The following is a 72,089-nucleotide window of genomic DNA, read 5'->3' on the forward strand; positions in this document are numbered from 1 at the left end:
TGATAAATCGCTGCACTACTAAAATGCGATAAGCGTGCGAGCGAGCGAGCGAGCGAACGAACGCACGAACCTCCGAACGAACGCTGATGAGGATTGGGGGAACCCAGAACCAGGTTCTCTCTCTCCCAACCCAATCAAGGGGCCGCACCAACGGCTACTGTGAAAGGGACGAGATCGTCCGCTGTAAACGCATGCGCTGATTGCAATGCGATAGTCGACCCAAGACGACGTACTTATATAAGTATTTTGTATACATTTTATATGTATACATCTGTATGTGTATCCATATATATGTACGTATGTATATGTACTCTGCTAGTGTCCAGCGAGTACTTGCCACAATGATATCTGCATGTCTATCTTAGATGCTCACGCATACACACACACACACAAGCACACACAGGCACACAAAAGGCGTTGAGTGGTGTACGCCTGCGTGGCAGTTGCAGTGGCAGTGGCAGTGGCAGTTGCACTAGCAGTGGCAGCGGCTATCTGCACTGCCAAGCCTCCTTAGCCGGACCATTGCGTGTTGTGGCAAGTCAAGTGCAGCAGCAGCCGCCGTTGTAGCTCTGCAAATGTCACACACACACAGAGAGAGAGAGACAACCCATATGGCAAAGTGAATATTAACCCAATAAACAACATTTGAATTTGAGTAAAAAACAAATAGTTTTATATAAAAACATATATTTTACAAATTTTAATCTGTCCAAATACATTTTCAATGTTATTTATATATAATAAATATTTATTATATCTATTATAATTTTTTATTAGACACATGTTTATTTATTGATTTTTTTTTTTTTTTTTAATTTTATTAATTTTAGTTTGTCTATATATATTTTAAATATTGTTACCAAATTAAAAAAAAAAAAAAAAAAAAAAAAAAAAAAAAAAATTTCATAAAGCTCAGCTCTAAGGAAATTAAGTTGTATTTTGTATTATAAGAGGAAACTAAAATTTATGTCGTGTGATCTATAAACATTTAGAATTTGATATTCAGCTTTAAATTAATATAAAAGTATTGAATGAAATTATGGTACATTTTTGCTAATAGAAATAGCTAATATCATTATCCATCAGTATATACGAATTGAATGAATATTATAAAGATATACATATATCTATATGTCCCTCTCCAATTTGAAAGTCCCATAAAACTCCTTCAACAAAATCCTAATCGTACAGCATTAAAAGCTGATACAATTCTCATACTCATTCGCACTGAGAGGAAGCGATGATATTGAATGGAATTATATGCACAGAAGATAATGGTTGAAAAAGATATTTTATTTATTACCTTTTGTTTGATGGAATATTGTATTAAGCCATATAGATGAATATGCAGAGACCGAATGACTATAGGAATATAAGAAATAATATCTATATTCATTTAAAAAATTTATATCTATATAAATATGAATGCACATGTTTTATAATTTCTTTATAATTTATATATAAATCATGTTTTTCTCTTAATCGGCTGAAACTATAATTTGCAATGTGAGTGGACTGTATAAATAGTACAAACATAACAATCTTTTTATATAATGTTGTACAAATATTAACCTGATGAATATTTTTACTCAATTAATTGATAATTTGATCAAGATCAGACTGTATTTCAGCGTACCTAAAGCTCCTTCCCTTTAACTCGATTTAACTGCTGTGCTAGACAACCAACTGCTGGGCAACTTTTCCTTCGCCGAATATGTTTCTTGGGTTAATGCGTCTACATTGTCGCCTCTCGCCCCTCGGGTTTATTCTGTGCGGCGCTCCTGCCGCCCAGCGCTTTGTACGTAACTCTTATCTAGCGCCTTGAACTTGTAATGTTGGTTATTTTGTGCAAATATTGCGTTAATTAAAATATTTTAGTTGCGCCTCGCTGATAATGGACGTCGTTGACGACCGGACCTGTCCCTAGGGGCAGGTTAGCGGCTGCGACTGCGGCTGCCGCTGTTGCTGTTGCTGCAACACCTTTGCGCCTCTTTAATGTGGCAGCAGCGGCCACTAGTCACTGTGGCAAGTGCATTCATTGCGTTGCAGGTTCGATTGGCAGCATCGCTCCGTTTGCTTCGATTAGATTAACAAGTGCCAATTCCCTCTGAAGCCAAAGGCAAAACCTATTGAAGCCCAGCGCCAATGCGCGTCAAATATTTGCATTTAGATGCACGATACGAAAACGCTGCTTAACATTTATAATTACTTAACGCATCTTATCACATTTGGCTACTTGCAAGCCCAGCTCGGCGAAAAATAACTTTGATAAACTCAATTGCACAACTTCAAAGCAACCGTTGACTGTCCGTCCCTTTGCCGTCCTCTTATTCGTCCCCTCTGTCTCTCTCTCTCTCTCTCTTTTCGGAGGCCATGTCCCTCGCCTTGTCACGGCACGCCCCTGAGCCAAGTCAACGAACTCAAATCGAGCGTAACAATATTCAAAGTGCCATTGAAGCCGCACACAAACTATTCACATGTCTTGCTCTCGGGTCCAGTTCGTGCAAAGATCAATGCGAGGGCGGTTTCAATCATTTGCAATTTCAAGCTAAGTCTTAAGAAATATTTTCAGTTCTGTTAGAGCCATAATGAAGTTTTATAAATTTTTCCTTTTTAATTTTAAAACATAAATTATATCCAAAAATATATTGTATTTACTTTTATTACTCAATTCTAAAAAATAAATAAAAAATAAACATATTGATCCAATAAATCTCTTCATTGAAATTTTATAGACGATTGTAAACACGATTTTAATAAATCAAAACTTTATATAAAAAAAAAAAATAATTAAAAAAAAAAAAACTCTTTAATGTCCATTAAAAATCTCCCTTAATCTCTTGTCTAATTCTTTGTTATAGTCTAGTCTTCAATTTAATTGCCGTAACTTTTACTAGTAAGCACATGTTCTCTAGCTACCCTCGATAAATATATAGTCGCTTTTTTTTTGTAGCAGCTCTGGCTGCATATGTAAGGAGCCGCATTTCGAATTGCACCCACGCATTAGTTGTAACAAATTTGTAGCGCGTTCTTTGTGGCACGTGACTCTGCAGGGCTATTCTACAGTCTTCCTCCGCCCCGATGGCACTCCCCGGCGGAAGTGTGAGCACATTTGCCTGGCCTTCGTCTTGGCTCAGGTCCTGCACTCCGCGCCTCCCCGCTGCTCATTCCATTTGCTACGTAGCGAAAGTAATTGATTTCTTTTATAGTTGAGACAGTTTCAAACTGAAATGGCTTCGCAGCAGCGGCAGCAACAACGTTGCCAATGCCTTTCGCGCTGCAGCTCACACGTTTCCTGTCTGCTGACCTGCTGCTGCCACTGGTGCCACTGCCTCTGAGCCCCACCTTCACTCGCATTGAACGCTGTCTGTTCTATTCCGTTTCTATTTTTTGTTTCTTTTTTGAGTTTGGCTTTGCCGCACGTGTAAATGCTTCAAACATGTTGCGGTTTTGGCCAAAGTGAACTGCAACAACAACAACAACGACAACTGGAGTTTTTGGTGTTTTATTGTTGCCTGCCGTGAAATGTTTTAAATAAAGATTTTTTATTGTCAATGGGGAAATAGTGTTGCGGCTTTTGGCTTTATATCACACCGACCGACCGACCAAAAACACCTTTTACAACGCGGCGTTGACTTTAATGTGCTGCGGTCGTTTTGTAAGTGTCATGACACAAGGGACTTTACTGGGTGATTTTACAGTTTGGCAGGAAGCGTTTAGACTGCAAGACGCCACATAAACATCCGCATCTAACCAAAACCCAAAAAGCAAAAAACAAAACAGACGACTGAGGCTAATGTGCACGAATATATGAAGATAAATTGCTTAGGTAATTAGATGTTCAATAAACATTGAAAATCTTGAATTCAAATAGAATTGGGAAAGTAAATGAATATATGGGAAAGTAAATTAATATATAATATAATTAATAAATATACATATAAAATGTTACTGACACTTCTATTAAATAAGTCTAGCTTACTAATCTACAGGAAAACATATAGTACATTGTTGCCTATTTACACATATAGTTATATTACTTTTTCTACTTAATGTATAATAACTTTATTCTGAATCGTTTAATATATATACATACATATAGTGTAATACAAAATTCTATAATCTTATTTATATACAAAAAGATTCTTAAATAATGGAATAATGTCGCACAGGTAATGACAGTTATACATATTTGATTGATAATCTCTCTACATATAATCTTGATTCAAAAAGTCACAACTACTTGCAATTATTTCATATTAATTTAATGCATCAAATTATTTGCTTACACCTTTACACAAGCTTAAAAAGTTTTAAGTGAATTTTAAGCATCTTAGAGTACCCTTGTCAAAAAATGCATTTATAAATTCAACAAATATTATTAAACTAATCATGAAGAGCGCTGTGAACGTGACTTAAATGTTGCATGTATGATATACGAGAACTCTTTAACAAAACTCGCTTTTATTTTTTTTTTTTTTCGTTCGGTTTTTAAGGCGCCTGCCTCTTGGGACTTGAGGCGTTTTAAATGCCACAATCAATCTCACTAATATTTAGCATCTCGTGAAAGAAAGAGCAAGCGACAGAATGAGAGAGGAAGAGAGAGCGAGAGGCTGCGATATTAAAGATGAAGAACCGGGGTAATAATAATGTATAATGTATGTAAATCACCGACGCATGCCAAATGTTTTGCTAGTGTGACTTTTGATGATGTTTAACATAAATCGAACTGCTTATAAACTTGATAGATATCGTTTTCAAAATACCAAAAAAAAAAAAAAAAAAAAAACCGTATACAAAAAATTGATTAATGAGTGCTTAGCAGAGGAGCGTCAATAAATATATACGTGTATAAACACGCAATCAAAATAAACTAAAATAGTTTAGGTGAAAACAGCGCTAGGCCATTAATGAGACCAATTTTTGGGGGGAATATTTCTGTATGGAAACGCAAACAAACCGCCGACAAAAAATGATTTATTGGATGCTGCAACGGGTTGGAGGTGGAAAGGCGAACGAACAGACAGACGTTGCCTCAAGTTGAAGCCTTTGGGTTGCTGCACTTACTTATTAACATCATCGTCATCATCATCACCCTCATATCATATTCAACAAACTGATCATCATTATTATCAAAAGATTCTGTTGATGAGAGCTGGCTGCTGGCTTTGATTTGCTTGCAGTGCAGCAGCAGCAGCACATGTGGCAGAGAGACAACATTTATATGCAACATGCGGCATCGCAACGTGTGTTTTGTGCCTGCTGATGAATGCCAATGCAATGGCTGTTCACAGTTTTGCTTCGTCTTCTTCTTCTCGCTGTTGTTGCTGTTGCTGTTGTTGTTGTTATGTGTTCTTGGGGTTCCGCAAGTGCCAAATGTCTCTCTAGCTTTCTGCCGCCCTCAATGTGCGTCGTTGCCCGCTTGTGGGCGTGGCATGCACTCAACAAACGCGTCTTGACTCCCACTTGAATTTGCATTACAAAAGCAACACAAATTGCGCGCTGCTCTTTGTGCAGCTCGGCTGGCAGCAGCTCCTCCAAAACATCCTATACGAGCGAGATGTGCTCAAAGAATTAAGATACAGTCATATATAAAATGATTTCGTAAGCAGTTCCTCAAACATTAGTTGGCAGAGGAGATATTAGATTTCATGATTATAAACGAATGATAATAATAATTATTTTATTTATTTATTTATTTTATTTTCTATATTAGAAAATCATATATGTATGTAATACATATTAATATAAATGTATATTTATTTTCTCTCCTCGAGTAAGTTTTCAAGCACCTCTCGCTGGATTTGTTTGCCGTACCGTAATTGAATATTGAAATGCATTTTTCATTAGCGCGTCGCAGAGGGCCAACAACAACAACAACAACAACATCAACAACGACAGCAGCAACTGTCTAGAAGGCTACAAAAAAATTGCGTATAATGAAAATTCAATTAAACTTTATTACCTTTTGGCTGCACTTGCTTAACCTCAACTTTCACAACTTCAGCCGCGATGGGATTTGTGGACCATTTGTTGCATTAATTCTAAAGCAGCTGCTTGCGGGTGCCACCAACTTCCATAGCTTGTTACCCAGCCACCAACAGCAACGACAACAACAACAGCTCCAACTTTGGATTCCCCACCCACCCACTTAAGCGAAGGAACCTCCATTCCTCAACCAAGTCACAGCCCCCTATACCCACCAACAGTTTATAAATTGCATGCTTTTGTTCGCATTCTCCATAGAAAGTTTTCTTAAGAACAATTTTGTTAATGTTGCTGTTGTTGTTGTGCGCTGCCAAGACGACAGACAAACACCTTCATATATTTTAATGAGAATAAATTGATGTTTTGGGCATTTTGTATAGCTCCTGCCGCTTGTTGCACACCTATTTGTATGGAATTACAAACTTTGCCAACTTGCAGCTTGCCACCACCTCGTGCTGTCCCCTCTCCCTCCCGATACTTGTTCCGCTAGCTACTGTTTGTGTTGCATATTGACAGCTACTTAACTCAAGGGGCGGGAAAATTTGGTGTTAATTAGTGTGAAGATGCTTAGAGAAGGAGCAAGAACAAAACCAATGAATGAAAATAAGAATGGAAGGAGGATACCTAACATATATTCGTATATTATACAAATAAACAAATCTAATCCAGCAGACAATTTTAAAGTAATGGAATGAGTTACGTAAAAAATAAAATCATTTTGCATAAGGTAGACAAGGAAATATTTAAAACATATTTATGTTTCTTTCAGTTTATTCTTTATTGGTTTAAACTAAACAAGTAAATTGACTGACAATAACACTGAACTTAATCCATTTTATTGAAAATATTAATACATAAAATATAGTTCCAGTTCAGAGTTCAGAGAGGCAAACACACGTCTCCTTCGGCCTCTTCATATACATTTTCAAAGATACTCAATTTCAATGATTGAGGAATAACTAGTTATAATTAATAACAAATAGGTGAGCATAAACCAAGTGAATAGCTAGAGGTCAACATAATTCCAGGCAGAGGGCTTTGGGCAACTTTCACGTAAACTTTCACTGATTACACAGTCTCGGAGACTGTATTTCCTGAAGAACTCTCCTTGAATAACTGTCACAATATCAAAGATTAAACGCTTCAATAAACCATTTACCAGCTGAAAGCGGTTGCTCGCTTCGCGCAGTAGCTAATATAAGCCCTTTTACTTAGTTGTCCGCTACTTAGAGTCGGTGCCTAGAAAATCATTAGGAGGTTCCGCCCACAATCTACAGCGAAACGACCCTTTTAGCTATGGCAAGTGCCATTAAAAACCAGGGTGTGGGAGTGAGAGAGGGAGAGGGAGAGGGCCAAGGGAGATCTATTTAAAATGCAATGCAATGAATATATTTCAAGCATTTCAAACATTAAATAAATGACAGGCTGACTGACTTGCTCCACTTTCAGCCAGCCACACAGACAGACAGAGTCAGAGATAACGCAATGATATTGACCCACAGACCGAACTGCAAAACTGAAAGCTGTATGCTGAATGCTGAGCGCTGAATGCTGAATGCCTGAAATCTGAAAGACTGCAAAGACTGGAAAAGCTGGGCGCAATCGCAAATGCAAAAAGTTGAAACTTATTATAATTTTAATGCAAAACATTATGCGAAAGTATAAAATTATATATCTTTGCCAGCCAGTTGCCAGTTGCCAGTTGCCAGCTCCAACTGAACTCGCTGGCCATCATTTTAAATGGGCAGCAGCAGCAGCAGCAGCAGCAGCAGCAGCAGCAACTGCAGCAACTGCAGCAGCCGCAAAGAATCAACTGTCATAATGACAGTTCTCTGTTTACGCCATCATTGCGACGGGGCTAGCAGCCACTTGGACTTGGACTTGTTGCCGTAGCCAACTGAACAGCACTGCTATAGGCCACTCTCCCGCTGCCTCTCGCTCACCCTTCTTACCCTACTTGCTCGCCCCATTTGTGCCACTCCCACTTTTTGTTGCTGCTGCCCGCCGTTTGCTGACTTCTAATGGAAATTATAATGTGCATTGCAGTTGCGCTCTCTGCCATCACAGTTGAACAGTTGATGCCTCTTGCCTCTCGCCTGTTACCCCTTGCCTCTTGTTGCTGCTGCCTGTCAGACAGCGCGCCAAAAATTTGCTGTTGTTTATCAGTTTCTTCCGTTTGGTAATAGAAAAGCGAGTCTATTCGATTCTTTAGGGATTTCAGCTTATGAAAAGATAATATTTCATGTGATTGATAACAAAAGTAATATTATTTCTAATCATTTTTATTTACTCATGGGAACATTATTAATTTATCTAGTAATATTTTGCATTCGTGTACGTGAATGATGAGTTTAACTGCTTAACGGTTTTATAACACAATTTGATGTGCTTTAGAGCTTAAATAACTTAATTTTGAGTAATTGTATAAATTCTTATAAATAGTAGTTTTAGATTTTTTATCTATCTCAGCTTAACTAAAGAAATTTATTTAATATATATATATAAAAATATATATAAATTGCCTAATTATTCTATATATCCATAAAGTACTAAAGAAAGAACTGCTTCTTCTTCTTTGAAGTAATTTTCCTGGAAGTGTTGTATTTGTGTTTGGTAAAAGAAAATTAACGAAAACGTTTCCAAATTTATTAAAAATAACTTAAAGCTACAAAAGCGAACATATCCTGTTATCTTTTAGTGTATTTAACGAAATAATTATTTCATTTACAGCCAATATTGAGGATTGTGTTGCTCTACTCCAGCGTAAAGCATTCGATAGTCGTTAGACGTGGCGCAGTTGTCATCTAGTTGTTGGTTATTTCTTGTTGGCCAACTACGTACACAGATTGTTGCATACCAAGGCACCCAGTCAGTCAGCCAGTCAGTCAGGCAGCTGAGTTCGGCTGAGTTGATTAGGGGCCTGTCCGACCGAGCAACTGCCCGCTTGCCAGACTCGACGACTCTTCAAGTTGACTCCTTTTGTTGGCCGACGCGATAACGCGCTGAGATGTCAATAAAACTATGGCCACACGGCGGCTTCGCCTTGACTCTCGAGTAGACCGAGTGCCGAGCCGGTGGCCTCAAATTTCAAAATACTCTCAAAAAACTCAAGCCGAAAACCCATAACCCATAGCCAGGCCCAAACCTGATGTCGATGCTTGAAGCCTGCGCGTAGCTGAGCATTTGAGTGACGTTGTGCTACTTCGCTGACTGGCTGACTGCCTGACTGACAACAGCAACAACAACAACAACAACAACAACAACCTTGTTTAGCCTTGCCTCAGTCTTCGCTTTGCCATTGTTGGTTAGTTTTTAATATTTATTTTGATGTGCGATAGATTCGTTTAGACAGGTGAAAGGCTAAATTGTCAATTTGCAGAGCAACAAAATAAATAAATAAATAAATAAATAACGAAACTCATGCTGAAAATTGAGCCAGCAAATTAATGTGGGTAAAGCACGACTAAAAGATATGCTATACATAAAATAAGCCAGCATATTAATTCAGATATATTTATATTTAATACTTGTAATGCAAATATGTAAGAATTACAATTTGTCAAATTATGCAAAAAAAAAAAAAAATAAATAAATAAATAAATAAATAAATAAAATAAAAATATTAAATAAATAAATAAATAAATAAAAATTAATAAAAATAAATAAATAAAATATAATAAATAAATAAATAAATTTTATAAATAAAAAAAATAAATAAAATAATCAAAGATTAAATTTTGTAGAGCTACGATAAAAATAATTTAAAGAAAAAATCAAACTTCTCACTAAACTCAATTGCCTTTACTACAAACTTCTTTATTCCCTAAAAAAAAACACTTTTCTGTTTCATTTTTGAAATAGCAAACTGCACTGTAATCCCATCAAACGGAATTCGCTGACTTATTAAATTATATTTTTGATTAGCCGGTATTCAGTTTCATATTTAAGGTCTCTCAAATAAAGCCTGCTGTTTACACAATGACATATCATCTATCAATTTGTTTCTGTTGAGTGGTTGATTAAATAGCTAACTAGGAGGAAGAGAGTGGGTGAGAGAGAGAGAGAGGGAGAGAGAGACTATCTGTGTGTGTGTGCGCCAATACAAGAAATGCAATTGTAATTTTGTCTTTGTTGTATCTGTTAATAATTGAAATACCTTTAAGCCAATCCTATAAATATCTAAATAAATTGTTTATTTTGTTTATGAAAATTAATATCAAAGACTGTCGAACACAGCAATGATTTGCAAAACTACTGACATTATGTAAATATATTTAACAATAGTTTTTAGAGGACTCGCCTTTACATTCATTTCGTATCTCGATATCTACGAAGAATAATTAAATACATTTTAGTTATATATTCATAAGATTAATGTATATTTATAGTGAGAAATTTTTAAAAATTTGTATACCATAAGCCGCTCAATTAAATAAATTTCATATTTTGTAATCCAAATTGAATAAACTAAATTTCGTTATATACCAAAAATTAATAACTATGACGATGTAAGTTTTCAGGTCTTTATTTAATACTATTTTTATTTATTTAATACTATTTTTATTTTTTATTTTTGATGAGCTTGTTTACTTAGAGCGCTTTAACTTAAATTGATAATCAATTATACGAACTAGTAGAATATTTGTATCAGAGAATAATACATCATTTATATACTATTATTATCGACAAATCATAGCATTGTCCTAGCCAGCTATCATTAAATTAAATAGAGCATTTATAAAATTAGCACAACAACAACGTAATCTCTATGAAGCGTCGTTGACTTTTCAAATTTATATTGTGTACAATTTTATGTGCGCTGTTTATGTAGTGGCACACAGCATAATAGATATATGCACTACATACACATACGATTAACGACCTTATAAACAAGTGCCGAGCATTCGCCCCTGCTCACCCCATACCCACACCCATCCGGTTCGGCCAACAAAATGGCGAATGAGTGCATTTTGTTGCCCTTTTGTGCACTAGACACGTTTGTTAGTTTTGCGATGCATCGTTTAATTTTAACGCTCAATTTAAAATGTTTTATGCAGCAACGCGAGCGAGCAGAAACACACACACACACACACACACTCATATCCTTGAGCACCCACACAGTCAGTTGGTGGCAGAAGAGCATATATATATGCATATACATATAGACATATACGAGTGCAGCCAGGCAAAGGACGAGCAGGAGTTTCGTTTGAAACAGAGCCAGCAGCACCAGCTAGGCAGCAGAACCAGCAGCAGGACCTACAGCAGGACCCACAGCAGGACCCACAGCAGGACCCACAGCAGGACCTAGAACAGCATCAGCACCCACGCGGACTGGTTGTCGTTCTTGTTCTGCATGCAATTATCTCAGCATTGGCTTTTTCTGCAGCCGCTGTCCTGCATCTTTGGCCTGGCAATAAATTAAGCTATCAAGTGTCCTTAATGTAGCAGCAGTGGCTCGACTTAATTTATAAGCAACTCAAAGGGCCAACCCTCAACCCCAGCACCATCATAATAATGCACAGAATATCACACAGTCAGTCGGCAATTATAAAGTTTTTATTTATATAAGCACTTCAGCCAGCCAAAGAGCGCCCAAGTGCCAGACAGAGAAATAACTGCAGCAGGTGTTGCATATGAAAATTATACGCTTCATAAATTTCGCTAGCCACAAATTGAAAATGGCCCAGACTCCGTCTACGTCTCTGTGACTGACTGCGAGACGGATGCCGGTCGCCGGTCGCCGGGATTCGGTAATTTAAGAAGTTTGTCAACCTTTTGTCGAACTGTGTCATGTGATACTTTTTGTATATGCAACGTCTTTATCCCTCTCGATTGGAGTTGGAGTTGGAGTTCCAGTTGGGCTACCTGCGCACAAATTAGTTTGACAATCTATTGAGCGAGATATCAAAGGCATATATATATCAGCAATCTTTTCACATTTTGTGGGAATAAACTGAGCTGATGTCAAATTGTTTTGAAGTGTTTGGACAGATTCTTACCTTTTTTCTACTCACTTTTTTTTTTTTTTTTTGCAAAATAATTTGATACGAGCCCACGATTTATGCCAGGGAGGGAGGCGTGCAAAGATTTTTATTGCAGGGCGTCTACTTCCGCGGCAACAGCTGCTCGAATAATCTAACTGCGCGAAGGCTGGCATAAACGTTTCAAAATACAATATTCATTCAATTAATTCGATAAATGCGACATGAAAACCATTTCAAGTAAATTTAGAAATAAAATAGTTCTCAAATTTTTATTAAATTGTAATACAAATAATAGTAATAATATGATTTAATCATTACATCACTAATAAAATAACTTCACAATTTTGAAATAATTAAGAATTTAAATATTTTATTATCAAAATAGTTAATGATTCCAAAATACATTAAGCTAAATTCGTATTATAATTATTACATAAATAGTATAAGAAATTTAATAGAATTTCTCTATTAAAGATTTCAAATAATTAAAATTTAAATATTTGATTCTTACAATAATTAATAATTACAGTTGATCTTTATTCTTTACTGGTTGATAATTGAAAATCTTTTTTTAACAACGGATTCAAAAGTTAGCTAAAACTTTATTTTAATGGATACATTAAAATCTATACATTTATTTATATTCAAAATATGACAAAATAATGTTAACATTAGAAAATTCTGATAACAATTAAATTTCAAAGTTTTTGTGCAAGCCTCTAATGATTAAAAGATAGATATCACCAAGTGTATTTATGTAAATAGATAAGTTACTCTTCTGCTTACATTTTGATCCAAAACTCCCCCATACAGTCGCACACAATCTCCTAGAGTAATCAGGTAAGGCATACTCCAAAAGCTAACCTCGTTTAGGCATATTGTCACTTTATGCGCAGCTACTCCAATTTCAAAGAGTTAACAGCTCGCAGCAGAGACAAATTAATACGCAAATCAGTGACAAAAAAAAAAAAAAAAAAAAAAAAAATATATATATATATATATATATATATATATATATATATATATATATATATATATATATATATATATATAAATATATATATAAAAGGGTCCAATAGTTGCCTTTATGTTATTGGGGCGTGAAATGAAGACATATTCGAATATTATTTGGTTTCTTTTCGAGAATGTCTGTATCAGTTTTCAGGTTTGTGCGTGTTCCAAATTGCTGCTAAATGCGCTGGCGTTTTGATTCTCAACAATTGAGATAAATCGGAAGTTACCAGCAAGCCTTTGATGCCATATACAAATACACATATACATATACATATTTGTTTATAATCATCATCGTCATTATAATGCAGATGAGGGCGTCTACTCTGCATGCACCTTGCGGCGCCTCGCATTATCACTCAAGTCGTAAATTTCTGGGTTCCCCATGCTTGCCTTGTTCTCGATAACCACAAACCGTATATACATATACATATATATAGATATATACATATACCTCTACATCTATACTCACAGATTCTTAAGTGCCGTAATTTCAGTTCGATTTTAACATATTTTGATCGCGTTGCTGACAAACTTTAAGTGCTTTTATTTCTACGCTTTATGGCGGCAGCAAAAATGTGTAGTTCTTTTCTTCTTCTTCTTTTTTTTATAAAAGCAAAATATGCCGCTTTAATATTTTTTGGTTTTGTTTTTGTTTTATTGGCATTTAGCTTGTTGCCTTTTGAAGCTTTTTTACTGCTCAGCTAGCGCTCAATTTTGTCTGTGGCGACCTTTTTCTGTCGCTGTGCTGCTGCCTGACTCCTGCCTCGTTGTGTGGCATTCTTAAATAAAAAAAAAACTATATGCATACATATATATTAAGAAATATCACAGACATAGGAACAAACGAACTTGCCGCAAAACCAGACACGAGCATATTTATGGAATTTATTTTCGTACTGCGCGAATTCCTTGACTTGTTTAAAATTCCTCAAAAGCAAGGCCAAGCGCACTAGCAAATGATCAACTTTTACTTCTATATAGAGCAAACTATATTATCAAATAAAGTTAATATCTAAAAACTTAAAAAAAAAAAACTTTGCTTAAACGAATTATCTGCTCGTGGCGTGCACAACTTCAGTTGTGTTTTTATCAAATGCTTGCCCTGCCAACTTAAGCATGCGACCGCACTTTTTTATACGTCCCAATTGGATTGGCAATCGATTATAGGTATGCCAATTTTTATTAAAACTCCCTATACAATAATGAAAAACGATAGTTCGAGCCATTTCCATTTCGCATAAAGTTAATATTCAGGCGTGCCCGCAAGTCAAGCTCCGATTTTAATTTCATTTAAATCTCAGTGCGGTCCATAAAAAATGCACAATACCAATGCATATCTGTGCACTTATACAATATATATATATATATTGGTATATAAATATCTGGGTATAGCTCGACTGCTGCGGCATGGCGCATGGCTTGGTCGCAGTTCAAACTGGGTTAATGACAAGCTTAACGGCGCTGGCGGAAAATTAAAAACTGGCAACAGAAAAATGCGCAAAAAAAAAACTGTCAGGTTAAAATCCCAGGTGAAGGCTTCAATGGGAGCCGCCCCTGCCGCCCCCGCATAGAAAAGAATGAAATATTGAACACAGAGCTAAAAAGCCAGCGAAAAGCGAAAATATTGTTTACCATTGCGACTGCTGCTCTTTTCCATTGTAGTCGTATTTCCAAAAGGGAAAATTCCAACAGAATGCAATACAACAAACATTTGCCAAAATAAAAGTATGGGAAGCTGAAGCGTAGTCAAATTTTAATCAAAATTTTGACATAAACCCCTAAAATTGTGAGCCCGAGTGTTGGCATACGTGGCATATACATAGTACATATTTTTTTATGTGCGTATATATATATATTTATCAAACAGTATTAAATATAATTATTTAATATTTAAGCATGCAAAATTCATCATGCAAAAATGTCAAATAATATTTTCTACATAAAGCGACAATTGTATGGAAAGCATTGCCCTACTAGAAGTTACCCAAAGTAGATAGTAACAGTAGTAGAAATAATAGTTAAATTACAAATAGTAGCAACAGTAGAAATAGTAGTGGAAGTACAAATAGTAGCAACAGTAGAAAATGTTATGTAGTAGAAATGAAAATGGTAATGTAGTATAAATTGTAGTTATAGTAAAAGTAATAGCAAATGTAATAGAAGGAGAAATAGTATATTTTTACAAGAACAAGTCATTTAACTTTAGCCTTGCCTTAAAATTATGGCTATCATTTATAATTTATGGATGAATTAATCATACGCAATATATATCCGCTCATTTAATTCCTCAAGGAACCCCAGATGTTCTTATACCTTTTATAGTATGTATTGAATCTATTAGAAATGTAATCCGACCAGGAACTCTAGCTGTTGAAAAAAAGTAGCAAATGTGACAATAACAGAAATAGTAGTTAAAGTATAACAGTAGGAGGAATACTACTATATTAATACAAATAATTGTAAACCTTATTGAAATAATTACCACTTCTTAAACACAAAGCCAAATATACTTGAGACCTTTAACAAGCTTTCCTGAATTTTAAAAAAATCATTTTTGCGTATCAAATAATGAAAGTCTAAAAGATATTGTTTTAAATATGTTGTGGATATTAAAAAAATATTATAAAAGACTATGCTGAGCTGAGACAGTGCAAATGTTTCGCAAATGTTTTTTTTTTTTTTTTTTTAAATAGACAATAGAGAATTCTTTTTTATCTCTCAACTGTTTGTAAATCAATTTAATAGACTTCAAAAGCTATTCATCATTGTCACTCTTGGTTACTTCAAGGTAATTTCAATATTTATTGCAATTTTTGGTACGAATTCCAATAACGTCTATGCGCTTATTCTCTTTTATGATCGCTCGATTTTTGTATTTTAACTATTCAGAAAGTGAAAAATGTTTCTAATGTATCCATTATTGCAAATTATTGATTCTTGTAGTTTACAACAGCTCCTTGATCTATAATCCGAACGAATAAACTCAACGTATCATTCAGGCTGTCAACCGGTTTATTTAAATATTAAATATTTGGTTGGATGCTCTGCCCAATATTCTTCTATTTACTACGTGTTCGTAAAAACAAAAGTTAAACTCAATAGAAAACTTCTGGGTCGCATCAATTTAACGATTCACATTGGATTTCGCATAAACACAGTATTAAACATTAATCAGAGAAAACATGTGCATAAGCATATTGCTTGAACACATCTTGTTTAATGACAAACTTATTAAGACATAAATATTTCTCGAGAGTGTGATTATGTATGTATGTATACTTGTGTATATGTTACTTGTGCATAAGCGCATATCATCGCAAGAGGAACGGACAGACAATGCAGACGGCAGCTCGATGACGGATCTGAACATCTTCTCAATATGTCACGCGCCTGCGCCTGCGTCTGCTCTGCCGGTGCGCATCAAAGTGATTAATTAAAACATTTTTGCATATTACAAGCATTTCGACTTTGAACTTGATGCGAAAAATAAAAAACCAACCTCCCGGACCAGACCGGAGACCGGAGACCAGACCTCAACAGATGAGACCAGTTTCAGTTGCAGTCGCATTACCAACAACAACAACAACAACAACAACGTTATAAACAACAACAGCAACACCTCACGCAACATGTTGCTCACAATGCACAGTGGTTCAAATATATTGCCTGGGCATTGTTGTAGGAATTAAAAACTGATTACTTTTAGTCATTATTATTTTTTATTACAACTTGTTTTTAGTCAAGATGAGATAGCGATAAGTTTAGTTTTATTATTTATGAAATGCCTGGAAATATTCACTACGGTAAAGGTTTGATGTGAAAGATATTAAAAACGAAAACTATATATATAATTGTATAATATATGTATATTACTATCCACTACGTTAGACTTGACAGAGAGAAAGATATAGAAGATATTAATAGGAAAACTATAGATATAATTTTATTATTTTTGCAGTCTTAGCATATTTGTGTAAGGCGTTTAGTATTTATACTATGCTTGCAGATTTGTTTTGTTTTAACTATATAATGGTTTAGTATTCGAATGCTAATTATTTGAGTAAATAACAATTCACTGAAATTTTATTAACTATAATTATGGTTAAACTATACCTTCCCCAGTTTTGCCTATTTCATCGTCTCAAGCTCTCTTACCTCTTACCTCGCTCTTTGGTAAATCCACTTCAACACTTCATATTATTATAACTCAAAATATTTAATTAAAATTAAAAAGAAAAGCTTATAGATAAACTGTGCCAACCCTTAAAAATCAGAAAAGCTGATTTTTAATTTAAATGAAATTTGTAATTCGTATTAATTCCACAGTTTGGCATAAAGTACACACGTTTTTGCGACATCGAACTATATGTAATACAATACTATATAGCATAATGATAAAATACATAAAGCCGCAGACTGGATTCACGCTAGTATTGAAAAAAAAAAATCTTTCAGCTGAACAGTTTGGTTCTTTAGAATACTTTTTACTATGCAAACGGTCCTCGACCTCTCGATTCCTTTTGTTTATTTATTCAATTGCTCAATCACTCGCAAGCCACAGCTGAGCTGAATTATTCAGGTATTTTGATCCGCTTTGCCGTTTTACAACCACTGTGCATAGCTCGGGCTCAGAGACTGTTGTCACTCAGGGCGATTCTTGGCTGCGGTCTGCACATGTTGCATTGACGCCGTCTCTGCTTAAAAGTAAAATTGTGTCGATTTCAATAATGCAAGGGGCCCATTACAACTCACACACACACACAAACACATATGTAACATGTGCGTGCTAGCGTTGGCATTTTGAGCGAGCATTCCATCAAAGCGCTTCGACCACAAACGCCAGGGACAAACGGGAGGCGGAGTAGCTGAGCACAGGATCAGGGCAGAGAAAAAGCCCAACCAACAAAACAAAAATAAAATATATATATAATATACATATATATACGAAACTGGCAGGGGGAAGCGGCATTGGCAGCCGACAGTCTGAAGCTGCCGACATTGTCAAACATTTCATTAATTAAACATGCGAATGAAGCACATTTTAATTTCGCACAAGAGCCTTTTGGACTTACATACTGCAGGCATGAACTATACGATGGGCACCTCCATAAAGTGTGCCTCTGACTACCCTTGGCACAAAAACGGTTCCCTTGTAGTCTCTGTTGCCCTAGGGGCGTGGGCTCTGCGTGTCAAAAGACATACATAATTTGCAAGCATAGGACGTTCGGTGGCTTGGTCAGCCGGCCAGCTTGACCATGGCCGAGCAGCAGCTCAATTTTGATCGAAGCACTCATAAAAAACTTATGCTGTTTCGAAAGAGGAGAACGAAGGAAATCAACATATGGGCCGAAGTGTGACATGAACTTGAATGTTGTGAAACACCTCGCACCAAGGACTAAACAACCAAATAACCATTTCAGAATATTTTATATCACGCTACGAACTGAAAGGAAAGCCTAGGGCTACAGACATGCCACATTTAAAAGGCGGCAATACAAATCTGTTGAGCAGGTCAGTAAAGACAGCTGAACTTAAGGAATTAAAGCGAAAAATATTATTAATATTTTATCAATAGCTAGAAATTGATGGAGAATAAATATATAAAAAATAAAACTAAAATAAAAGTAGAAAGGTATTATAATATAAAGCCTTTTATTAACCTTATTTATACTGACATAAAATATGTTACATTTTAGATATATTTACTTTAAAGCTGGTATTAAATATATAATTTTTTTTTATATATTTATATATAAGCATTCAAAAAATTCTAAAACAACTTTAAAAACAATAATTATTAATATTAATAATTAATATTAATATTATCATATTCTATTTTCTAATTCGACTTGGTAGGGTATGATATAATACATAGTATATATATATATATATATATATATATATATATATATATATATATATATATATATATATATATAAATGTATATTATATATTTTAATAATTTATTTATTTATTTATTTTTTTTTTTTTTTTTATCAGCCCTGTCTGTGCTCCATTTTAGCTACCTTTAAATAAATTAAACAAAAATTATACAAGTTGTGCAGAGTAATGAGCGCTGCAAGCGCTTTTGCAGTTACTTTTACCTCAGTAGCCAAGCAGCGGCCGCAACGGTGGCCGAAGAAGAAGAAGAAGCAGCAGCAGCAGTAGCCGGAGCTGCAGCAGCGAGGGACAACCGGGAGTTATATGTGGCCAGTGGGGCAACGGTGTATGTGGCACGGCTGACTGACTGCCACACACACACACACACACACATGTATACATGCATGCAAGTGTGTTTGTCAGGGTGAAATTAATGTGTTGTAAAAATTAATTAATTTTGCAAATTATATATTTTATGCATTATCAACTTCTCGAGTAAGCCAACGGGCAAAGGATGCTTTAAATTAACAATGGACAACGCTTAAAATAACAGCAACAGCTGCGCTACATTCCGTTTAAACACATACACACATACATATGTGTGTGGCTATATGTTTGTGATTTGCACCATATAAATATACGAATATGTAAATATATATATCATAGGTGCGTTTCTGTTTTCACGTGTGAAATGAAATGTTTTTTTAATGCTTTTTAAATGGCTTACGTAGAATTACGATACAGCTGAATATTAAATACTTCAAAACCGAAATTAGTGAAACTCGATTAGGGCAAGTCAGCTAACAAAAAATAATAAAAAATAAATCAAAATACCAAGTAATTATTTCTAGCTTATATACATATATGTGTAAATGTATTACAAAATTTACATATTTTTATATTCAATTGAAGAAGAGAAGACACTTTGCAAAGCAGTTTATTCAGTTTGTAAAATATTTATAATAAAGTTTCTTTTGACACATCCTTTAGATATTAAAGATAATTCTTAAATTTGTTATTCTGGCAGCCTTAAATACTTAACTACAGGGTATTCCCTAGTCATGCCCTCCCCACCAGTCAAGCAAGCTCTTCTCTTATCAGCCACTGAAAACGCAAAAATAAATACAGAATTTAAATATTCTATTGTACTCACTCAGACCTTTTGTACATTCTGCACAATTTTCACAATAATCCCAAACAAATTGCACGCCATATATTGATATAAACTCGTGTATTCACATACATATACATTTTTATTTAAATATATTTATCAACCAAATGTGCAATCCATGCCTGCCCTCATCATATGAATGAGGTATAAACTCATTAAGCTTAACGTAAGCTTGTTATAAAAATATATACATATTAATTTTTTATTTTTATTCGTTTTATTGTTGTTTGAATTTGTTTGTGCATATGGCATAATAAATATAATTAAAATTGTTTATAGCCAATGCAATTTATAACAAACTGGCCGACGACTCTCTGTCTGTCTGATCCCATTGGCTATGCTCGGCGGCTTATTATGGTTTGGGCAAATTGCTAATAACAATATTGCTTGGACGCGATTTGGGTTTAGTTTCACGTAGATTTTGGATTTTCTTTTCGGTTTATAATTGCCTGACCAGCTGGTCAGGAATGCCTTATACATATATACATATACGTATATATGCACAGATATAAGTCAGTTACTCACGCTCTTAAATCCCAAAATTCATACGAAATGTATTTGTATCTTTTCGTTTGGCAGCCTGTCGGACAATCGGACAGCCCAATCACATCACGAACAAAAAAGCAACAAATGCAGAAGCTCTTTGAGCAACACATTTCGCAGGCGTCTGTTCTAAATAAATTATAATTTCTTGACTGCCAGAGATACGCTGAATAACTTCTTCTTTTCTTATAATTTTTTTATTTTTATTTTTTGTATTATTTTTTTTTCCTCTTTAGGTTTGGCACAAATCAACTGCTTAAAATTTCAGATCTGCTTCGGCTTTACTTTTGTTTAGCCTTTGTGTGTCTCACAGACGCGCGAAATGAGTCCATTTCAATTTCGGCACATCAAAGTTCAGCGAAATGCCGAAATATATTTTCACTGCTGCGCGAATCTCTTTTGCGGTGGCGGAGTGATTAAAGGTGTGGCCATATATCAAATGTGCAGCTCAGTCACAAAAGTCGGACAGCAAGAGCGCTGCGGATAATTTCACAAACATATAACTCTCCTGCTTATTCTCTCTGCTGCTTCAGCTTAAGCCATGACAACAGCTATCCGAGTACTTGGTAAAGATAAATACTTATATATATGTATATGTCACTTATATGCTAATGATAGGACTCAGGAAATGGTATTACTAAGCTAAGACTGCAATTAAAATAATGAAAAGAATATTTATTTGAAATCGTTTCATTTTTCTTTTATTTCATCAATTTAATGCAAAGTGATTCAACTTTGACAATTTTTGGGCATTATTAATAATATAAGATTTTTAAAATGTGAAATTGCATCCTATTCATGATGCATTTTTGGAATTTTATATTATATTATTTTATATACATATTTTATATTGTATTGTTATTTTTATATATCAATATATAATTTGTATACTTTTCAAAATCAGAATATTTTCAAAGTATTGCTTATATACTAATTGATAGATAAGGATTAAAATGCAGAAAATACTTCATGTAAGTAAAAATAAAATTAAATTAAAAAAAAAAAAGCATTTATAAATAATTATGAAATACCCAACAAAATTCGTTGAAGTCTAAGTATTTACAAAAAATTCTTATATATAAAAAAAATTCTATATATGTATTTATCAAATAAAAAATCATATAAATTACAAATATAGTAATAGGGGGAAATATTACAGTACACTAAGTAATAGTAAAAAAATGTAATACATAATTTAGCATAAAAGAGATATAATTAAGATCTAATACTATTGACATGTAAGAAATAGAATGTAATGGTAAAATTAGAAATAGAAAGAGCGTTAAAGTGAATTAAAAAGGATGTTCATTAAAATGTCTGGTAAATACTAATCACATTCTAAATAAAATTAAATAAAATAAAATTACCTACCTCAAGGAGACATTTGACATATATTATCATTATTATTTAAGTATTCCTTATTTATTACTTCTTAGAGCATTCCGACTGCTTTCTTGGATCCGGCTCACGTTATCTCAGTACTGATTCTATACGAGTATATTTAATCAACTCATCCTCTCTATTGAGAGCTTCAAGTTTTGGCAAGAGTTTTCCCCATTTGCCATTTGCGCGACAGTTCTGCCTGTCAAATGTCAGCCAGTTGACACTGAAAACTGCAGTTGCAATTGCAATTGCTGCTGCTGCTTCTACTGCTGCGATTTTCTTTTTCCCAAGTCAAGAAAATTTATTAACCAACATTTTGGTGTCAATGTCGCGTCAATGTCAAAAAGCTCGTGCTGCTCGCGCTGCTTGGCTGCGTTTTAGCATTGAGGATAGACTAGAGCTTAGCATGCACATGAGTGTGTGCATTTGTGTGTGTGTGTGTAAGTGTGTGTGCTTTAGTTGAGTGAGTTTTTGTTGCAGTTGCAGCTAGAGCTGCCATAATTATAATGAAGTGTTGCAGCAGCGCGTTGATTTCGTTGCAGCTCTTGCTCGGTTCGCTTGCAACGCGTTTCATATATTTTGCCATGTTTTTGTAGCACCCCTAAGCGCTGCACTCACACACACAGACACACGCACACACACAGATGCGTGAACACACGTATGCGCTATGCGCCACGCTCGAATCGTCATAAAATGTTGAACGCTAATTGGCGTCTATGTGCGCGTCGGGAGTCGATGCCGAACGCCCGTTGCCCACTCTCCCCCCCTTGGCAGCCCACTCCGTTTGCCATGGCTTGACAACATTCTGTGCGTGAGCCGCTTCTATAAGGAGGCGCCGCTCAGTATGTGGCGCCTCGGCTGCATGCCACTTCTTTTGTTGCACGCCTTGCCTACTGCAAAATGTTTTCGCTGCTGCTGCTGCTTCTGCTGCTAACAAGTTGATTGTGGTCTCCTACATATGTATGTGTGCTTCTCCTCTTCTTTCTCTTTGTCACAACCTTTTCTATGGGCCACCTTTAGAAAATTAATTTCTATTTATATGACACACACACACACATGCAAAACATAATGTTCTCTATGGATATGAGTGCAATTTTAAGTATGAATACAAACACAAGACGTCTCTCCTTGTTGTTCTCCCTTTCCCCCTCTCTCTCTCTCTCTCTCTCTAATGTATTTACATGCGTATTTCATTTAGTGAATTTTTAATATGTCTATTTAAAAATGAAGTGAAATTTAAAATATAGAATCATATAAATATTGTATAAATTTATACGCAAACAATTTAGAACTTTATCGTGAGCCTCTTAAGTGAATTCAAAGAAACTAAATAAAATACGCACTTAAAAGGAATAAATTTGTAATTATATACAAATTTTTGTTTGAATTATTACTCCAACATTAAGTTATTAAGTGACGCCAGGCTCAGTAAAATGCATTTATTAATTATTATATGTATATACAATATTATTCTATTTGAGCCACGATTAAATGGCCTTTAAAATGCAACTGCCTTCCAATTAACAATTCCTCTTAGCTGTCAGCCATTAAAAGCTATTACGATTTAGATAAACACACACACACACACAGAGAGATTTCTATTATGAGCTAACAATTACATATTTATGCAATTTACACGCACACACACACAGTTAGAGTCGGCCACATTAAATGTAATAATATTATTCAAGGCACATTTCGCTTTACAATTTTAGCCAAATTGTGGCTCAACCAATTTGGCTAAAACATCAATAGCAATGCTGAAACAATGGGGCACTTTAAGCGCCCAGGGGTTAAACTAGGTAAGTGAAAACTATAATAACAGTATTATAATATGCACTCAGCAATGTATATATGTAAATGTACATGTATACATATATACTATATCGTATCGCACTTATAGATCAACACTACTCGTAAAATGTGTTGCAATAATCCTTATGAAAATCCAATTTGTGAAGAAAATAACAATTAGTTAGTTTTGTGTGCTAATATGAAAACCATATGTGGTAAATGCATTAACCTGCCTAGAACAGAGCGAGAGAGAAATAGAGAGAGTGGCAGAGGAAGAGAGAGGGATGTCGAGTAATGGCTGTTATAGCTAGTATACAATTTTACCCTCTGGCTTTTGGACAACTGCATTTGGGGCCGTAAATTTTGGACAATTTTGTGAATCATTAACCCAAAACATTTTGCTGCTTGTTTAATTATACATACAAATGTAGGCAGTAAGATGCAAAGATATATATTGTAGATACATGTGTATTATATGGATACATTTACCTCCATAAATGTACGTGTCTGTGTATGTGTGTGTGTGTGTGTGTATCTGGGGGGCATTATAATGGCCGTACAAAGTAATTGCAGGCGCTGCATGGGCTGCATTACACGCTCGACAAACATGCGATTAACAACAACTACAATTCGAAGACATTACCACAAAATTTATAACATGACAACCATGTTGTTACACACAAACACAGACACACACACACACTCGTATATTGATAGCTAAAAAGCCAGCTGCTGTTTTTCCAGCCTCTTCGTTGATATAAAATTAAGTGTTAATTAGTTAGAAAGCTGCAGGGCGTCCGCAATGCATTTGATTTACATAGCGGCAGCTAGGCGCAATAAAATGCCAAGATCTAGCTGAATTTCTAATTTCGATTATGGTCTCATCAATATTACCCAATACGGAGCCTGACAAGCTATAAATAATAGCCAATAACCAGCTAAAAGTTGGCTATTAATTGCCAAACTGAGAGGCAAATGCTGAATTGAGTTAATAAATTATCAAATGGCCAAAAACAGAAAATTAAGTGCAAAAATTGATGAATAGAAAAATTAATTAAGTAAAAATATGGAATAAATGTGTTGTAAAAGTATAAAATTAATTAACTAAATCTCCAGTTAATAAATAAAAAATATTAATTGCACTCCTATGAATCACATATATTATAATGTATTTATAGCTAATTTTCTTTTAAAGTATGTATGTCTCTTAAATTTATTACTTGTTTTTTTTTTCGCTTTTTTTTAATTTATTCTTGCTTTTATTTATTTCTGATGTCCAAAAATTATACTAACTTTTTTTTTACTACAAATTATTCTTATTTCCAATTTTCCAATTTTTTTTGCTATAAAAATTATATTTCCTGTATTTAATGCAATCTCATTTTACCCAATTTTCTTTTTATTTATTTATTTCTTTTATTTTGAATAGCGGCATTCTAGCTATATTTCTCAGCTCTGTTTAATTATCGACTGACTAGCTCTCTCTCTCTCTCTCTCTCTCTCACTCTCTTTCTCTCACTCTCTTTCTCTCTCTCTCTCTCTCTCTATCTCTCTTTCTTGCTCTCTCACGCGCTGCATCATACTTACAGTTCAAGCAAGGCGCATCCTTAAACATCAATCAATCTAATGATCTTTGTATGATCTCAACGTTTTTCATTTTCTGAGGCGTTTTGATTGTGTACTTTTGTTTATGCCGCACCATAATCAATATCGAATTTGTTTGATAATCGCTTGAGAAAGAGTAGAGAATGGAGGAGAGTGGGGCAAGTTCTTTGTATAGGTGTTGTTAGCCCTTTTGATCCTGCGCTGTCATGTTGAAAGGATCGCAGCTGCCTAATGATTGCGCATCTTTAGCGTGTTAGAAATCACACTCTGCTGTCTAGCTCTGGCTTCCCGGCTCCCCCCTCCCTCGTGCATCATTAATCAATGTAAGGCCTACAAATTGTTACCTAAAGTGCCTACATTGTGCGGCTGTCCAAGCAGACCCACATTTGTATATATATATATATATGTACATGTATATAGATCTTTATATATATTCATGTGGCTAGCGTCTTGGACTTCTTTTACTGAGCCGCCACATAAAATCAATCAAATTAACTATAAATTTCAAGTTGGCTTTTGCATGTCTTTTTGCCTCTTTTTTCGATATGCGAAATAATTTATGTTTAAGATGCCATAAATATTCATTAGGCCAACCCGCGCTCCCAACACTAAAAATTGCGTACATAGTTTTATGACCCACCCAGCTGGCTGTGTTAATGAGTCGCGGTTGCTCTTCAACTTCAACTTCAACTTCAGCTTCAGTTTCAGCTGAAGTGCACAGCTTGGGTCTGTACAGGGTCTTCCTGCTTCTACCAGCTACACATTCTATCTCTATCATTTAGCTCTCGGGTCTTAAGTCTGTGCGTCTTTCATGCACGGTAGCGTAGAAACATGTCTGTAAAATCGCCAATAATGACAAACATAAAACAAGTTAATACATTGAAACTTCCGATTCTTATGCAAATGCTCGAACGTTTTGTAACTGGTTTTCACTTTTTTCCCCTTAGTTTTTTGCCTTATTCATCTGGCTTATAATTAAGAATTTTAGTATATGGCATTTGGTAAGCAACAAAAGGGCGATGCCTTCATACCTTATAAGTTATCTGATCTTGGACATATATCATTATTAACAGCACAGCAGCCGCAACACATTTCCATGACAATGCTCCCAGAAAAAAAAAATCATCACAGAAATCAAGCAGCAACTAAATAGTATTGATTTTTTTCCACCAGTCTGTGTGTCTTCTTCTTCTGTTTAGTAAACATTTATTAATGGGATTAGGGGTATTGGAAAAAAAATTGCTATTTAATTGGTTGTCACTTCAGCTGTGAGGTAATGCTGAATGATGTGAAGAGTTCATGCTGAGACTTCGCTAGACAAGCGAAAAGCTAGTTTATTAGAAGATTGCCTCTCAGATATACACACACACACAGATTAATAAGTAGCATTTTAGCAATCGGTTATATAATTTTTTATGTTGACAACTTTTGTCTTACATGACTCTTTAATGCGCGAGTTGGTAATCAATTTTGAGAGACAATGGGTTAGAGATACGAAATATTAGTATGCAAATAATAAAGTTTCAAATAAAAGTAAATCGATCTGTTAAGTTTCTTGTTAATATATCTCACTTTATTTTTTTATACATATCGTATTATTATATCAAGCTAATTATTAGTATTAATATAATATTATGACTGCATTGTTCCAATGGAAAGCGATAATAGAATAATAACTAAGTAAAGTAGTAAACAAAGTAAAATATGTATAAAAAATTTTTAAAAAATAATTAAACTATTATTACTAATTCTTAAATATTTAATATTATTATCAATTATTATAATATATTAATTTCTCAATTTTTGGAAAAATGTAGTATTTAATTTATTCTTTAATTTTTTTACATTTTTTTTATTTTGTTTGCCATCTGTCTCATACTAAACAATAAGCAAATGTTTTTACAATCATTAAAATTCAACTACTTTAATTTTGTGAAAAATACATTTGCTGAAAAGTTCTCTTCATTTCTTTTATATAGTAAAACCTAAGTCACATTTTATTTTATATATAGTAAAACTCCTCGTCTCATGGTACTTCACATAAAAAAATCTGTTTTAATATATTGAAAATAATAATTAATCTGTTTTAATATATTCAAAATAATAATTAAATCTAAGGATTTAGTCCAGTTGTTTATACAACTAATTTAATTGGTGAATCTTTTAAATTTTCAGATTTCATCCATCAAATATTATAAATTAGTCTCAAACTTCCATGAGCTTTAAATATATGTTTATTTGCTTGAAACGAGAGAAACAAAAATATTAAATTTTTCGCATAATTTTTAGCAATTATATTTGGCAAAAAGCCAAAACTTTTGACTCGAACACATTTACATAAGTTGCCAATATGTTTATTTCCATAAGCGAAATCCAAGAATTCCCAAAGGCAAATTTATTTTTTTTTTTTTTTAGTTTTTGGGTTTTTGGCTATATAAATATATGTTTTGTTTATTTGCCAGCTGCAGGCGACAAACAAGAAGCTGAACAATCAAAAAAGAAAAACAGAATATATTTTTATGTATAATACATACATACATATATGCATGTTTGTATGTGTGCATGTATCCATGTATGTTGTATAAAGATGGTAAAGTCATAAAACTGTTGAATTGCACGTAAATCTCCTGGGCTTTTGGATACTACCAAGGCAACAAGAAGAACAACAACAACAATACAGTGGCCATAGGCATTGCGGGACTCAAGCCCCGGGACATGTTGTGGCACGTCGTCGTCGTCGTTGTTGTTCAGCATTTCTATTCTGTGTGTGGAGATTTATTTTTATGCAACGCGTCTGCAGTTGCCCCGTTCAGGCATTGCACAAGCAAAAACCCAAGCTAAATAAAAACTGAAGCCAACTTCGTGTAAAGAGCAGAAAAATCATATAATCGTCAAAAGTCACAGGAAACATATGCAAATGCTAGAAGCTCACTCACTCACTGAACGCGGCGCAGTCAGTGCCAGTGAATATATATATGTATATACAGATATATACATATTGCATATATGTGTGTATACATATGTCTCTGACTGGTCCGGCTTGGACTGGACTCTTTTGTTGAGGGCTGCTTTGGTTCTCGGCATGCAACAATAGCCACACGTTTGTTCCAAAGGTAACAGAGGTAGCGATTTATACGTACCATATAGATGCCCTAACACAATGTGGATATAACAGCTGGGTAAAGCGATTGGCATGGATTTCATATCAATATAGTTAGGCTTCAATTCGAGCTAAAAATTTGAAAACAATCTTAAGCAAATTAAAATACAGTCCAGCTTCGATAATTTGTACCTGCTAAATCGAAAAGATTCGTTCTCGATAATTATCAATAGTTTGAACATCTGTGTGAATCGAAAAAAAAACTGATCCCCTCGCCATTTCGAATTATCGGAACTCGACTGTATTTGCAAAGCAGTCAACTTTAGTTACCTATAGTAAAGGAGTTTTTAATATTTATTAAGCTTTAATTGATACTTATTTAGTATGATCGCTAGCAAAATATGTCTATAACAGCTAAATTGAATCAATCTACACTGCCTTCATATGAAATATAATTAGTGGAAGAGCATTCGATTTCAGATTCCCTTGGCAAAGGAATTATAAATTAATAAATTAATATTTAAGTATTATTATGCTCTGGTACAAATATGGCTATAACAGTTAGCTTCTGCCATTGTCAATTCACAAATATAATTTGATTTGATTCATAACTAAAGAACGTTTAAAACAATAGATATACTAGTAGGCCATTCGACATAAACTGCCCCAAGTAAAGGGGAATGTGAATATTGCAACACTTTAAGCCAATAGAGTTAGCAATAATCAATTCAATTGCATTTATTATGCAATCCATTGCCATGCACATCGATTCTCTCTGGCAATCAACATTTAAATAAGCATCATCTTAAAGTTTATCAAGAGCTTCACTAGCTCATCACATTGTGACCCAAATCTGATTATAGCTTTGCAACTGCAGCAACAATGTGTGGCAAATGCATAAAGTGCTGCATGGCAACGCCGCATACTTAATGCGTGCTGAATGTAATTTAAGCTTTTGATAGAGTATAAAATCTGCGACAAGCTGTTTGCGTAGCTCTGCCAGCTGTTGTTGCTGTTCCTGCTGCTGTTGTTATTGTTGTTGTTGTTGTTGTTGGCTGCTGCATTCATTCATATTCGTACAAATTTTGCGCGCTTGACAAAGCTGAACAATGATGTACTTCATGTAAATTTCACTCGCCGGCTGACTGAATCCACTGCACCACCCGCCCGGCCCGGCCCGGCTCGCTGCGAACTGGGGTTTCGTTCATATGAATAACCTAAAATGTTGCATATGTAAAATGGATTGGCACCACTTCATGTGCATCTGCATCTGCATGTGTGTATTTGGGTGTGTGTGTGTGTGTGTTTACATAACTTTATTGATGGCAACAATAAATGCTGCCAGCGGCGACGCCGGCGCCGCAAGTGGCGAAGGCAGCAGCGGGTGCAGATGAACTCACATAGCTGAGTAAAACATGGATTGCATATTTGTATAAATTTAAGTTTTAGATACGCGACTGCCAGCAGCTGTTGCATAATACAATTGAATTTGTTCAAAACAAAAGAGGCAGCAAAGAAAAACCCCAAACATTGCTGTGGGAAATCTGCGCACGCGAGCCCCAACAAAACAACAACAAATGGCATTTCAGAATATTTTTCATTTTCAACTTCTTGTTTCCTTATGTTGTTGTGTTATTTTAACGATGGAGTCTACAAAATTTTGCTGCTACAGTTTGCTAGTTTATTAGAAGATTGCCTCTCAGATATACACACACACACAGATTAATAAGTAGCATTTTAGCAATCGGTTATATAATTTTTTATGTTGACAACTTTTGTCTTACATGACTCTTTAATGCGCGAGTTGGTAATCAATTTTGAGAGACAATGGGTTAGAGATACGAAATATTAGTATGCAAATAATAAAGTTTCAAATAAAAGTAAATCGATCTGTTAAGTTTCTTGTTAATATATCTCACTTTATTTTTTTATACATATCGTATTATTATATCAAGCTAATTATTAGTATTAATATAATATTATGACTGCATTGTTCCAATGGAAAGCGATAATAGAATAATAACTAAGTAAAGTAGTAAACAAAGTAAAATATGTATAAAAAATTTTTAAAAAATAATTAAACTATTATTACTAATTCTTAAATATTTAATATTATTATCAATTATTATAATATATTAATTTCTCAATTTTTGGAAAAATGTAGTATTTAATTTATTCTTTAATTTTTTTACATTTTTTTATTTTGTTTGCCATCTGTCTCATACTAAACAATAAGCAAATGTTTTTACAATCATTAAAATTCAACTACTTTAATTTTGTGAAAAATACATTTGCTGAAAAGTTCTCTTCATTTCTTTTATATAGTAAAACCTAAGTCACATTTTATTTTATATATAGTAAAACTCCTCGTCTCATGGTACTTCACATAAAAAAAATCTGTTTTAATATATTGAAAATAATAATTAATCTGTTTTAATATATTCAAAATAATAATTAAATCTAAGGATTTAGTCCAGTTGTTTATACAACTAATTTAATTGGTGAATCTTTTAAATTTTCAGATTTCATCCATCAAATATTATAAATTAGTCTCAAACTTCCATGAGCTTTAAATATATGTTTATTTGCTTGAAACGAGAGAAACAAAAATATTAAATTTTTCGCATAATTTTTAGCAATTATATTTGGCAAAAAGCCAAAACTTTTGACTCGAACACATTTACATAAGTTGCCAATATGTTTATTTCCATAAGCGAAATCCAAGAATTCCCAAAGGCAAATTTATTTTTTTTTTTTTTAGTTTTTGGGTTTTTGGCTATATAAATATATGTTTTGTTTATTTGCCAGCTGCAGGCGACAAACAAGAAGCTGAACAATCAAAAAAGAAAAACAGAATATATTTTTATGTATAATACATACATACATATATGCATGTTTGTATGTGTGCATGTATCCATGTATGTTGTATAAAGATGGTAAAGTCATAAAACTGTTGAATTGCACGTAAATCTCCTGGGCTTTTGGATACTACCAAGGCAACAAGAAGAACAACAACAACAATACAGTGGCCATAGGCATTGCGGGACTCAAGCCCCGGGACATGTTGTGGCACGTCGTCGTCGTCGTTGTTGTTCAGCATTTCTATTCTGTGTGTGGAGATTTATTTTTATGCAACGCGTCTGCAGTTGCCCCGTTCAGGCATTGCACAAGCAAAAACCCAAGCTAAATAAAAACTGAAGCCAACTTCGTGTAAAGAGCAGAAAAATCATATAATCGTCAAAAGTCACAGGAAACATATGCAAATGCTAGAAGCTCACTCACTCACTGAACGCGGCGCAGTCAGTGCCAGTGAATATATATATGTATATACAGATATATACATATTGCATATATGTGTGTATACATATGTCTCTGACTGGTCCGGCTTGGACTGGACTCTTTTGTTGAGGGCTGCTTTGGTTCTCGGCATGCAACAATAGCCACACGTTTGTTCCAAAGGTAACAGAGGTAGCGATTTATACGTACCATATAGATGCCCTAACACAATGTGGATATAACAGCTGGGTAAAGCGATTGGCATGGATTTCATATCAATATAGTTAGGCTTCAATTCGAGCTAAAAATTTGAAAACAATCTTAAGCAAATTAAAATACAGTCCAGCTTCGATAATTTGTACCTGCTAAATCGAAAAGATTCGTTCTCGATAATTATCAATAGTTTGAACATCTGTGTGAATCGAAAAAAAACTGATCCCCTCGCCATTTCGAATTATCGGAACTCGACTGTATTTGCAAAGCAGTCAACTTTAGTTACCTATAGTAAAGGAGTTTTTAATATTTATTAAGCTTTAATTGATACTTATTTAGTATGATCGCTAGCAAAATATGTCTATAACAGCTAAATTGAATCAATCTACACTGCCTTCATATGAAATATAATTAGTGGAAGAGCATTCGATTTCAGATTCCCTTGGCAAAGGAATTATAAATTAATAAATTAATATTTAAGTATTATTATGCTCTGGTACAAATATGGCTATAACAGTTAGCTTCTGCCATTGTCAATTCACAAATATAATTTGATTTGATTCATAACTAAAGAACGTTTAAAACAATAGATATACTAGTAGGCCATTCGACATAAACTGCCCCAAGTAAAGGGGAATGTGAATATTGCAACACTTTAAGCCAATAGAGTTAGCAATAATCAATTCAATTGCATTTATTATGCAATCCATTGCCATGCACATCGATTCTCTCTGGCAATCAACATTTAAATAAGCATCATCTTAAAGTTTATCAAGAGCTTCACTAGCTCATCACATTGTGACCCAAATCTGATTATAGCTTTGCAACTGCAGCAACAATGTGTGGCAAATGCATAAAGTGCTGCATGGCAACGCCGCATACTTAATGCGTGCTGAATGTAATTTAAGCTTTTGATAGAGTATAAAATCTGCGACAAGCTGTTTGCGTAGCTCTGCCAGCTGTTGTTGCTGTTCCTGCTGCTGTTGTTATTGTTGTTGTTGTTGTTGTTGGCTGCTGCATTCATTCATATTCGTACAAATTTTGCGCGCTTGACAAAGCTGAACAATGATGTACTTCATGTAAATTTCACTCGCCGGCTGACTGAATCCACTGCACCACCCGCCCGGCCCGGCCCGGCTCGCTGCGAACTGGGGTTTCGTTCATATGAATAACCTAAAATGTTGCATATGTAAAATGGATTGGCACCACTTCATGTGCATCTGCATCTGCATGTGTGTATTTGGGTGTGTGTGTGTGTGTGTTTACATAACTTTATTGATGGCAACAATAAATGCTGCCAGCGGCGACGCCGGCGCCGCAAGTGGCGAAGGCAGCAGCGGGTGCAGATGAACTCACATAGCTGAGTAAAACATGGATTGCATATTTGTATAAATTTAAGTTTTAGATACGCGACTGCCAGCAGCTGTTGCATAATACAATTGAATTTGTTCAAAACAAAAGAGGCAGCAAAGAAAAACCCCAAACATTGCTGTGGGAAATCTGCGCACGCGAGCCCCAACAAAACAACAACAAATGGCATTTCAGAATATTTTTCATTTTCAACTTCTTGTTTCCTTATGTTGTTGTGTTATTTTAACGATGGAGTCTACAAAATTTTGCTGCTACAGTTTGCTACGGCTATAAAGTTGAGGTCTATGCAAGAAAACATTAAAATGTCCTTGCAAAAAGGCAAATAAATCAAGGAATAAAAACGCAACAAACTAAAAAAATATTTATGAGATAGGATTTTTTAAAAATGTTTTTAAGTTTTTATTTGATTTGATTTTTTTAAGTTTGTATTTCCGGAAACTACGAATTTTATCAACAGAAATAGATAGTTCTAACAGGAAAAATCATACAATTAAATCTTTAAAATTAAACTTAATAACTAATTTAGTTTAAAAACTGATTTTTTTTTATTTTATTTATATAGAGAAATATTTTAAGACACAAATTATATATTTTTTCTCTTAAAACTCAACTGAGTTGAAGTAAATTAGTTACATTTTTTTTTTTTTTAATATGTATTTAAAAAAAATATAAATTGTCTGTAAACAAAAATATTCGTTCATATTTCAGAGCATTCTTGATCTCTTGCATAGCATTTTCTCTTCCAATACATTCCTTCATATTTGCCGATTAACCCGCGCTGTCAAAAGTCTGCTCAGTGGTCAGTTTGAATATATGCATATATGTTAATAGCCAGAGCCAGGAATTGAGGCTGCAACAGCAGCAGCAGCTCCCTTTTGAGCCGTGAGCCATGAGCCATGGATCGCAGATCCCACAATAACCTAAAACTGCTGACCAACGAACCAAACGGGTAAACAACAACAACAACAACGACAACAACAATAACAAGAACAACCGAAATGAACACCAGCGGCCTTTTGTTGTTCGCTGTTGCCGTTTAGAATGTCACTTGATTTTTGATTGATTGTTGTGGGAAAAATGGCAAAAATATTTTTGCATAAATTCACAGTGTGCAGCACAGCAAATATCTGTGGATGGCTGTTGCATGTTACATTGTGCAACTGACTGTGTGTGTGTGTTAACATTGTTTATGTTTTTATTAAAACATGGGCGCCGACGAAGCGGAAACATTTCATATGCCATTTGTGGCATACGGTTAACGCAAAAGCCAAAAGAATTAAGAAAAACCCGCAGGAACAATCTAGGCGGCAGTGCCTGACTTTGGCATACTCTAGCTTTTATCTATTCAAATATATCCATTCAAAAAGTAATAAAAATCTTATTAAAATTACCTAGATAAATATATATTGAATTGATTTTCTTCTTTTCTATTTATTATCATTTTCTGGGCCCAAATTCTATTGACAAACGAAACTGTAATAATTTAGAAATTAAAGAATTATTCCATTATATATTAAATGATGTGCCATTCCTCCATCTACATCTACATCTTACATTCATTTCCCCGAAAAACATTATACCCGCAATTCCAATTTTCGATGAGTTCAGGGCATACAAATTATTTTGCCTCACGCCGCCGAATATTAAAATGTGCATTATTTAGTGGCCAGCAACATTGTAAAACAACAGCAACGGAGCCAAACCGAACTGAATAATATAGTAGGAGGAGGAATAAACAAAAAAAAATCACAAAAAAAAAAAAAAAAAAAAAAAACAGAGATCGTAAAACTTGGCCATGGCTAAAAGAAAGCATTACTCTTCAGACGCTTCGACTATTCGAGCAGGAGACAGCGTCATATAACGAGCCAAGAGACTTGCACTCGCTGAGCATTAAAAAATCAAATTATAATAAAATTGCAGATTAACTGTTGACGGTCGAGCAGGAGGGCGCAGGAAGACGCAAGAGGAGCCGACATAGTCGTTAAGCAGCAGCCAAGAATGAGACGGAATGATGCTGTATACCTTTGGCTGCGTTTCGTAGCAAGACAATCAGCTACTAGCAACTGCAACTGGAGATGCACAGCAGCAACAGCTGCTGCTAGTTGATGCTGCCTGTTGGTGGAGCTGCTGCTGCTGTTGCTGCTGCTGCTGCTGCTGCTGCTGACTGCCTGCCTGCCTGCTTGACTGCCAAGATTAAGTCATCATCAACATTTTGCAGTTGTCAACTACTTAAACAGCACTTTGTGTGCGGCCTGCAGAACAACAAGGACTTAGGGTTGCACTAAAACATTGAATCTTACTCCATTCCCAATCTCAATGATCAACGTTATTGCGTTTGCTGGTTTTTAAGCTCTATATGAGTGGTGCTTGAGCAGCTGTCGAGGGCAAACCAGTTGCAGTTAAACAATGTGAAGCAAAGTGAAGCAGTGAGAATTGCGAAATTTGAAGTTTTTTGCATAAGAAAAATTTATTAAAATAATATATTAATATAAAAAATTATTTTTGTAAAAAAAAATAAATAAAAAATAAAAAAAAATAAATAAAAAATAAAAACGCTATTATTCTTCTCTAGTTTTTTTTAAGCTAAATTTTCATTTAATAGTTTTATACATCTAAATAAATGCAAAGCATATAAAAAATGAAGAAGTACTATATTATTTCAATATTTTAAAAAATATATTATAAATTTATAATTATTAAAAAATATTAATATGGACTAATATAAAATAAATAATTAAATAATTAAAGTAAATAATTAGATTTAAAAGTTTAAATTAAGGGAAAGAAAAAATATATATTTTTAATAATATTAAAGAATTATTATTGTATACATAATAGTTATTTAATAAGCAATAAATAAATATTATGTTTTATTAAGCTATTCATATTTATTCATGTACTTATATGAAACTGAAATGTTTGTTTCTTTAAAGTTCCTTGGGCATCCCTCGCCTATCGGCTCATAGAGACATTCTCTGGCTTGGCTTTTGGCCATTAATGTGGCCAACTAAAATTTATATGTCTGCCACATTGTAAGGCGCTTATAAGTAGTATATGCATACTTAGTTGACAATTTGTGGAGTCAGGTCTACAGAAGTGGCTACCAATGAGCTGTTCCGAGTAGAAAGCTGACTAGCTGACTATCTGGCTGGCTGGCTGGCTGGCTGGACTGGAACTTAAGGCTTATCTAAGTGCCCGAGGCACGACAAAAGAAGACATCGTAGCCGCTGCTGCTGCTGATGATGATAATGAAGAAGATGATGATGATGATGATGACACATGCAACATGTCACACTCGATCTGTCGTACCCCTCTCTCTCTCTCTTTCTCTCTGACTACTTTTCTCCCTCTCTCTTTCACTGTGTCTATCTTGCAGTATAAGTGTTTATTGCATTGACACTCGAGGGAATGGCACTGGGCATCTCGGGTCTTTGGCTACGGCACACTTTCAAATCATAAATTTCAAGTTTGTCACTTGTCTGCTGATAGCTGGCTGTGAAACAAAGCGAGTTGTCCAATCGAACTGACCCCCCCGCCCGTACTCCCCCTCCACTATATGTGCTCATACAGCAAGAGCAGAGCTGCTGAGCCATCTGTAACCCTTTATGAAGCAAAATGCAAATGAATGATGCGACGGGGCCGTTGAAAATTATAATTGGAGCAACGGCAACGGCATCGGCATCGGCTCCAACGAAAATATATATTTTTTAATTTTTAATGGTGTCAACGCTTATCATCAACCAAAAAAGAAATACCAAAAATAAAGCAACTCCAGCAATGCAAATGCCGCTAAGTGCCGAACAAAACGTTTATATACACGCTCACCCACTTCAAAGAGGGTATATAGGGCCTTCATTTTGAATGAATTAAATCTTATGATTATAGTAAAAGTCCATATATAGCAATTTATTATAGATAGTTCAATGAATGATAAGAATAAAAACAATATGATACCATTAATTATTCTCAACTAAAGTAATATTCCCTCTTTAAACGTGTATTACGTAGTCGGTTGGAGCCGTTTCATTGCTTTACCCTTGCAAGATGAAGTCATTAAACCGGCGAGCGGGCAACGGAAATCGTTATCAGCACTTTGCTTCGATTTCGATTTTATACATTTTTTATAAATTTATATATTTCTGTACATACACTAAGTTTATTTTTTATTCGTTTTCCACCATCAACATATTTGTTGCTGCAACACTTACAGTAATTACAGCATCAGCAGCGCCTTTAACACAACAAAAATTGACATTTTGAACTCGACGTCGATTGCGCAACTAAAGACCCAAAAAAAAAAAGAAAACTGAACAGCTACTCAATAAAAATTTTCTTATCTCTCGTAAAAGCAAAGGAAAACATCATTTTGTTGCAGATGTCGGCGGGAAAAACACATTGCCCATAACATAAAAAAAAAAAAAAAAAAAACTTTTATTAAGGCTCCCCGTCTACAACTCTTTAGAGACTTGTGCTACATTTTCCGCTCCCCCAGATGAAAAATGGAAAATAAAATAAATTTCAATTTGTAGTCGGAGATTTTGTTGATTTCTTGTTTTTAGTTTTTATTACAATTTGCCATTTGTTAATGTCATAAGCAGTTGCAATAATTGTTTGTGGCTTTTATTCTCATGTTTATAGATTTATAGCTGTAAATGGTTTCGCTTTTGATTGTGGTCAAAGTGTTTAACACTCGCTCTAATGATTTCTGCGGTTTTTCAACTTAAGGCTGCCATTAAGAAAATTCTTTATTTTTATATAAAAATATATCAAGATTTTTTCTTTGTTAATGTTGGTTATTGTGGTTGAAACTAATGAAGAGTAGACTTTATTAAACTCATTGTGGGATGGACTCAAGGAGGCCAGCTGAAAAATAAATGAATTTATATATATAATATATAAATTTATAAAAGCTAAAGTTCTAATAGTATAGCCGGATCCCTTAAGCATTTGTGATTTATTTCCTTCCTTAATGGAATGTCATACTAGATATTTGCATATCCTAACTAAAACGCCAACTAACAACTATTCATAATAGTCACATTTGTTAGGATTTTAGCCAAATTTGTTTAAATGCGCATTTGGCTCCGGCATTTAACAACGCGCTAAACGAATTTGAACTTTATTACAAATGATTATTATGTTCAGTTTTTTTTTTTTTTTTTTTTTTTTTTTTTTTTTTTTTGGCAACGAACAAAGCCACAACTGAGCCGCTCGGGCCACAATATAGATGAGACACACCCATATATAACAATCGAGTGCTACCGAGAGCCAAATAACATAAATTTTAATAAAGCTTTGATTTCAGCCGACTCAAGGCAATAAAATTGGGAGAGAAGAGCCAGAGAGACAGAGTGAGTGAGAGGGAGTTAAATACAAAAAAAAAAAAAAAAAAAAAAATTAAATTAAACTTTCTAAGGCCTAGTTAGAAATGAAAGGTTACAAGATTTAAGGGTTTTCACAAAGTAAACGGGCAAAAACTGTAGCTAAACACTTGTCGTCAGCTGGGAAAATTAGAAAAGTTTAACAAGTTTTTCGTTTTTTCGCTTCTTTTTTTTTTTTTTTTTTTTTTTTTTGACAGGAAGTTGTCTCTGTGCTCGTTGTCGCTGTGTCTGTGTCTGTGTAACTCGTTTCTTTTGTGATATTTTTGCTGCTCAGCTTAAAGGCAAATTTTAATTAAACTATTCATGCGTTTGCTTTTTCGGGCACGTTGCTTGGGCCAGGATGAAGCCTGGTAGCAGCCGTTGCCAGACATAAACACAGACACTTTTCAAGTGCGTACTTTCTAATTTTCTTCTGCAACACGCTGCACAGCTCATGGCAAACAAACACAATAATAAATAAGACTTTGAAAGTTCCACAGATCCGACTGCCCAATACTCTTTTAAGATGCGCATATAATATAAGTAAAAATAAAGCGTCCTATTATTTTCCTATTATGTTATTATAATTATTATTTTTTATTTATTTATTTTTAATTTTTTATATATTTTTTCCTTTAAGGAAATGAGCTTGCGAGGAGGGTAATATAAATATAAAGAAAACATTTATAATATATGGCCTGGATAAGAACCAAAAATTATATTTATAAACTGATTTTAAAAGTTCGAAAAAGAATTAATTGTAATGTTTCTCTGTAGAAAAGATCAACGATGAATTGTCATCAATCAAAAATGGATGATGATGGAATTTTGCGTGGTCGAAATCAATTTACTAGTGAAACTGTATGATTCTCGCTAAATTGTATAGGATGATAAAGCAATAGAGTGTCAATGTGTATATATAACGAATAAATTAGGATAATACTAAATAAATAATTGAATAAAACTAAATGCTTATTAATTTTATTCAATTATTTATTTAGTGTTTATCCTAATAAAAAACTTTTCATATTAACATTAAATTGAATTAGTTTGTATAGTAACTAATTATTTACCACTCCCCTAGTAGGACATTAGCAATATATATAAAGTTAGTTCTAGCTAATAAATAGATTTTTCCGCTATATTTTGCTAAATATGGCTTAAAACCTATATACCCTTTTCAACTTTCTGAATCAGTATCAAAGTGCCTTTCTTGCGGCTTGAGACAATAACGAAAAAAAGGGAATACAATTCAAGCAACAACAATAACAATGACTGACTTTTGCCAGTCTGTTGCACTGTGTGTTGCCTGTCTCTTTGAGTGGTGGGTGTCTTGACTACAACGGTTGTGTGTCTGAGCTGCTTAGCACTCGTAAATGTCGACATTGTGGATGTTGCCATTATTGTTGTTTTTGTTGCCGTTGTTGGTTGCTTGGTGTCTGCTGATTTAAATGCCAAGTCTTAGGCTGAGCTTGTGAGCAGCGAGAAGCCGATGTTGTCAGGCACTTGTTCACTGTGTTCAGCTGTGAATTACGTCTGTCCCAGGGGCAAATGCATACATGTATGTGTATGTATGGATGTATGTATATACTTGGAAGTCTTTTGTCCAAAGTAGATCTGCTAAGCCCACTCGAAACTCGATGAAAACGGCTGATGCTTTGTACATACATTCATACAAATATATGTATACATACATACATACATATAATTAATATAAGCACTTGCATCGCCCAATTTTCTTACACTCAGCTAATTACAGACTTTGTCTCCGTGTTAATAGCACCATTATGAAATGTGCTAAAAATATCTCCGAATTCCTCCCTGTCAACAGTTGGCATACCATTGAATAACTCAACGAAATACGACAGCTTCGTTTACTCAAAAGAAAATCTCATACAGAAAAAGTTCAAAGAGAAAACAGAGTATGCGAAATTGGAGTATAGTCTGCACTATATGCAAAGGGCGATTGTTGTTGTTGTTTTTATGGCAATCTGTGCGCTTTAGTTCAGCTGGCAATTAAAAGTCACATAGCAGTCATAAACATGTACACAACCACACACGCACACACACACGCACACACATGCGTACGCGCCCTCAACTAACTCAAGGAACTTGCCGCTGTTGATAATAGAGGGCACAGGTAGTCGTCGGTGTAACAAAGTTATTTGTTATTTGTTTGTGTTTGCGGCATCCTCTGTTTTATGACTTAATTAGGAGCCAGAACAACAAAGGCTGTGTACAAATCAGCGTGAAGCATAACGGTAACAGCGGAGTGGGGGAGGTGGGGGAAAAACTGGGCAAACACCTTTTGCGTCCGATCGGCTGGTAATTATGCACGCGACACATGTTGCAAGCACACTTGGCCGGCAGATTGACTAGCTCAACAGAAAGTGACAGAGTGAGCGAGAGGGAGGGAGAGAGAGAGAGAGAGAGAGAGAGTGGACTGGGGGCCAGGAACTGGGGCTCTGCTAGGTTACTCGAGTTGTCTCATTATCATTACAATAATCACTTGGCGGCAACGCGGCGGCGTCTCTTGATTGTGATCAGTGCAACAGCCAGCTTAACATCATGCTCATAATCACGATAAACATCATCATTATCATCATCATGATCATTGTTCGCGTCATCGTGTGCAAAAATATGAGCCTCTTGTGTGACTTTGCCACCACGCCCTTCCACGCATGCACCAGAGCCAAGCCCCAAAGTATGTGTGTGTGTGTGTGTGTGTGTGTGGTGTTGTAATTGATCGTGTAGTTCAGATTGTAAATCAGCTGTGCGTGTATGTTTGTGTGTGCGTGTGTGCGGAATGTGCCCTCCCAACAAGGAATATGCTAATTTTACAGCCTTAGCCCTAAATGTGAACATCTGAGGAGGAGGTGCACAAATTATATGACTAATATTCGCCATAAGAAACTCCCCACTATAGGCAGGTCGTTTGAGTTATGTATATGTATAATTGAGTAGTGGGTAGATTGCATATGCAGGGCCTCGAAAAATATAGAAATATAGAAATATAGAAATATAGAATATATAGATATATATATATATATTATTTTTCCACAACGGGGTACAATTAATTAGCTTAGAATTAACACGAGAATAATTTGCGAACGCAACTGGATTACAGCTGAACTGCTTAAGCTAGATTTTGGGGATGTTTTATAGGTCTGGTTTCAAGCTTTTATTGCTTGGACTTTGGATTATGTTGAGCTTTTGATTTTCTGTATCTTTCCTTGAGGATATAATGTGATCTTGTCACGTCTTCGAGTGTGGGAGCGATTGATTTGTTTATGATGCATAATTTGTTAATGGTAGGACGAGCATGATTTATCATTGATTTGTCTAAGTATTGATGTGTGTTGTTGGTGGATACATACTATATAGAATATATTGATGTAGATATGCAAATATAAAAAAGGAAGCTAATTACAGTCGTGTTTAATATTATACACACATATTATTAAAATAAAAATTATAAATATACTATATCCAAATTTGAGGTTAATAAAAAAGTATGTAATAAATGCTTAGATTCATAAAATTGAAAATATATAATTATTTTTAAATAAATAAATATGTGGAAAATTGTATAATAAATAAGATTAGATATTGAAGCTTTCACCCTTTGAAGATAAAAAGTACAATATCTTGATTTTTGCATTGCTACAATAAAAAAAGTAGACGAAATTAATTCATTGCTTTTCATGATTATATATTATATATTTCATCATATATATTATATTATATATTTCATCATTAAGAAACACAAGCTATTTTTAGAAAAAAGACCTAAAAAGTTTACAATTCGTATATATTATATTTATTATAAATAAATATACTTGCTACACTCAAAGAAAAAACAAACAGAAAGTATACAACAAATCTGAAAAGACACACAAAGTAATTGGAGAATAAGAAAATAAAATTAATTTATAATAACCAAAAATTAATTATAGTTACTGAAATTTAGCCACTTTAACAATATAGCTATAAATTATTCATTAAAAGCAAATAATATAATCAAATGATATTTAAATTAACAATTTGTCATAAAATATGCTTAAAAAGGGCTCGTTCATCCGTGCCCTCAAATCACATTTGGCGCTTGATGTATATATGGCTTGAGTGCTAAAAACTTCAATTGATTATGGCTGTGGAGGAGCTGCTAAGCGCCCAGAGTGTGTATCGTAAAATATATAAAAAAAAAACAACTAATAGATGCCAGGCAGTGCCGCACATACACACACACACATACATACATACATACAGACGTATTCACACACATATCTTAGACAAAAACAAGAGTTGATGTGAAAGCTTAACGACAAGTCATTAGCCAGGCTACCCAATACATATGTCGCTGTCCATGTTGTGGCCATATTCTTCTATATAGATATCCAATGTAGTTGACTCTGGAACAGCAATAACAACAAGAACGGAGAAGAACCGGCGCAATGCCAATGACTTCTTGTCCAATGAATGGGGGACAGGAAACAGGCGACAGGGAGGCACAAAAAGCACGTTGAATGCAATAAGACTTTCATAACTCTGCAGCTAATGGAGTTCGAAATGCTGCCTCGTAAAATATTTGTTGTTGCTGTTGCTGTTGTTGTTGCTGTTGTTGCTGCTGTTGTTGTACTGGTATAATTGCTAGGACTGGGTTACGTTTTGGGTTTGGGCAACGCCAAGCCAAGTGGCATTGGCAACGGAAGCGCCAACTTGGACCGCAGCCTCGGACCGAGCGAGCAACCGGGCCTGCGCCGTTAAAATGAAGAAATTGTCATAAAAAAAACATAACTGCATAGCTGTTACTAATGTTGTCGTTGTTGCTCTTTCTGCTGCTGCTGCTGGTGCTCTTCTTCTTGTTATAGACACTCTTTATACCCCGTAGTCGTTAAAATGTATAAATTAAAGAAAGTTGTCTCATTATGAAAAGATGTTACGCATTCTATATTAAAAATAATAATATAAAAAATATTAAAATAAAAATACAAAAATATTTTTTGAATAAACGTATCAGATTTATGTATAAAATTCTATAATTTATATAATTTGATAATTTATATTTAAAGAACATATCGTATACTAATGATCTCTTACTATATTAATATGTTTATATTATGTATATTTTATATTTCAAATTAAAACAGATAATAAAACAGAATATAATTTACAGATTCATATATATCTTTTTAAAACCCATATATATCATTTATTATTTTCCAAACATCTACAAAAAACTTAACTAGATTATGAAAGCAATTTATTATAATAACTTTTACATTTTAATAAATTATTGTAATTATTAATCTATTTTTATAATTTCATATAATTTAATAAATAAATAAAACAGTTTTTTATGTAATGTAGATTTTCCCAATTATTTATTAGCGATCTACGACTTCAGGTGTTTCATTCGAAAAAGATATAGTATTTACAGGGAATCTACGCAGCTTACCATGCACAATTCTACCCATTTAATGTAATTTTCTACTGTTAAAAGTGCATCAAGCACTAGGTAGTGTATCTATAGTGTATATAAATGCTGCTGCTTGAGCCGTGGACTTGGCAACTTGTTCGCTTTTTATGCGCATTTGCTGGGCAGTTTTTTAATTGAAATCACAGACAGGCGCAACGCGAGTGCAAAGAGTTATAAATAACGAAGCAAACAATTTTCAGCTGCAATTATTTCTTTGTATATATATTTTCCATTTCTTTTTTTCGCTTTTTACTTTTTTTGGGCGCATCTTTCTCCTGGCCAAGTTATTGAGCGGGCTGCCAATACGTTGGCCAACTTAATCACCGCCAGTTACTTCAACAAATGCCAAAACATAACAACTACTTAGGCATATGCTTCAGCTGGCAGCTTTTGATTCTTCTTCCTTTTCCTGCTACCTTTTTGCTGCACTCTTGTTGTTGGCGTTGTTTTTGTAGGCGTCAACCTGCTCTTTAAGCTGCATTATTTATGCGGCTGCGCAGCGATAACGCGCTTGCAAGAAAACGAGAAGAAAAAAAAGCCACGACTTGGCAGCTCTAAAGAGTTGGTAACCTGCAGACGGTGCAGCAACCTGCACTACTTTTAAGGGCTCACTCTCGCTCCAAGTCCAGGCGAAGGCAGCAGCGGCAGTCGCAGCAGCCGCCAAGGCGAAACAAAAATATGAGATATTTCTTATCAGCTGGTATGCATCTGTGCACCTCAAGCGATTCTCCATGCTGCAGCTCTCCAGCTTCGACTCCTGCTGCTGCCTGCATTCGCTTTCAAAACATTTTCATTTGCCGCTGAAAAGAAGCTGCTGCAGATTTATTGTCTTTGCCTTGCTGTTGTTGTTGCTATTGTTGTTGCTGTTGCTTTTCTCGCATCCTTCTACTGGCAACTGCTACCTACCTACCGCTACCCACTCCATGCCCCCTGGTCGACTATAATAATAATCATAATATCAGTCGTAAGTACATTTGTTGCTGCCGCAGTTGCTCCATACGGCTTGCTCTGCACTAAATACCAAGGAATTGGCCTGTTGTACTGCCCAGTGCCAGCCTCAACTTGCTGCACGCCTACCCCCCTTCTCCCTCCCGCCCCGTTGCCCCACATGCCCGCAAGCGTCTTTTAGTTGTGTTTTTTCCATCGCTGCACTGATTTTCCTCTATATATTTTATTTTTGCCCGGTTTCGATTTCTTTACTTAGAAGTGGGCAACGAATGTCCGTCCCAAAGTCTTGCTCTATATGTATGTGTGCTGTTTGCCAGTATAGAATATGACTACACAGTGAGGCAATGAAAAGGAAAATTTAAAGTACTTATTATTATTTATTTATTATTTTACTTATTATAACTTTGAATAGTCCATATTCCCTCTTTAAAAGATATCCAATTATAATTACTTGAATCCTGAACTTTTCTACTTGGATGCTTACTAAACCTGATAGAAAGATTCTCGTATTTCTCACTGTAGTAGTATAAGAATTTCAATAATTATCTCATTATCAGATTGAAAAATATTTTGGTCCCACTGTGCACCAACTAAATTTCTATATGCTGCCAAGGTTACATCCCAGTTACACAAATCTATAACAAAACTAGTGCAGTATTTGTATAATACGCACACATATTTGTACATCGTACAAGATATTACAAGAGTGGCACAAGAAGACGATGGCGAAGAAGAGGAAGCAGAAGTATAAGAACACTAGGCAATAGTCACGAACACCCCTGCTCAGTCTCCCTTACTCGACAAGTCAACCCAAAGTCCAAACTGCAACAGAGCCTCATTTAAATGCTTATCAGTGAAATCTGGATGAACAAAAGCGGCTGCTGCTGCTGCTGCTGCTGCTGCTGCTGCTGCTGCTGATGTTCTGTGGCTGTGGCTGCACAGCTAACCAAACTACTCACTCAACTGTGAGGACGCTTCGACTGCTGAGCCATTTCGCAAATATGCAGCAAACACAGAGCGAGAGGGAGAGAGAGTGAGAGGGGGAGGCATAGGGGGGCCACAGTTTGGATAGAAGAAAAATGAGAAACCACTGAGATAAAGTGGCAGAGATTTGCAACATTCAAAAGCTGCTGCTGCTGCTGTTGTCTAGAAATGCGAGCAATGCAACTGGCTCGCTTGTATTTGCAAATTTTGGATTATTCATAGTTGTGATGAAGAACAAGCACAAGACAACAACTATTGCTACGTATTTGCTTGCCATAAGTAGTGTGCGAGTTGCTGCTGCTGCCACATTTCTTACGCAGTTGTTGCTGCTGCTGCTGCTGCTGCTGGCCCTTATGCAGGCAGCAGTTTCCTTGAAATTGGCAAAACTAACTATGAAATGGTCTACCATCTTTCTCCATTCTTTTGGCCCCAACTCCTTATCTAACATCTGCGCTTACAGTGGAGCCCACAGAGCGCATATATTTAACTCGCGCTGCGTGTGTTTTAGCTCCCCTGCTTCCTCTTCCGCTTGGCCAACTCTGCTCATCATATCACATTGCCTGCCCACTGATTGGTCTGTCTCTCTCACTCTCTCTCTCTCTCTCTCTCTCTGCCCCTGTGTGTTTCTGTTTTTGTGTGTGATGCATCATTTTGGCCTAATCAGGCCGCAAATCGTTGGCATTAAAGCCTGGCCGTAAGCTATGTTAGCTTTTGAAATGCTGGCTGCCCACTTGTGGCCAATTCTATGATATTTAACTTGCGCATATTTGCATTGCTTTTCATTTGCTCGCACAGTGCATCACCATGTACTCCATATGCTCGAGGGCATTATACAGATTATTGAGATAAACGTACATTTATTATATTATATATATACAGATATATAATATATATACTGTATCGGGCATTTGTGACTAATTTGATTGCTTATATATTAACAGGTCGCCTCGACTTTGACTAAAACTAATTAATTGCAGCTGTCAACATTTTAGCACGGGGCGTGGCAAATCGAACTAAAGTGCTGCTGACATCCTTTATTGATTTGTATAAAATTAATATTTGCACATACATACATATATACCAATGGTGGGCGTAGCAAAAAGAAAATCTGACAGCTTCTGCAGTCGGTAAAATTATTACTTGTTTGATATAAAACTACATATATATATTATTAAATATATATCTGAAAGTAATTTTACAGTAATTTAATAGAAATGCAATATTGGTTCTTAAAAATTATTTAAAGTCTTATAAATAAAATAAATAAATAATATATATATTTATTGATTGCTGTAGTTGCTGTAGTAAAATAAATATTAACTTTCTTGATTTATTAAGTAAACAATTTTCTATTAAGTTTTATTAAATTTGAATTTGTTATACCAACAAAGTTTACCCATTTAAAAAGTTATTTCAATTTTTATACAACATAATTTGATTAGTTATGAAATATTTTCCCTACTGCACTTTCACTTGTTGGTTTGCCCCATCATAATTCATGCTATAGCGAAAGTCCATAGAATGTTTCACTTGTCAAACAAAGAAGAAGAAAAACAAAACATGAAAAACACTGCTTTATAAATAGACGACAACAAATACAATGTTGGGGAAGCTGAACTAATCAAACTGAAAGAAAGGCAACAGATGCCCGAACACACAACACTCGACACGAGACAACTTGACTAGAAGACTTTACTTAGCGTCAAGTATTAATACGCTTTCATTAAAAAATTGAATGCTCGATTAGTCAGACACTGAGGCCCAAGTCAAAATGCGCACCTTTGACACGTGTGACCCACACAAAAAGAGCGAGAGAAAGAGAGAGAGAGAGAGGGGGGAGAGAAAAAAATGTACAAAATCAACAACAACAACAACACAGAATAAACGAAAAACTCAGGCGGACGTGTGCCGTCAAGTGTGGAAAATTCGCCTTTTGACAAATGTGGGCTTTGGAAAAGTAAATAAATAAAAAAATAAATGTATATATATATTATACAAAAAATACAAGAGGAAAACAAGCCTCCAGATACAAATGCACATTTGTAAGTTTTCTGTTTGCTCAGTGGACAATTCAATCGACGATGCGTAAAAGCCAATGATGGAAATATATATAGATACGCATACATACATACGTATTTATAAATAAATGTGTGTATGTATATGGAAAAGCTGTAAAGAAAGTCTGTTCCTTTGGGCGATATGCTGTGTCTTTGCATTGATGCTTGTTGCTCTTGTTGTATTGATGCATGTTAGAAATTTATGACCGCAAGCGTTGCTCTTTAATTACGAATGACACAGAATTCATTTCGAGTGTCTCAATTTTGACATTATTAATGTTTGCCATGCCACCCAATATGCCAGCCAGCTGCCAGAGACCGAGCTGCGGCCAACTGTGGGCATGGCTATGGATGTGGGTAGGGGTACGGGGTACAGGGTACCGGGTGTGGTGTGGTGTGGCAGAGTGTGGCAGCAGGGCTTGAAGCTCAAAGCCGGTTTTGCCTGCCACACGCTCAGGCCATACAAATCAGAGTTTTGCAATGCTCGCATTGCCGCGCCTGATGTACGATTTTGGCTTAATCTTTGTGGAGCATGTGCGTCTCTCTCTCTGTGTCTGTGTGTGTGTGTGTGTGTGTGTGTGTGCATATGTGTCTGTGGCACGTTCAAGATTTGCAGTTATAGATACGAGTGCGCCACGCACCGCACAAGTGCACAAGGGAGTCGCGCTGCTTGCCTCGAAAAGTGCAAAGCCAAAAAAAATAAACGACAATGCAAAAATCAAATCAAGTTTAGCCTAGAGTCGGGGTACGTGTCGCTCCGCCCGGCGCGTTACTAAAAACCATAAACCGTTTCAATATTGAACAAGCAGCGGGACAGCACCAAAGATACTACATCGAATTGCTTCGCATTGAGAATCGCAGCGCAAAGCCGCATGGCCAACTAACTGGAACACAGCAGGATGACAATTCCATTGAGCCGCAGCCACAAGCTGAGCAGTTTGTCGGAGCCAGCCAGCAGAAGGCGTGGCGAGGGGGCGCCAGATGGGCAACACTCTGCATCGACGGCGACATTGAGTTAACGTCAACAGTGCAACAAAAAAGACGACAAAATCTAAAATCATAGTGCAAAGCCAAAGTCGTTACACTATGAGTATACCCCGTTTAACCAAGGTAAGCATTAAAGTTATCTTTTATCTATTTTAAATATTTCTTATTTTAAATTAAAGAAAAGATTTTATGTGTTTACATATGTGAATATTTCAAGCATAAAATATCTTACGGTACTGCAAAAAAGACTCATGCTAATAAAATATTTCATCTTCATAATAGAGGTTTAATTATATACATATGTAAATTTCAAATGCTAAAGAATTATGTAAAATTTGTAATATTTTTTACAAATCTCATTTAGTATACCACACTACATACAAACGCCCTTTAACGCTGATCGTTAATAGTGTATCTAGGACATATAGTCCCTTGCCAGCAGCAAAAAATATATCTCGCCCTGCTTGGGTTAAAAATCGCTTTACACTGCCTCTACTCGCTGCATATTTATGTGCCTGCAGTCGCAAGAAAATTTATGTCTTAGAAGTGCAAAATATATAACACAAAACACGCGGCTTAAAGGCCAGCAAAAAAAAAAAAAAAAAAGAGATTAAGTAAATAAAAAATAAAAGCACGAAAGAAGAAGTTCCCTCTGCGAAAAAAAAAAAACATGGCTATGAATGGAGCATTTAGTCGTAGCGACAAATGGCCAAGTTTGCATAGAAGGAAATTAAGACTTCCCCCAGAGTCGAGAATTTCGTGGTCTTTGAGCACCTATACAATGTGTGTGGTGCGTGCCATGTGTATGTGTGCGTGTGTGTTGTGGGCCACAAAAGCGTTTGATCATAGCCGGCAACCCAACGCCACACACACGGATATTTTCCAATGCCTGGCAAATAGAGTGAGTGAGAGAGAGAGAGAAGGGAAGAGAGCCCAAAGCAGTTGGACAAGTAATTTTTCTCAAGTAATTGATACTCTGCCGCATCGCATCCCATCGAGTTGCTCTAGCTGTCGAGTCATTCAGCCAGCCATTCAGTCAGTCAGTCAGTCAGTTAGTCAGTCAGACAATGAGTGAGTCGAGTGAATCGGTTACAGCCAGCTGTCTGCTTGGTCGGTCTGTCATCTGCGTCCGCTGTGTCCGTTACCGCCTGACAGTCTGCTGCTGCATATTAATGACTTTCTTTAATGCCTTTTCCTCATTTATTTTACACACGGACACTTTTCAGCGCCCGCTGTGGGCATAACTACTAGATAGTGAACTTGGCAACCAGATCTGACAAGGATCTCAGGAAAGCGCTGCAAATTGAGTTCTAATCAACTTTTGCATGCATAAACTATATAGGATATTTTAAAGTATAATATTTAGTCAATCAGATTAACTTAAAATGTTTAAAAATATTTAAAAATAATCCCTCACAGACTTTTTATTTGCATATTATTAAGTTTGTTTAAAAAAGATAATATAAGTTTAAAAAATAAAAAAAAATATATATATATATATTTATTCTTACTATAGAAAAAAAAAATAAAAAAATAAATAGCGTTATATTTTACAGGAGTAAATTTATATTATTTTTATTTTTCAAACATTTTAAAAGCAGGCATTTCAATCAAAATCTAATTTTTTTGTTTATACATACTATAATATTTAATTACTTAAATAAATATACAAAAAAATACGTAATCAATTATATAATACAATAATATATAATATATTATTATAATATATAATATATTACATATTTATATATTTTATATTATTAAAATATATTTAAATAAAATAAATATAAATTAGATCTTTAATTATATACACATTTTAATTTAACATTTAATAATGATTTTTTAAACTATGTTTTAGCATTTAATTAGTTTCATTTCAGCAATTAAACTTTTGGTAACGATGACATAAATTGGAATTGCAAATTGTGTAAAAATACATTTAAAAATTTTATAAAAAAATTATTAGAATGAAGTTTAAAGTAAGAAAAAAGTATAAATTATATGAGCGCGGTTATAGCAATAAATATTAATATCTAATCAAAACTTCATTTGACAACTAATTCTTTAAGTTTTTGTTTTATACAAATTGAAACAAAAGGCTCAATTCAAGAAGAAACTCCCAAAGTCGAAGAGTTCCATAGATTTGACTTTTCAAATTTGCATATATAGAGTATGACCAGTTCGTTGTTTTTGCAGTGCTGAAGCTCACACGTGATTTTGTTGCCTTACTTATTTTTAAGCAATGTCGTGTCGGCAATTTGGCGTTTGGCTTTTGAAAATGGGCGGACCGCGCGGGCCCACCCAGACCCGAGAGCCCCGTGCCACTCTCCAGACTGTCACACACACACACACTCTGTTTATTCTTCATAGAGTATCATACTTCTGGCTGCATCCGAGGCAATTGCACTTAAACTTTACGCAACCGCCGACGTCGCACGGCCACAGCAAATTGAGTTAGTATAATTAAATATGACATTGGCAAGCGTATATCCGGCAGTATGTGGGTTGCTTGCCCGCCCTGACAATTGAAATGAAGTGTTGACGCCCTGCCTCTGCCCCTCTCTCTCTCCCACCTACTCACTCCTTCTCTCTGTGTATGCAGTCGAGACAGTCTAGCGCACTGAGGCGACAAATGCTCGTATCATATGCATATCATGTCAGTGCGACCGCCGCACGTAATGAGCGGGTGCCCAGAGCCAGAGCCAGAGCCAGATCCAGATCCAGATCCATCTCATAAACGCTTGACTACCGACACAGCCAGTTTTCAATTAATGCATCCATCCCGTCACTCACTTAGTCAGTCAGTCAGCTGCATTCTATATGTGTGTATGTATATATGTTAATCTAAAGTGTGGCATATACCATAGAAGCATAGATGCTGCCTGGCTGCCTGGCTGCATGCTGCATTGTAGGATTCCAAATTCATGCGTAACTAAATCAAAATTCAACAACAACAATATCAACAGCCAGAGACAAACCCAACTGGTAAATGCGTGAGGCAATATGCTTATGAAATTGCCGTACAATTCGCGTGTGGCATATGCGACAAAGCGTAAGCGTAGAGTAGAGAACATTAAGGGTATTCACTTCAGAAAATTATTGCAAATCGAACAATTTTCTAAATTTAAGATGACGCATTACGACAGTTGTTTAAAAAAGACCTCAACGTATATTATTTATTATATTTTGCAAACTGAAGATTTATAGATGATGCTACGACGGCATGGAAGGTTGAGCCGAACAAGATAAATTGATCGCTTATCAGAAGGATCATAAGAAATTTAGACGCAAGTGTAAAAATGCTTTGAGAGGGACAAGATGGAAATTTATAAACTAGAAATAATTAATTTGCAAAAAAAAAAAAAAAAAAAAAAAATTAAATTAAAACAAACAAAGACAATTTTTTATTAGAAGAATGAAAATATACGTATTATTATTATTTTATATATTAATATTATTAAAATTATATCTAACAACATACCGCCCCCATAAGCTCTCTGGGTATGTCAATTAGTAAAAAAAAAAAATACGGCATATAGTTTTATTTTAGGGTATTTTAATTTTTTATTTATAAATATAGATTTAATGTATATTTTATATGCGGTATTTAGCATTCAACTCGGTGGTTAACCGCAGCCTAAAGAAAAGCTCAACAAGTCGTGCAGAAGTGCCCAATATTCCTCTACAGTGAATGCCCCTATTGCCCGTGGCAAGGCGCTGAATTGCACGCACTGCAGCAGCAACGAGAGCACCAACCAGCAGCAACAGCAACAACAACAACAAGAGCCGCAGCAGCGGCAACAATAATATCAACAGCCATTGCTAACGGCAACGAGTGAGCAACAGCAGCATCCGCATCAGCAGCAGCAGCAGCATGAGTAAAAGCAATACTCTTACAATTTGCACGCATTTTTCAGTGAGAATTTGGCCGCAGTTGCCGCTAATGCAGCGCGTTGCATATGCTCCATTGCAGCCAAGCGCCAAAAGGGAGTGTCAACGCCGCAGCAACATTGCCATTGCTATCACCAGCAGCAGCAGCAGCAGCAGCAGCAACATCAACAGCAGCAGCAATAGCGGCGATGGAGTGAATCCCAGAATATAGAATGAAGAACGGAATGAAGCAGAGGATGGAGCTAGCTAGTGGGGTCGATTGGGCAACAACAACAAGGATGCTGACGCCGGCGGCTGTGAAAAGTTTCGCTCTGCCGGGGCGACAGCTGTGAAATATGCCGTCAGGCATTTGAATTTCGCATAATGCACGCCCGTCTGCCAAGTGGCCCAGGCACAGTGGGCCTAACTCATGTGTGCACAAGTAAAGAAATGCCAAAATATGGCAAAAGGTAAATATGGAGAGAGTATAAACTTTAAATAAGATAAGTAATCGCTTATGGAAGCATATGATTAATTTAAGCTATACCATTATTAATTTTTATTAATTATCGAATAAGATATTATTATATTATGAATTGCGAAAAAAAATGTTGTTAAATAATATATGGAAGTGAAATAATCGATTATTGTGTATCACACGATTAATCATGCCATCACTAAATAAGATTGGAAAAGTCCTCTTCACTTTCTTGTTGCTCTCTCTCTCTCTCTTTCTCCCGCTCATTCTCTCTCTTCTCATCTCGTTTCTTCTTTTATTTTCTCTACTCTTCTAATTATCGATTGGCACTTAATATTTTATCAAGGTTCCACAGGCTCATGTAGATTGGGACATCGGTTTTGCAATATAGCAATATTATTGAAATTTCATTGGCAATACATTATAATTCTTTATATCCATTGACTCTTGTCTTGTCTTTTATGTACTTATTTATCTAAAGCAAGACAGCGACAAATGGAAAATATTTGACTTTTCCCACATTCACAGCTTGAGACCCTCGCTCTCGATGCGGCATCTTTCAAGTTAACTCTCTTGTGAGATATCTCTTGCTCATCAAATTATGTATATATAATTCAACATATAATTTGACTAATTAGTTTTCCTATCATACACTTGCACCACTGTGCAGGGCTGTTGTCGCCGCCAACGAAGCTGTTGCCTGATTTGTATGCAATCATATTTTGGGTGCCAAAAGTCTGGGCTATAGCCGAGTCTGGCCTCCGCTGACGCTGTGCCGCTCGACTTGATGATACTGTTGGATTACATTTAGGATTGTTTATGTTGTCATCTCCTTCGCTATTGTTGAGGCTGGCTGCGCGAACATGCGCGCATGATATACGATGGCGACAACCGCCACGGCGACAATGATAATGATGATGATGATAATGCAGCTGCCGTTGTTGCTGCTGCCATTTAGGCTGGTTCTCTTACTACCCACATGCAGCAGCGCGGCAATAGGAAGCCGACACATTTGGAAAATGGACCAATTTGCAACTGTGCAACGGCTACCGTCAGCAGCAGCAGCAGCAGCAGCCGCATTCACGTAGGCGCAGATGCATTTGCTGTTGATCAACATTGCAGTTGCAATTGCAATTGCAATTGCAGTTGCTGTTGCTGTTGCCAATTGTTATTCATAAATGCAATTCAATTTGAAAATTGCTTTAATTCAACTCAGTTTTCGTCACCTTCGCGAAATTGCAACAGCATCTTCCTAACCGCAAATGATCTGATTATTATATAGATAACTAATATTTGCTGATTTTTTTTATACCCTGAACCCATTGAAAATGGGAAATCAGGGTATAATGGTTTTGATTTAATGATTAATGATTTTGTTTTTTCAGCCTAATTTGAAATCGATACGATTTTGTAATTTACAGATTTTAGATACCACGCCCCCTTTGCCACCATATAGATAATCCTACTACAAGAGAAATTATTCAACTAATAAATTCTCATAATATTGCCCAAACTGCAGAACAGCCCAAGCACATTCGCGTGTGGATGCGTGCTTATGCATGTGTGCATAAAAGAAGTGCAGAATGAGTGGAATATCAGCTTAGAGGGTTCTGGGTATCTCCCAGTCAAGCAGTCTTGACTGGGGCCTTCTAGCTTGTTTATTATTATCATTAATATTATTATGATGTAAACAAGGAAGATACTCTGAACCCAGAGAGCCCAAAGAGCCGATATTCCGATATTATTCTACGACTCTACGATACATATAGAAGTATATACACGCAATACAAACGGCTAGTATCTGAAATAAGTTTTTTTTTATTAAAATTTGGGGCAAAGGGTGCGTAGTATTAAAAATATATGTATGTTTTCATCAATTGCGTCTATAAAGTAAAAGTGAATTCTCTCGGTCGAATAGCATTCAAATTACGCTTAAAGACCGAAATTTTATTTATCGTGATCGAATTTGGGTGAGTTATCGAAAAAAATATGATGAACTTGTACTGCGTATGGTAAACACGAGTACACATGTGAAATTTGTTACCTTCTGTTTTTTTTTTTTTTTTTTGTTTTGGTAGTTTCCCTCTATTTTCAATGGGTTCAGGGTACAAAAGCAATAAACACTTTTATTCAAATTAAATGCATTAATTTGTGTTTTACAAAATCTGCGCCGCCCTCGCCGCACCGGACCAATGCATCGGCCCATTTTCAGTTGCTTCTTTTCACAGGTTTTCTGATTTAAACGTATCCGTTGCGTTTCATCTATATCTGTGGCCGTATCCGTTGCTGTAACTGTATCTGTACCAATTACAGCTCAGCGCATTCGGACAATCTGCATAAACGCACAAAACGACAAACAGAAGAAGAAAATGAAAAAAAAAAGAAACAAAACTGAAATGTGGAAAACAAAAAAATTATTTTTCAATTTCACGCTTCAAATCATTTACTAATTAGATTTGCATATAATTTTTGGCAACCCGTATGACTTTCACACACACACACACACTCACACACACGTACACGCTCTCGCACCCGCACTGAGTAAAAGTTGGAAACTTCACGCACTCGCTGACTGTGCACAAAAATGTTCGTTGGCCAGTCCAAGTGCAGTCAAAACGTTGTTGAAAGTTTTTCCACACTAAATGTCTGCCCTACCGTTAGCTGACCTCTATATAGATATACACAGATATATTGGAAGATTGTACAGTAACAGCCAAAGCACACACAAACTAATTATTCAACAATTTAGCAAAGCTCATCATAATTTGCATTCGGATTTGATCAAAGTTAAAGATTGTAACCAGGGCTGAAGAACGTCAATTTTTATATATAAAGAAAAATATATTGTCAAAGATAATATATTTAAATGAATTATATATTAACGTAATAAATTGTTATCCAGAGTTGAATTCTCTTCTAGATGTTTAACAGACCGAAGTTCCATGTGCATATATGATTTAATCTCATATATGATTTATCCTAGCTCATCTTATTGCTTATACATTTTACTCATTTCAAGTAACTAGAATTGGGAAGAAATTTCCTTTCTTCTCTAAATCCAAATCTTATTCAAAATCAATTCAATCCAGTATTTTTCAATATTTACAAATGAAATATATTTGAGTGCTGCCAGCCCTGGTCTGTCAAGTGAGTAAGCAACATTTTGAGCCAATTTAATCAAAGCCAAATGACAGAAGAAGACGGCGCAAGAAAGAAAGGCAGGACACTGAGCAAAAAATCAAGAAAGCAGCAGATAAAGCGACTGCAGCTAAAGCAGGAGATGTCGACCAGCTGGGTGAATCCGGGCGACGGATCGGTGTAAGTCCTGGTGACTGAAGACTGAAGACTGAAGTCTTCAGTTGGCAGGCAATGCCACTGGTCCGGTTCACATTTGCATATTGAAGAATCTTGACAAGCTACGTGCGCTGCTGCTTTTGGGCAACTGGCAAGACAATGATGCGGCGCTGACTCTGATATCAACGCTGTGCCAACTGCCAACTGGCAACGGGCAACGGGCAACGGGCAACGGGCTGCATTGAGCTGGCGACTCTGGATGAAATTCATTTGGCTTTTTGTCTAAGCAATCGATCTTTCAATCAATGCCGAGAGCGAAAAGCGTGCAGCAAACCAGCCAGCGGGCATCGATTCCGCTGCCGATGCCGAAGTCGATGCCGAGCCGATGCCGCTGACTGGTTCGCATGCAAATTGCCGCCAGCCGCCTGTTGAATGCATCAAAATGCAATCAAAATTAAAGCAAGAACAAGAACAAGAGGAGAACTCAACAGAAACCCCCAAAGATGCATGAATCATGGCGGTCTGTGTGTGTGTGTGTGTGTGTGTGTGTGCATGTCTATGTGTATGTGTGGGCCGACCGTCATTATTTTAATTAATATGACAAAAGACAAACTCCTGGCAAATGCAAATCTGCACTCAATTAGTTTTATTTCTGTGGGGAGTTGGCCAAAAAGAAATGTCAGCCAGAAAGCTGACATTTAAGCAATTCCAAACGTTTTGCAGCTAACAAATTGTACAACGGCAGCGTACTGCAGCGAATCACAACAAAAACATCAGCATTGACCTTTTGACATATGACTCGCCTGCTCGCCTGCTCCCCTTGCTCCCTTGCTCCTGCAGCTCCCCGACTACTCTGTTGCTTTTGTCTCTTTCACTGACTTCTTAACTTTGTCGTCGTCGTGCCTGGCACTCTCATATAGGACACAGTCAAGAGTCACAGACAGCAACACACTCACACACCCACACACACACACACACACACACACACACAGCGAGACATTTTACAAATGTTTTCAATTGAATTGCTCTGATTTTGGCCAAGCTGCAGCAGCAGCTTTTGGCCGCTGGCAGCGCCGTTAAAGCCAACGCCGCCAGCGGCAGCCGAAAATGTCGTGATGATGGCAAATTGTAAATAGCTTAAATGGTCTAAATGGTTTAAATGATTTCAATAGCTCTACTCCAGTGGAGGCGGCTCGTTTGCTACGGCTGCTGTTGCTGTTGCTGTTATTTTTGTTGTTGCTGTTGCTGTTGCTGCATCTCCTTGCGCTCCCAGTGGCAGTCAGGCAGGCCAACAGGCAGACAACAACAGCAACAACATCGACAACAACAACAACAACAACAGCAACGACGACGACTACGTGAAGCAGCACTGTTGGCTCGTTTTCAATGGTAACAGTTATCACACAAACTAATGACATGAAATTAGGTATTGGCTTTGGCTCTGACTGCCAGCCAGCCAGCCAGCCAGCCATCCAGCCAGCTTTAGAGACCGCTTTTTGGCTGACTCTGCCAGTTGAAGAAAAGCACAAAAGGTAACACAGCTAACAGCAACAGCAACAGCAGCAACAACAACAAATAAATAGCTATTTGTTGTTGTAATATTTGCCATGGCTACCTTTGATGTTAAAGTTGAAACGGAGAATTACACTTGACAAAAAACCGTCAAACACTTGAAATCAAATGGTATTTACTTTTTGGAAAAATATACAGTTGTAGCAATTGGTAAGCTCGATTGAACGTTTTTACAATTATATATTAGAAGCAAAATGAACATTCTTGAAAGGCCAAAATATAATTGAGTTACAAGAGATTCGCTTGATTGACGATTGAATATAAGTATAAATATAATATTAGCATCAAAATTAATTCCTATATAATCCTGTATTTTAAAGAAATATTTATTTAGTCCTTCAAATCTATTATTATATATTATTATATTAGAAAGAGAGAGAGAGAGAGAGAGAGAAAGAGAGAGAGATTTAATGAAAAAATAAAATAAAAAAATTATGGTGCATGATTTTAATGAAATAAAAAATTTTAAAAATATTTAATGTAAAGTTTAAATTAAAAATTTAATATATTAAATATACATATATTTTTTAAACAATTAAATTAATAACTGTTTTTATTTATCGCAGATTCTCGCTGTGTATATTTTCGGCCAAGATCCATAAAGTCCCCCTCACAGTATCAGCCCCACCCCCTGGCTGGCTGGCCAAGCCCCTCGACTAACAACCGCTAAGCAAAGCCTTTAAAAAAACCGTTACAATATGAACAAACAATCTGTGTGGCTACCAAAACGTTTTCCCTGTGTTACAACTATTGCAATAATATTTTCGCTTTTTTTTTTTTTTTTTTTGTCTTTTGGCCAGCTCCACTTTAAAATATTCCGCTTTGCTTTATTGATTTGTGCTACCAAAATTATCAGCAAACAAACAAAAAAAGAAGGGAAAAAAAAAGTTAATACAAAGGCAGTAAACAGGCCGAGTTCATGATCTTCGAGACAAATAGACAAAAAGAATCTCAGACAGCGCCATTGTTTCGGGATTTTCCGGTGAAATTTTAATAGCACAAACAAATTTTCACAATTTCTGCCCAGCAATTCAAATTTGGCCTGGCATTGAATTATAGCGGCTCATTAGGGCCCTTTTACTTCAATCACGGCTCGGCCAGCGAACCGAACGAACAACCCAAAACATTTAACAATTGTCCATAAAAGGCCCGAATCGAGAACCTGAGCGAGAACCACAACGAAATAATTTAGATCACGAATTTGTTGTCGTATGCAAATTAATCAAATGTCTTCGAGTAATTCAATAATGTCAAAACAAAGCAACGAAATCAATTACTTAAACGCTCGAGAACTTCATCTGTATTAATTACGAGAAAACTAAGAAAAAAGAAGAAGAAAAAATGGAATATAATATCAATAATGTTAGATAAGACTTTACGTGGAAAATAGAGAAGCAGAGGAAAACGCAGAACCAAAATGCTCTCTCGGGGTGGTCGTTAAATTCACATTTATTGAAAAGAATTGGAGACAACATTTAGCTGTCTGCGCTTTGGGTAATCCAAGACGGCATTTAACCAATTTAATATTATTATCTATGATCTTGTAAAGCAACAGCATGTCAGCCCCTAAAACTCTCCAGCGCGCTCCCCCTCTTTCTCTCCCTTTCTCTCTCTCTCTCTCTGGGTTCTGTGTTTAGGTCTGAGTCTCAATGTCACTGACTGTAATCAGAGAACACAGCCAGCCAACACAACTGGCCCAACCACTGCAGCCAGCCAGAGACGAGCCGAACAGCAACAGAAATGAGTGAAATATTTTTGTGTGTGCATTGGGGCTCGGCGGCTCTTGCGGCTTGCTTGCGGCTTGTTCTAATTGGCGCTTGTAGCTGCTTGTAGCTCGAACTACAAAAATCTCGGGCTCAAATCTACAGCGTTCGGTTCTTATCTTATACCAGAAATGAGCATTCGACATTTGAGCAAAGAGCATTCCATGGCTGACAGCGCAATGCGACGACGACCACGACGACGACGACGACGACGACGCTGAGTACGACATTGTTGCATGTTTATGTAACAGCAAATTGATTTTTAGCTTAAAAACAACAACAAAATATACAAAAAATATGTACATAAGAACAGTTATTAGAGAAGTTTTAATACCCTTTGTTATATACAGTGAGTTACATTACAATATTGATATATATAAATATATACACAACTAACAAGGATTATACATAAGCCGGAAAAAAAGTTGAAAAATACAAAACCGAATATTAATATTACTCACTGTATTTCATAGCTCGCAAATAACAATTAACACTTTGAATATTATTTTTATTTAAGATTACACTATTTATATATAAAATTGTTTTCAATGTTTTGAATATTATTTTTGAACAATTTTATATTTTTTATAAATAATAATATTTCTTTTCTAATGATATTTTACATATACATAAATTTAATTTTCATAAAAATTAAAATAATAAAGGATATATGTACATAACATTAAAAAAATAAATTGAATAAAAAATATATAAAATATAAAAATAAAATAAAAATATGTTTATATTGATAAAAAATTGATTTGATTAAATTTATACAAGAAGAAAATATAATTTAAGAAATAAAATTTTAAACAATATTAAACAAGTTTTTTTTTTATTGTTTCGACTTTGATTTTTGACATTTTGTATTTGTAGCAAAAGCTTTATTTTCCAGTAAACGTTTATGACATATGGTAATCGAAATTGGTAAATATAATTTCTAGGGAGATATAAGTAGCTAATTCGTTGTCGTTAAGATATCTGTCCACATATAGAAAGCACATATGAAAGCACAAATTCCAAAAACATTTTTAAATTTAAATGTCTGACATAATTTGAATATTCATGGGAAATTATTTTAATGAAGAAAATTTTGTTTAATGACAGACAAAAAACTGTTTCACAATAAAAAATTAGTCTTCCCCAACCAACTCAATTCGGAAACTGATGTCAAATCCCATAAATGACATTAACTGCTGGAGGGCATAGATAAAACCAATTTAATGGCACACAGCACATTTCTGTCTCTCTCTCTCTCTTTCTCTCGCTCTCTACCGCTCAGTCTTATTTGATTTGCTAAATTTTACCTCAATTAATTACACTGTATTGTGGTTGATCTGAAAAATCTAGCCAATCTATATTGCATGCATGTGCAAGGCTATGCACTCGCCGTATTTACTTTATGGTTAAATTGATTTTTGGCCGCCTGCTGGCGGTTTCTGCTTTCGAACTGGGTCAACTTCATAGTACCAACTGTTATCAATTCGTCTGAAAATTAAATCAGAACATTTTTATTTCATTTCACAAAATACTTGGTATGCTGCGAATGTGTGGGTGTGCGTGTGTGTGTGTGTGCGTGTGTTTTAGTGTTTGTTGTGCGTTGTGCTTTGTGGTTTTTGCGTTTTTGTTTTCATCTAAAACTTTAATTGATTTTTAACCCGACCTTGCCCACAGACCAGCTCTGTGGATTGCAGGGCGGCTTGGGCGGGGGCTCCCCCATTTGGCATTTGGCATTTGGCAAAATGCAGCCACATGCAATCAACATTCATGCCCTGGCCGCAATGCTGAATTATTCATTATAAATTGTTGATGCTGGTAATTTATAATATTTGCCCAAGTATTTTTCGATACGAAAGTTAACAATTTTTGCCGTTTGCATGAATAGCTAGTGATTTGCCATTAGATATTTGTGGCACTGAATAAATATTTTCAGTTGTAAGAATAACTAAATCAAATAATTGCGGTTATCTAAATTGAGATATCTGCAATATGCCTAAGATATCTGCATTTAAACCGAATATTTCCAATTGAGTGCCACAGTCGGGCGGTTGCTAATTAAACTGCACTTATCGTCACATCTTTGAGAATTGCATAGAGAGGCACAGTTCGTGCCAAATTCGTGACACTCAATCAGACCCCGAAATGGGTGCCCTTAGCCAAACAGACGGCCCCAAAACTTTTGAGGTGCACCACAGCACTTACGTCACTATCCACACACACACACACACACACACACACACACACACACACTCATTGCTATTGCGAGGCACTCGCAAATGTGTGTAACAGGGAATTTAAATTGAAGCAAAAATGTGTACAAATATTTAAACATGTGTTCAGCCCTCCCCCTTGGGGCGCCCCAAGCCAAGTTGCATTCAATTAAAAGGATTTTCGATTTGACAAAGTTCGTTTTGTCAGGCCAAAGCGGAGGGACAAGGAGACGGCTCTACGAGCTGCAACCAGGTAAATAAAAGTAGGCATGCTAAACGCTTTCTACATGACAACTGCCACAAAGTAGAAAAGACGCAATTCCGTCTAGGCCATCAGCAGTCTATAAGTCCTGGCATTTTCGAATAGAACAGACAAGCAGAGCACAACAAAAACTAAAAACAAAAAACGAAAAATCGAAAAACCGAAAAACGAAAAAATAAATAAAATCAAACAGAAAAACCACAACAGAGCCTGGCAAAACAACAAACATGCACTTTAAATGTTCTGCTGTGCGAACTGAATTGAAAAGTTGGAGTGGCGCATATTTGACTATTTCAAAAATTGATTAAATGCAACGCACATTCAATTTTGGGCGGGCGGAGATAAAATCGCCTCAATGTGGGTGAGACTGCAATCAGCTATTGCCAGCTGACCGTGGCCAAAAGGCTCTGGCTAGAAGAGGAACGAAGTCGACTCGACTTGAATCGTTGTCTGATGCGGGAACACTGGCTGTCGGTATCGTGGCGTCCTGTATGTTCTCTGCTGTGTTATGTAAACGTGTTGCGGACAGGCTCTGGCTTAAGTTTGCAAGGATATTTCTGTTTGTGCGGCAAGTGTTCTCTGCTCATGTGTATGAGTGTGCGTGTGTGTGTGTGTGTGTATGGTTGTGTGCTTGTGTTGTTTGTACCGCAGCTTTGTTGCTCAATATCGACTCAGCACACACAGCACACACTCACACACACACACACATATCTACTACACACAAACTGGGTCAACTAAGCATACAGTTTTGTTTTTTTGTTGTGGGTTTTAAACACCTCCGACTCCGACTCCGTCTTCGTCTCCGTCTCCGGCAGCAGCAGGTAGCAGGAGTCGCTCACGTAGTGCCAACTATCTGAGAATGACGCCAAATTACCAATGCAAAATATCCTGGTAGCATTTACCAAGCACAAATAAAATGAACCAAAAAATACAACAAGAAAGAAGAAGAAAAAACGTAACAAAATGGAACAAACGAAAATGAAAATTTAAACAACGCTGTAAAAGAAAATTCGCTGCCATTTTGGAATTTTCTTTTTAGGCAGGCAACAGCTGCTCTTGCTGATGCTGCTGGTTGCCAGCCAACATATCTTGAAACTTGGCTCACATTGTCACACAGTAGAGCAAGCTGTTGGCCAAGCCATTGCCACACACACACACACACACACACACACACACAGCTGCACAGGTGTTGTCGGCTTTGAGTATGATGAAGTGGATTGCAATGGCTCTGCTGTGAGAGCTTTGTGCCCAGCATGTTGGCTAAAAGAAAAGAGGCCAGAGCTAAGCCAGGCTGATATCAACACCAACACCAACAAGATCTGTTTAGCAATGTGTGTTGTGCTTGGCTATAAATAGACCAAATTATAGGGTATTGCTTTTCAGTTATATACAAAATTGGAAAATAGAATAAAATAATGAAATACTTTAATTAATAGAAGTGATGTCACACAGTAGAAACATTAAAAATGTCGTTATTAGAATTCCAAAATATATAAAAATATTTAATGTTATTTACATGAATAATGCAAGCATTAAATACTTCATCGAATAGAAAGTAGTTAAATTATGAGAAATATTACTTTTTAGTATCGTTAATATCTTATTAAAACATATATAATTATATCTTTATATGTGCAGATGGGAATTGCCTTATTATCAAATAATTTTTAGTTAATACGTATATAGTAATCAATACCTCAAGTAACATAAATCTGGTATTTATATTTATTGTATTTTATTGATAATCATTGGTAAAAAATATATATTTCCTCTCTCATTAATGAGTCAACAATGTTCCTACAAATATCAACATATATTTTTAACATAAATACAATTTCGTGTAAATACATATATCTTATATAGATTAAAAGATATATTTAATTTTTCACTTTTATGTATTTTATTTTATCTCACAATTAGGTCAAGATGTACATAAATGAAGGATATATTTTTATCATTAATTTTTATGACTTTATCGAAAATAAACAAAAAATAAACTCAATGTTCACAAGCCAAATAAATTTTGATCAAATACAATAATCAAGAAGCAGAGAAAATTTCTTGTAAATATTAATTCTTGTTGCCCAAACAGGAATAAATTTTAGTTACTTTTGAATTATTTTCATATATAAACCATGTTTTTTTTTAAGCCTAAGGTCCCTTCATTCGATATTTAATATAAACATTCCTTGATAGCGAAATATCGTCTGTTGAATTTGGTTGTCTCAGTTGCCTGCTTAATACAAATGCGCATAATTTGATTTTAGCTATATTTCTTTCCTTTCTCTTTTTTTTGTACATTCTCAACTTAATTAGACCAAATTAAAAGTGTACATTGCAACAGAAATGACAATGAGCTGCAACAAGCAGCACCCACAAAAAGTAACAAATGAAAAAACGAAAAGCAAAAAAAAAAAAAAAGAATAGCTAAAGGGAAGACAGACGAATGACTTAATCGCATTTGTGAGACTTTGTTGCATTCGCCCCAGACATTTACCATAAAAATGCAAATGAAACATCGAAAGAGCGCCAGCGCAGAGCATTAAGAACTCGCCAACTTGGAGCAGCAAGCCGAAGAAGCAAGTCCAGTGAGCAAACAGTGATGAAGTGCAGGAGTTACGCCATATCACGATGTTGGCTGCTGGTTAATGCCCTGGCTAATCCGCAGCCCGTTACGTTAATCCCCCCAGACAACAATTTTGTTAACAAACGAACATCAAAGGAAATAAAATGTGCAATAAATTTAATTTGCAGCTCCAAATAAAAATCACACCTTCTGAAGTAAATAAATGAGTTTTTGCTGCGGACTGAAAGGAAAGGCAAGGGAAGGTGCAAACCCTTCAGCTCAACTCAACTCCAAGTTGTAGGAAAAGCAAAAATAAAAAATAAATAAAAGCGCGACTGGTTACATTTTTATCGCTCGCCTTTATCGCTAAAAGTTGCCAAAAAGACAAAACCAAAAAAAATAAAAAACAAAAACAAAACAAAAATAATGATATACAAAGTAAAAAAGTTTCAGAGATGACAAAATAATACTCTATATAATTTTAAAATTTTTATATTTATTTAAATTATATTTGTGACTCACAAAATAAAGGTAAAATATCGTATGTATTTAATTATTTAAATTATATTATTAATAAATTTACAAACGCCTTCTCCACTTTATCCATAATATTCTATTAGCCCTATAGGGTATTTCTATGATTATATTTGAAAACAAAGGGGCAACTTAATGCCAGTTATAAGCAAGTGGAGCGTACTCTGTGTGTGGTTTAACCTAGAGTAAAAGAGCGAAAGACCACGTGAACTTGCAAGTGACTGCAAAGGGAACTCAACACTTGATCAAAATGCCACAGAGCGATTTGCATATTTTAATTAAATTCGCGCTTTTGGCCGGAACCCGGGCAACGCAAGAGAAAAGCGCAACAAAGAGTGAAAGAGACATAGAGATCAGGGGGAGGTAAAAAATGAAAAAAAAAAAAAACTGTCTGCTGGCTGTCTTTGCTGTTTTTTAAAAATATGTAAAAAGCGCGCAACACATGTGACCACAAGCGTATTAAATTTTGTGCGCACTCCAAACAAACGAAAAAACGTTACGAGCTGGAAACTTGGCTGGCTAAGTGGGCTAGCTTAAAAAGAGTGTGAGATGGAGAGAGAGAGGGCGATAGAGACAGCGAGAGGGAGAGCGCGCTCACACCCAAGAGGCGTGCCGCGGGCGTGTGGAGTGGGGAGTGGGAGGGGCACTAGCCCGGGATTTGTGTCGGCCAAAGGTAGCCCCAACTAACGGAGTCGCAAAGTGACTGTGTGACTGAAAAGGTCGTACACTGTGCGAAAATTGTGCCAAGGGCCAAGTGGGAATCAGAGAGCAAAGCTGACACCGAACGGAAAATAGAGAAATGAAAATCTGATGAGCGTTCGGGGAATATCTGTCGTATACGCAATACGCAATACGATATTGAGCGCATAGCAAGTCGCCGGCAGCTGCAGCACACTGGGCCAACTTGGCAGGAAGAGAATAATTGAGCAAGGAAGTAAAAGATTGATACTACGCTTGGTAATACAAAGCAAGCGAGAAAATGAAAAGAATCAATGAACTAAACTCGGCTGCATGGCAGATAATTTAAGGAAGACGACTACTGAAATCAAAGGAAAATCCTTAAGAGATTGCATCAATAAGCTTTGCTAAATGAAATATTCAAGAAGCAGGAATACAGAGGGGAGATATTAAGAAATAAAGATGATTACAGAAAATGAGTATAACTTACTATATTAATCAATAATTCAAGAGGAAAAATGCATTTTTTTATAATGTATGTTAAATTAAATAATGTAAATTAAATTAAATAAAAATATATATTAAAAATTTAAAAGGTTCACTGACGAAATATAAGGAAACTGTATAATATATCATATATTAACAAATAATCAATATATAAAAAATAACTTAAATACAAAATAATATATGAAATGGCTTTAATATTGTACGAATTTTGATGCAAAATGATGTATAAGAAGAAAGAACACAGAGAAAAAGCTGATAAAAAATAAAAAAACTGATAAAATAAATATAACTTTAAAATAATAATTAAAGCTTATAAAAGAAAAACTTAACAGCTAACGAAAAAATTAAAAAAATAAAAATAAAAATAAATTAAAAATAATATTGCATGAAACAAATAAAATAAATTAACTACAAATGCATATATTGAAAACTTTTCGAGTGTACAAAATATGTTTCCATTGTTTATAAATTTTTGTTCGCCTAATTTTTTGCAGTGTATTGCAGCGCTGGCCAAGCATTAAGTTTGTTCATATTGCAGGCTAGCAAAGCGCTCGGCTTGTGGCTGCTGCTGCTGGTGCCTGTTCACCCGCCCGCCCGCCTGCCAGCAACATGGCCAAAGCGCAGTGCAGCATAAAGTGTTAAATTGGATTAATCCACAAGATTTACGCTGCGGGTGATATCAACATGCTAACATGGCAACCGGCTACTACAACATCAGCAGCAGCAGCAGCAGCAGCAGCAGAGGCAGCAGCCGTCGCAACAGCAGCGTAGGAAGTTTAACGTAAGCAGCAACATGTTGCTCTCGCTGCAGCCAAGCAGGAGGCTGCGTCAGCACTTGAGCAGCGGCGGCAGCAATTTTATTAAAACCGGACGCATAGCGCAACAACACCGGAAATACACCAACACCAACAAGTAAGTGTGTCAAGCAGTTATTGTTGTTGTTGTTGTTGCTGCTGCTGCTGCACGTGAAAGACCATGCAAATTTCAATGTGAATTTGGGATTAACGACGGCCACAACTCGACAGCCTGGACCAGCCGCAACGTGAGCTAGTTGTTGAACAACAGCACAACAACAACAACAACTACAACAACAACAAGGTAATGGCAGTAATAATGCCTTGACAGGCAACAACACAACACAACAGAGCAACTCGGCGAAACGCGTTGATTATCCCAATCAGCAACACTTTACCAGCGTAAATCTATTTAATTTGCCATTGGGCTCCATTTCAATGGCCCCTGCCCCAATCTGCTGCCGCTGCCGCTGCTGCCGCTGCTGCTGCTGCTGCTGCGCCTCGCTGCTAGCTAACTACAAATCAGCTGTTTGGAGCTCTTGTTGAATGTAATTGAACCTGTTCTTTGAGTTTTGTTTCGTAATTTATTATTGGCGCATGAGTTCTCGGACCGAAAGAAAAATAGCTGCAGCTCCAAGATCGTTGCTCATGATGTGAGCGAGGCATGCGAGGATCGCGTCAAGATCGTGCCTGACGCGTAATTGATTATTACGAGCAGCAGCAGCAGCAGCAGCAACAACAACAACAACAACAACAGCATCTAGAGCCAGCAACATGCCAACATAATGATGTATTAGTTAAAGTTGGCCAACCGGTTCGCATTTCGGCCATGAAAAACGGCTTAGAATTAGGCGGCTGTGATTACATGGCCAAGTGCGTTGAAATTGAAAAGAAGCGGGTCGGCACTTTTGTAGCCAGCCAGCCAAGCAGTCAGCCAGTCAGCTAGCCAGCCAGCGAGCGTGTGGAATGTGGCAAAAGGCTGTTGGCCACAAAGTGTCCTCACTGAGCTGAAATCAGTGCAACAAACAGCGGAATGCGACATGGGCATGAGCACATTGTTGGATATGTTGGCTAATTGAAGTCAGTTTCAGCATCGAATTGAATTTGAGCATGCGATTTATACGAGTTTGAAATTACAGCAGATTGTTAATATAATATGAATATTATTATTAATTTACATTAATAAAGAAAATAGTTACGTTCACATAAATAACCAGGCAATAATAAATTAATTTAATTATTATTGATAATTAAGTAAAGAGAAGAGTGTTTGTTCTCGAAAAACTTTAGTGCAATAATTTATAAATAATGATTGCTATGTTGGTTTAATTTGAGCTATCAATATAATTAATCAATATAATATAAAAGTTACAAAATTAGTTATAATTAATTTTAAAAATTAACAAATTTGTTAACGGATTTTTATGGATGTTTATGAAATGTTATTAATTTATATTCTTTGATATTAAATAAGGCTCGTATGTATTTGATCATAATTATAATATTATAATATAATTTCATTTAATTTTATTTAATTTAAATATGTGAACTTTATATTTTTATAAATAAATATCAAATAATCGAATTACTTAATTAGAACTATTAATAATATATTTTGTATATACATATAATTATAATATTATTATATATTTCGATTATTAAATTTTTAATGATTTCATAATTTTCTATTAAGTATGATACATTTATATGAATAATTAATTTATAAGTAATAATTAATAATTACTTTCTCAAGTGAGCACTTATTAGATTGTAAAACATTTCATTTAATTTTGAATAATAAATATATGCTTTTTTAACTATCAACAGCATATTTTATTATTAACTGCACACAGTGAAAAATATATAAAAATTTGCAAATCTCTGAAATGATCTTTTTGGTTATTAAAATACGAATAAAATAATAGCATGTAAATATATCGAATCTCATATTGCACACCTTGAAATCTAAATAAAAACCTTATAATGAATCATTTTCCCAATGCATTTGCATAACAATAGTCTTCATATACATATGCACATAGTATATATGTATGTGTATAAATAACGACACAATTGTACTTCACACATATCTCTGGCAATTGCAATGACAACAACTGAACTGCAGCTGATTCACTTTAAGCAACACCCCCACAGACGCTGAGCCAATCCAAAGGCCATAACTCATAGAAATAAAGGCAGCGCATATTCAGAAAGCGAGAGAGAACTCCAATTTTAATTGCCCGACATTAAACGACGTCGGCATTTGAGCAAAGTCAGAAATCGAACACAGCGAGAAATCGAATAGCTAACAGAAATACTGAAAGAGCAACAGCAGCAGCAACAGCAGCAGCAGCGCTAGCAATTGCAATAGCAATAGCAATAGGAATACCATTACCATTACCATTACCAATAGCAATGCCAATACCAATACAAATGGGATTCGCAGCGCCATAAAATATGCGCACGTTTTGGTTTTGTTTGCCGTTTGTTTGCATATGCGAAAACCAAGAGGAACCAGCAGACGACGACGACGACGACGACGAATGGGGCATATGGTATGGCCTGGTCTGGTCTCGTCTGGTATGGTATGGTATGGCATGGTCTCTGCTCTGGATCGGGTTCTCTTCTACTTTGTGCTGTTCGATTCTGGTCCAGACAGCATTTAGCGTACGATTTGGCGGCGCGAAAAAGATAAACTCATAAATTATGGCATTGAATGTCACTTCGACGACGCGGCAGTTGCACAGTTGCCACCGACAATGGAAAAGGCGAGAGAGGGAGCGAGAGAGAGGGAGAGGGGGGGGCAGCAGAGGCTGTGCGACTGCAACTGCGGCGATAATGAAGCCCATTTTAAAGTCAGTGCCATTGAATGCGATTTGATTTACAATCCCATTTCGATTATAATCGATGATGATGTGTGTGCGCGCTTCGGCCATGCCATGAACTTGCATATAAATACCAATCTGCGACGACAACAGCGTCTTGGCCAGCCAAATGCTAAGCAGTCGCCACTCGGCACTCGGCAGTCGGCAGTCACAAGCCCATGCCAAAGTCTCTAGCGGTTTTCCAAGGAAATCGAAGCCGAAAAAAAAAAAACTGAACCTCTGAAGCTTTGATACTCTGCCCACGGGTTAGTTCAACGAGAGGCAGCCGGCTCAATTTTACCTGTTGCTCTCATGCCGTTTGCAATTGCACTTGAATGCATTTTGGCTTACTTGTCAGCCAAAGAAAACGAAACGAAACGAAACGAAATGAAGCTAAACGTAACGTAACGAAACCGCCGATTGCGACTTCTTCGATGGTGGCAATTGTTTTGATGTCCGTTGATAACTGCAACAGCGGGGGCATATGCACATATACTACAATCAATATATACCGATTTCACCAGGGATTGAATTTGAGTCGAGAACCCCAAAATAAAAAGATCTCAATAAAAAAAGTAACAATGGCCTTTATACTTTGTCACGCGTTGCTGGCCGCGCGCAGCTTGAAGCAATTTTTATGGCACTTTAATTGAAGCTGAAAACCCCATTGGAAATAAAACTGAAAGAAAATACGCAACTCTTCGCTCGAGTCTTAATTCAGCCCACGCAGCGATATAATTTATTACAACTTAATTGTTAATGTTGTTCCTGGCTGTTCTCTGCTCTTGACGCCTATATACGATAAATATGTATGTATGTATGTATGTATCTTCATTTTGGAAACAACGCCCCTTAAATGAAGTTGAAACAAAGCCAGCGAATCTTTTGTTGGCATGAAGAACGGATATGAAGATCATCTAGTAGATAACAATGTTGAATTTCAGAAATCAGTTTAAATGATAATTGAAAGTGTTCGACTAAAAGGTACCCTAACTCAAAAGGCAAAATAGATGGGATTTTTTTATTCACAGATTATTAAAAAAAAAAATTATAATAATAATAAAATAATTTTAATTTATTTAAACATTGCATAAAGTTTCAATATTCATTAACATTATTTTCTAAATGGGTAAAATATTTATATAAGAATTACATTAAATTGTCGATTTCTATCGATAATAATGAGGTGAGGTATCGAAAACAAATTATAAAAATATAAAGGATTATATAATTTTTTATCAAAATTATATTTTATTATTTTTAATGATAATTTTTATTTTGAGCTGAATGCAGTACACTTCATAATATAATTTTCACAGGAGTTACGTTAACCAATAATACTTATTATATAGACGACTAAACATATCTAATTTCAAATCTTAAGACAGTGAGAAGAGGTTCATTCTCTCTAGGCAACTCTAGGGTATACGTATTTACCCAGCATTTCCATAGACACTATCATATTAAATAATACATATAATCACATTTCATTCCCATATTCGAAGCGCATAATGTTATTCTGTTTAAGTGTTGGCAAACAGGAAGCAGCCACAGCG

Source organism: Drosophila mojavensis, unplaced genomic scaffold (genome assembly GCF_018153725.1).
Source record: "Drosophila mojavensis isolate 15081-1352.22 unplaced genomic scaffold, ASM1815372v1 contig_81, whole genome shotgun sequence".
Classification (NCBI taxonomy): Eukaryota; Metazoa; Arthropoda; class Insecta; order Diptera; family Drosophilidae; genus Drosophila; species Drosophila mojavensis.